This window comes from Scleropages formosus, chromosome 22 (genome assembly GCF_900964775.1).
Source record: "Scleropages formosus chromosome 22, fSclFor1.1, whole genome shotgun sequence".
Lineage (NCBI taxonomy): Eukaryota > Metazoa > Chordata > Actinopteri > Osteoglossiformes > Osteoglossidae > Scleropages > Scleropages formosus.
In genome coordinates, this window is record NC_041827.1 from 2,273,509 (window position 1) to 2,343,272 (window position 69,764).

At 42.1% G+C, this 69,764-nt stretch overlaps 3 protein-coding genes across 10 annotated transcripts; all 3 read right to left on the reverse strand.

The window, feature by feature from the left end:
* Window positions 1–5,852: 5,852 nt before the first annotated feature.
* LOC108918546 (complement decay-accelerating factor-like) lies at window positions 5,853–14,389 on the reverse strand. Of its 2 annotated transcripts, XM_018725924.2 has the most exons (15): window positions 13,571–14,386; window positions 12,312–12,494; window positions 12,119–12,218; window positions 11,737–11,813; window positions 11,385–11,570; window positions 10,031–10,219; window positions 9,840–9,939; window positions 9,463–9,536; window positions 9,165–9,350; window positions 8,068–8,133; window positions 7,921–7,944; window positions 7,247–7,273; window positions 6,763–6,823; window positions 6,247–6,327; window positions 5,853–6,076 (listed from the first exon to the last, which is right to left on the reverse strand). In XM_018725924.2, exons 1-14 carry the CDS (start codon window positions 13,704–13,706, stop codon window positions 6,276–6,278), a joined length of 1,461 nt encoding a protein of 486 aa, XP_018581440.2. In that variant the 5' UTR covers window positions 13,707–14,386; the 3' UTR covers window positions 5,853–6,076; window positions 6,247–6,275. The 2 variants fall into 2 exon arrangements, with proteins under 2 accessions (XP_018581440.2, XP_029103741.1); XM_029247908.1 differs by having other exon boundaries at window positions 5,883–6,327; window positions 13,571–14,389.
* A 2,050-nt stretch (window positions 14,390–16,439) lies between these two features.
* LOC108918453 (complement factor H-like) lies at window positions 16,440–25,119 on the reverse strand. Its single transcript, XM_018725705.1, has 9 exons — window positions 24,940–25,119; window positions 23,024–23,209; window positions 22,827–22,926; window positions 20,653–20,726; window positions 20,255–20,437; window positions 19,180–19,365; window positions 18,983–19,082; window positions 18,660–18,733; window positions 16,440–17,018 (listed from the first exon to the last, which is right to left on the reverse strand). Exons 1-9 carry the CDS (start codon window positions 25,016–25,018, stop codon window positions 16,816–16,818), a joined length of 1,185 nt encoding a protein of 394 aa, XP_018581221.1. The 5' UTR covers window positions 25,019–25,119; the 3' UTR covers window positions 16,440–16,815.
* A 5,553-nt stretch (window positions 25,120–30,672) lies between these two features.
* LOC108918454 (membrane cofactor protein-like) lies at window positions 30,673–42,841 on the reverse strand. Of its 7 annotated transcripts, none has more exons than XM_018725708.2 (13): window positions 42,666–42,841; window positions 41,669–41,807; window positions 39,511–39,696; window positions 39,320–39,419; window positions 38,905–38,978; window positions 38,596–38,781; window positions 36,330–36,506; window positions 35,806–35,847; window positions 35,492–35,527; window positions 35,289–35,318; window positions 34,589–34,646; window positions 32,114–32,194; window positions 30,673–31,948 (listed from the first exon to the last, which is right to left on the reverse strand). In XM_018725708.2, exons 2-12 carry the CDS (start codon window positions 41,766–41,768, stop codon window positions 32,143–32,145), a joined length of 1,041 nt encoding a protein of 346 aa, XP_018581224.1. In that variant the 5' UTR covers window positions 41,769–41,807; window positions 42,666–42,841; the 3' UTR covers window positions 30,673–31,948; window positions 32,114–32,142. The 7 variants fall into 7 exon arrangements, with proteins under 7 accessions (XP_018581224.1, XP_018581225.1, XP_018581222.1 ...); XM_018725709.2 differs by having other exon boundaries at window positions 34,589–34,643; window positions 35,806–35,850; XM_018725706.2 differs by having other exon boundaries at window positions 35,806–35,850.
* Between the last annotated feature and the right edge of the window lie 26,923 nt (window positions 42,842–69,764).

Sequence of the window (69,764 nt, forward strand, 5' to 3'; positions counted from 1 at the left end):
CAGCTTCCAGTCCCATGCATTACCCCACCTACGGTTCATACCGGAGTTAAAGCACAAACCAACATACACTTTGACGCAAAGGATTTGAACGGAAGTTTGATGTTTGAGGAGACTGAACACAGGTGGGAGCTGAAAGAGCAGTGTACCAGTAACCTGCTGGAATTTTTGTTTCGGGTTCTCTGGGGGAATATAGAGTCGTTCATTTTAGCAAAATAAAAAAATTGTCATCATTCCCTAGCGTGTTTTCTAAAGATGTACTGAGTGGATTTCTTTGACTGACCCTCTCAGGACCAAATTAATACCGGCAGTTGGAAAAACAAATCACCTGCTGTTGTTAATGTGCAAAGTCTGCCTGGAAAGGGTTAAAGGGATGAAGGAGAGTTATGGACTGTAGTTTGGAGGTCGAGATATTGAAAGGAAGTTCTTACTCTGTTTGGCCACCAGGCGACGTCCCTCGCTTACAGCAGCCAGCTTCAGAAAGCAAATGCAGCCAACGTGCCTAGAGACATCCACAGCAAGTATGGTTAATCTCTCTGTTCATAGGTACAGATACCAGTTTACTCCGGTATACAGTTCATTTTGGACCTTTTCAGACGTGGAGGTGCATAAGCTCTCTCGCTTTGCTCTAGTGAGTAATTAGCTCTTGTAGGTATTGGGGTACAGGCCCTACCACACCTTACTAGGGTACAGGATTCCTCCTGACACAGCTCTCTTTAGATGGGAACATGCTGGCAAGTAGAACACAACTCACACTGTGATGCTGATGGCAGGAAGACCAGGCAGGAGGGAGCTGTAGTTTGCTGTGGTCCACGTGGGACAGAGACCCCCATGGTCTGGACCAGGAGCTGTGTGTGGAGTGTGTTTTGAGGCTGATATTTGCTGGATCGGGTTACAGCGTCGTACTGTATGTGACACTGAGTCCATCATTACTCCTCGAGTCTTGAATAACGAAACACATGAAATGAGCAAGTTGTCCTGGTTGACAGAGTTCCCGAAAGTACGGACTTGCTGGGTGACAGCAGACTCCAGTTGTGGAAAGACCTGGATTTGGTGTGAAGTGGTCCAAGCAGACATGTCTGAGAGGTAAGTGGTGATGCAAGAGGACACGTGTGGCGGCTGGGGAAAGAGGGAGGAGGAAATGCTGAGAGGAGAATCCTCAGGAGACAATGACGGGGCCAAGGGAAGCGGTGAAGATGAAGAAGAGTAAGGGCTCCGATCCCGAACCCTCTGCAGCACCAGAGAGACTGAGGGGAAGACGGGGTGCTGTATCAACTCACTTGTGTCACCTGTTACCTTCCCAGGCTTCCTTCCAGACTATGACGGGAAAAGCCGGACGCAGTTCTCTGTCGACGCTGAAAAGTCCAGCTGTGGCGTCGCTGCTCCACGGTAAATTCCTACCCTTTACCTTGGATCAATTCTCCACAGGTTAAGAAGGTACAAGAATGGGCATTATTGCAAACCACTTTTTAACACTACAGTTTTTATCCAAAATGACCACCAGAGGGCAGTACACTGTTGGGGCACTTTTACTGTAGTTAGTTACTATTGTAAATTGCACCAAGTGAGTGGCGCAGTGAAGGGCGCCTGCTGTCGACCTCCTTAAAATACATGTCCCGCTTATTTTTGTCTGCTATCCCTGCACTGCGGGAAAGGGAGAAGTACAGTGAAAGTGAGGTTCAGCGTTTTTTGCTTGCAGATCAAAATACTGGATGTGTGGACAACTGTGAATGTAATACTTGTATCAGTACATCAGTGCAGTACATACGTAGTATAATTACCGATTTTTCTGAGGTTTGAGGGCTTCCAATAGACTCTACGCTGCAGATACAGCCCTTCGCAGTGCAAAGATGCTCCACATGTAAACAGGCCTGTGGGTCGTGTTCAAGGTCTCACTCATCTCGGAAACGCCCATGTTCCGGGTGCTTGGTCGCATGCATGTGGGTGGGTGGAGTTGTACACGTGGGACTTGGTAAGTCATTCTCATACAGGAGGAAGTACACTGAAAGAGCTAACAGATTTCCAAAACTTACCATAAAGCAAAGGAGAAAGAACGTAAATGGTGTAAATGATCCAGTTAACAAATAAATGCCAAAATATGGGAGAAGAGGAAGGCACAGAAATGTGTTGAAATGGAAACCACCAGACATAAGTACAATTCTAACAGAAAATGTTTTGTTCACATGAACCCAACACACACACACACACACATCATCTGAAACCACTCGGCCCATTTATGGCAGAGACTGAAAGTATCCAAGAATGTATTACAAAGAAGCAATGAGTTGCAGAGCACAAACAGATGCTGGACGCTTGGAAAAACCTTCTAGTTGAAATGATCTGTTTTGGACACAGACATTAAAATCTCGGTAATGGGGGTAATGGGGGACACTCATCCAATGGTTATTTATACTTGAAAGTCCATTTCTTCTATGCAGACAATGCTAAGAAATCAGAAAAAAAGATTTTTTTGGGAGGGGGGAGGCACTCGAGCTTGGCACAGTGAGTAGTGTCTTAGTTTGCCTTGGTGGTGCAAGAGGAAGTGGGTTCAATCCCTATATGGTATGGGTACAGTTTTCAGGTTCACATGGGTTCCCTCCCCATCCCAAAGATGTTTCCAGTGAACTGGTGACTGTGTTTCCTTGTGTGTGTGTGTGTACACAACTGACACCATAAGTCACCTTGGCTGAAGGGGTGTCACATAAACACTACAGTGTTCACTGAAAGCTGCTTTGGAGAAAAAGCGTTGGTTGTATAAATAAATTTCGGTAGAAATGTGAATATGTGATCAGTTCATTTTTATATCGCACTCTTTCACAACTTTGATTAATGTGTGAAAGTACCGTGTTGAACACGTTTATCCTTCCAGGTGGGGTCAGGGTCTCGTGTGCAGGTCTATCTAATCGGCCTTCGCCGAAGTTTTTTGCGTTCAAATAGCACAGCACACAACAAATTAGTCAGCATACAATGTCTCCTTAAATAGGATCTACATTTTTACCCCGTTTGGCCATGAGTTTCTGCGTGAGCGCTGACATCACTTGCCAGGGGGGTTATGACGTAAACCAAAGTATTTCCTCAAACACCTTCGCACACAGCGTGGTTGGAGACAATAGTTTCGCTTTTACATTGTTGTGACGATCACCTTATTGCCTTGGAACCCAAATGTACGCATCTAGTGATATTTGGACGGAGACGAGTGACGCTCTTGCCCACTGGGATCTGCTCAGTTGCTCAAGTTGTTCTGATAACGCGATGTCGCCCGACTTTGTCACTTTTTACCGCTATTTTGCTGCTCCTCTGCTCCATGTCATTCACATGACGAATGATTTATTATTATTTTGTGTCATGAAAATAAGAACGTCGTTTCCTGTTACGGCTCACCAGTTTGAGTTTCCAGAAAGCCGCAGTGCACATTCTTCAGCCACAGCCACATGAAATCATGTGTAGGAAGGAAGCTGGTAGGGTGGAGTACAGAACACAGTAAAACTGTAAGTTTCCACAGTACAATAGACATTGCTGAAGAACGGAAGTAAAAATCTTTGAAATCTTGCTTCATGTTGCTTTCCTAGACACACAGCTTCACTCCAGAACATTGACAGTAATTTACCTGATTGAGTAAGACACGTACATGGTAAACTAATGGGAAAAATGCACACCAGTGGCACTGACAGTATTGTACAGTAGCTGTTCACCTTTTCATTCATTCCATTAATTTAGTTTGCATAACAGCACCTTCAATATCACCTTCTGGACAAAAAAAAGACACCTTTCACCTAATGTTCCTTTGCACTTATGAGCCATTTCTTACCGAGTTACCGAAGACACACAGTTTAAATAAATGAATAAATGGTTTGAAATGTGTTATTCTTGCATAACATTTTCTCATCTTGTATGTGTTTTTATAGTGTGCGACTTGTTTCGGTGTTTAAAACACACACACACACATTTTCAGAACCGCTTGTCCCATTCCCATGAGGTTCTATGGCATCCTCCAAAATATATCATCTGAATACATAAAATTAATGATCACTAGTCTCATTGTGTGGGGGGGGGGGCGCGGTGGTGCATTTTTACACAAATAATCAGACTGGGTGTGCAGGGCTTTGGCAGCAGGCATAATTTCTGGTGCAGACACTCCCATGAGCACCCAGCGTGGGGGCGTAGGTGGCGCCCCAGGTTACGTTCAAGTTCTGGCCTCCTCCCGTGGGAGGAACAGCATTCCTGATCCCCCCCCAAACCAGATAAAACATGATGCTGCCAGTAACTGCATGTTGCTTATTTTCAATCATTAATCACTTATGTTGCTGGAGATTTTACTGGAGAACTTTCCAGAGACTTGGATGAAGTGGCCTTGACCAGCCTTGAACCTTGTGCCTCTAGGGGAGGCTTTGGACCCCCTCCTTGACCTTGACCCAAGGTCAACTGCAAAAGCCTGGAATTTGAACTTAATATTGCCCTCTGATGAACTGGCATCCCACCAACACACCAGAGCAACACTTCACATATTTGCACTGTGGGAGGAAACCAGAGCACCCCAAGGAAACCCCCCCAGACATAGGGAGAACATGCAAACTGACACAGCCACAATGCAGAACCTGGTTGGTGCAAGGAACCATGGGTTCAATCCCCACTCAATCTTTCTGGATTTTACATGTTTCCCATGTGCCTGAATGGGTTTCCTCCCACAGTCCAAAGACATGATTGGTGTCACTAAATTGCCCTTAGTGTGTGAATATGTGAGTGGCGTCCCATCCAGGGTGTACCACCCTCAAGCTTGCACCAAATGCTTCTGGGATAGGCTCCGGATCACCGCGACCCTGCTCAGGACAAGCAGTTGACACAAAATAACGACATTCTTTCCAAAGTTAGTCATGAACCTTTATTCTTATTTAAATCTGCACAGAACTATGGCTTGAAAACATTTCAGTAAAGGAACAGCAGTGCACCTAGAAACAAGCTTTGAGTAACAAACACTCAACCATAGAGGACAAACACACAGAACACGTCGAACGCTGCAGAGAGATCTCACCACATGTCCAACTATATACGGAACACAGGTGTGGAAGATGTAAGCACAAAGACACCCTTCCTGGAACGTGCAATCATTGTGGTGGTCGGGGCCAGGTGATAGCCTGTCTATGACATAGGAGTAACAGAGTCATGCAGAGAAATTCTCCACCATACTTGGACAGACGTGTTACTAACATATAGCAATATTTACTCAGATACAGGCAAACAAAGGCACTTATTTTTCATTCAAAAGCTTTTAGTGCATTTCTGGAACATTCATTTTAATGGAGTCCACATGAACGAACAAAACTGGCTGACGGACAGCGGAATTATACAGAGGCCCCCGTGTCCAATGGGGCAGTTGTTCAATCGCATGTATCTTCATTTATAGAAATGAGAGATAAATGAAAAAACTAAAACAATTACAGAAATTGAGAAAAGTGTTTCTGACCAAAAATTAAAGAGATCAATGTGTTTTATATTAAAACCAACCTTTGCATCCAACTTCAATGCAAATCTTAAAATTGTATAAAGCAATATTTTAAATACTGTCTTCTTTAAGTTCAGATTCAGCACTTTATAGAAGTCTGTTGTCCAGCAATTCAAACTACAAAATGCTCAAAGAGTGAAAATAATTTTTACAGTAAAGCATTTTCCATTTCACTCACTCACTCACTCACTCACTCACTCACTCACTCACTCACTCACTCACTCACTCACTCTTGAGCCGCCTGTCGGGGTCGCGGGGAGCCGGAGCCTAACCCGGCAACACAGGGCAAAAGGCTGGAGGAGGAGGGGGACACACCCAGGACGGGATGCCAGCCTGTTGCAAGGCACTCCAAGCAGGACTCGAACCCCAGGCCCACCGGAGAGCAGGACCCAGTCCAACCCCCTACACCCCCACCCCCATTTTCCATTTCCTACAATGTATTTAATACACAAACTCAATATGTAACAATAAAGAACACCAAAATACACATTATAATGAAAAACTGTGGAAGCCACTTTCCCCTCTCAGTAGATCACGAGGCACTAACTGGTGGGATCAGTCACACTGCAGCCCTTTGACCTGGAACAAACATTTGTTTTAATACAGAAATTAAATAAAACTTTTCAAAATGATACTTTTGAAAGCAAAATACAATAGAAGGAAAGAACTGGAAAGCCAAACGAAATGCTAAAGTGTTCTGGGAAGAAATCACAGGAGACAGATGCGGATAAATGTCAGACTGCAGATACCTTGGGCTGGAATGTGAGTTTCTAAACAGCTATAACAACCCCTCGGTTCGCTTCTGGTCTTCTTCCCTGGTGCAGTAGTCACTGTACAGCGTGTTCAAATGGGGAACTACAGTCAGCACTGTCACTGTCAACACCTTCTGCTAGATGGTTACACAACCTATATTTCTGAACTAGTTGGCGTTATCTCGTGCTCCCCGAGTGAAATGCTAAAATGCATGGAGCTGAACTCCTGTGCAGTAAAAACACTAAAGCTTAGAGAGGAACCTTCAACTTCTGAGTGACCTGTGACCACACATTAGAGACCCCGCCCCCAGCATCAACCACACCACTTTCATTTTAACATTCAAACCTGCATATTTAGTTCTGCCCCACCGAGCAGGGCTGCTGTCTCTGCTAGCTGTTTACAACAGCCTCTTTTGTACTGGAGCACAGTACAGGCCTGGTTTTGCTACAGGACACGGGACAAAGCCAAACATGATCAGTTGAGTGAACGAGAAAACGTAAAGGTGAACTCACCCCCTTTTCTTTTTCATCCATAGTACAGCAGCAGCCCCAAAAATAAGAAGCAGCAGAAGAACTGGAGAAAACAAAGGTTATTCAACCACTTCAACACATTTCCAAGTCAAACTCTCCTTAAGAATGATAAAATTCCTCAAAGGGATTTTTACTCCATTACAATCATGCCCTGTGCAGTTTCAGGAAAATACATAAGTGTTACATTAGCGCCACTTCACAGAAATCTGAAGGACTCATTTCATTAATGAATAAAGTACATTCCTGATTCTACGCCTGCAGTTCTGAACCTGTTTTGTATCCAACATCTACAGTTTATTCATGGAAAACAACATGCAGATGTTAGAGTGATATGAAAGGCTTATTTAAATATGGTTTGTAACAAAGCCATTCATGGCTATAATGCACAACTTAGGTAAAACCTTTGTGTATTCCTTTTACTTCAAATTGTTTGTGCTTACATGGGATATTGGTAAAAACAGCTTACTTGTTAATACTGTAGCAAGCAGGGCCTCTGTGATTGAAAGGAGGAAAGGCAGATTAGACATTGAAATTAAGGAGAAAAGAACCTATAAAATATGTACAATATAACCCGTGTCCCTCTTCAGTAGTTCAAGTGTTAGAGTGTGACTGTGTGTCTCAGTGAACAGACTCCGTGTGCCTAGGGTCAGTCCACTGTTGGTAGACCCCCCTTGTGGGACACCAGTGGAGATGGAGTGGTTGTGGAACCATGGATGTTTATATCCTTTCATTCCTGTTCTATGACTGACAGATGATGGTAGGTGAGGCTTTGGCCTAATGCTTCACTCACTAAATTTCACTTTTACAAATTTCCCAACACACGTAAACCAATAAACACTGGACTCATGTATCCAAGCAATTAATACACTAATAATAAACATCCAAACTCGGGCAATTTCAGTTTGTTCCACACGCGTTTCCTCGAGAGGGAACTGGTGACACTAAACTAAACTGTCCACACCATATGAATGTGTGTGTCTGTGGCTCCCCTTCAATAGACTGTAGTCCCATCCGGGGCGTACCATAGTTAGCCAAACACTAGCTGCGTCCAAGTTAGGCTCTGGACCACCATGACAGTGGCCTGGACAAGTGGTTATTGACAGTGAATGAGAAAGTGAGTATTAAGTGGCTTTGACTTACCACGCGTCATATATCCATGCTCATCTTCAGTTGGGGAAAAAGGGACAGATTACAACATTATTTCTCTGTCACATCCTTTATCGTTCAACAGTTTAGTCTGATTAGGGTTCCTTCCATTTCTGTGCCTTTGCTTTAATCTAAAATTACCTTTGGGTGTAGAAATAGTTGTCGTAGCATTTGTGGTGGTGGTGGTGGTGGTGGTGGTGGTGGTCACTGAAAAGCCCACAGGAAAACAACAAGTTAAAACCCAAAGTTTAACAAGTTAACAACAGACAAGAGAGCTGTAGGAATGTGTGTCTCAGCAGTACAGTACAGGCCTTGCATATATGAGGCCCTGGGTTCAATCCCCAGCAACTCTGTATGACCCACCTTTAGGGGCAGCAGGTCGCTGAAGGAGGACATGTGATAGCTGTACAAATGTTTTATACTTGTAAGCAGCTAAACAACTTATTGTAAAATATGATTCTCTAGTGCATATTCTCTCAATTTCAGTAACTAGTTGGTGTGGTCAGGGTCACAGCCATGTGAAGGGAGCTTATCTCAGAAAGTACAAGGCTGGGTAGGTACACCCTAGACAGGACACCAAGCCATCATTGTGACACATCCCCAACTTAGAACAGCCCGTTCTCCTGACCTGCGTGTCCTTGGACTGTGGGAGGAATCCAGAGCGCACGGGCCCCCCCCCACGCAGTCACAAGGACAACATGCAAACACCACAAACACTGAGCCAGAATTAAACCTACTCAGGCTACACCACTGTGCTGCCCTTCTACTGCATCTTAAATAGCTATACGACTTCAGTGTAAAATCCTGTTTCTCAGTCACTTATCTCTGTATTGTACAAAAAATGTGCCCAATAACACCCTGCAAATACAGACTTTGATACAAAATTGGTTGACTATGAAATACATTGCATTCCACTGACTTTTGTTTTAAGCCATTTAATTACTGTATGTACCTGAATAGATGGCACTGAACGAAAGTGACCTCACAGTAAATGGGCACATATCCGAAAGGGGCAATCTGCATTCCAGGAAACAACTGCACATGACCTAAATGTGCACTTTCATTGCTGATACGCAGTTGCTTTTCAGAAATACATACACACCATACACACATACAATTTCAAACATCAAATGTAGTACAGCACATACACACCATCTTAAAGACCTCACGTTGGATGGAAATTTCAAGGGATAACTTGTTCACCAAAATAAAACACACAACTGATTAAAATGGCTTACTTCTGCATTCAGGAGGGGGATGACTATATTGTCCATCTCCTCCACACACAATCTCTGACCGTCCAGTGAGGATGTAGTTTGTGTCACATACATAGACAATGATATCTCCATAGTGGGGAAAATCTGTTGCTGGTTTCTGTTTAATGCTGCCATTTTTAATTTCAGTGGGATGACCACATTTCACCCCTAGTCCCAAAAAAAAAAAAAAAAAAAAAAGAAAAGGCATGTCAGATTATTGTTTCATTTTCAAAAACAGCAATGCAGAAAGATCTATTCCGTGATCATGTAAACAATTTACTTTCACAGATAGGACGTCCTCCACTCCATCCATCAGATGTACACTTCATACTGCTTAGGCCCACAATCTTATAACTTAAAGAAAAAGGAAAATATAAAATTGTTTTAACCTCATCTACAAAAAAACACAAACACACTCTAGCACATTAACCTTATACTACTTTGCAGTCAACCTCTTTTAAACATTTCCAAAACTCACAACATAACAGGTGAACAACTGCTGACTAATTTCGGTATTGGACACTTTTCTGTAACCAAACATCACTGACAGCTTGATAATCCACCCTCGCAAAAGTATGTAAACACAAAGAAGGAAGGCCTGAACATTTATATAAGGGCTAAAAAGGTAAAGAGCCAAAGAACAACTGTAGCACTTACCCCTCATTACAAATCACTTTAGCGGTGGCACCAAATTTGTCTCCTTCAGACAAATCAAGCCGCCCGTTCGGAACCTCTCCAGGTGAACCACATGATTTCTCTGTAACAAACCCACAGAGAGAAACTCATTTCAAACTCGGGATCTTCAGCCAACGGCTCCATCATTTTACTTTAAAGAAGCAGCAAATTACTTTGGCATTCTAATGTCAGATCACTCCAGTGTTGGGCAGTGCAATTGATGTTTCCAGAACCACTTTTCCTCTCAAAACCAGGGGCACACTCAAAAGTGGTAACGGACCCATGAGGGAACGAATTCTTTCCCCAGTCAGCTTTTGTCAAGACTACGTTGCTTCTGAAAAAAGGTTTGCTACATGGCTGTCCTGAAACACACAAAAGAAAGGCAGTGTCTAAAATTGTTTAGTTACCCTTCATGTCCAACAAGCCGTGTATAAATACAATATTCTAACTAAACACATTTCGAAACCGTAAACTATTATATGACCTCAGATCTGCTTATTTTAAAGCAGGGCATTTGACATGTTAATAAAATACAAGAATATAACAAAGCTGCAGAACTAGTACATGTGCACAGCAAAGTAAAATCCCATAGTTTCACAACAAATACCGTAAGAGACAAATCATTGTAAAATGAAGACCGTATGAAAGCAAGTATTTTCTTCACTTCTCAGTTTTCTAAAATTTCTGTTTAAGAGTAAAATCACATTTCCATGGGTAGTTATTAAATAGCAGTAAAAACATACAAACAGAAAGAAGAGAAGTGTGTGACTGCCTTCCATCAACTCCCTTCCACAGTGTTCACAGCACCACATTATGGAATGAACTGGTCGACAATCATCATTAAATAAGAGTTTACGGAGACAACATTTTCAGTCATTTCAAATTACTCATTCAATGCAGTTCAAAGTTAATGTCTAAAATAAAAAGTAAAATTATTTTCATAAACTATAGCTTTTCTATAAATTAAACCCAATTCATTGATAAAACCCCATTTTTGGGTCATCCAATTAAAATGGGGTTTCATCTGAGAATTCTACAGAACCCAACCTGTAAATAAATGAAGAGATATCAGTATTATTAATCATTTTATTGTATAGAAAATAAAGAAACTGAAAGTGGCCAGAAGCTGAGAAAGACTGCTCTTACTTGATAAATCAGTCAACTGCTCAGAGTGATTACGAGGTTATGGAAATTACTGTTATATTTTCTGTGATTTTAAATTACACTGAATTTTAATGTTTGTTAAAACTAAAAAATTGTTTTTTTTTTTTTTTTTTTTAGAAAATAGCACAAATTTACCTTAGGTTTTTTCCACAAAATTTAACCACAAGGTGAAGTGGGGGGAGGTAAACCGAGGGGCATCTGGGTTATTACTCTTATATTGTTTGTGAATTAGTGGTACGAGTAATGGGATTTACAAACAAATAAAAACTAAACTCATAGTCCTAGTTCTGTACAAAGTTTATCACAATGCGTTAAAGAAAAAACAACATTTATACCATGTGATTAATATCCAGAATTACATACCTTCGCATTGAGGAAATTGAGAGTCATACTCCCCATTGATGCCGCACGCTATCAGCGAATTGCCACTGAGATGATAGCCTTTGTTGCACGTGTACTCTATTACATCACCATACTGTGGAAATTCTGTTTCTGGAATTGATATAATTCTGCCATTTTTTATTGTAGGAGGGTCTTTGCACTTTTGCGCTACATGAACACAAGGAAAAAAATCAGTAGGGTTTTTCATCCAGTGGACAGTTTTGTATTCACTTCAACTTTAAAACTATTGCATAATAATAACAACAATAAGAAGAACAATATTTACAAAATAAGTCTTTTTTTTAATTGAATATTATACCAACACACAACTTACCTTCACATGTAGGAATTCTTCCACTCCATTCTCCATTTTCTCTACACTCCATGGAGTTTTGGCCCACAATAAAATAGCTAAATGAAAAAAAGACATTAAAATAGTTTAACAGAATTGAGAAAACATTCCACAAATTTACACATTCTAAACTTTTCGTGCCATTTCAACATTTAGTTTTACAAAAGTGTGCCTGAAGAAAGCAGATTACAGCACAGTACACTTCCCAGTAGATCCGATTTGTTACGTCCATGATGTGAAGTGGAGGATGACAATTAAGATCATAAACTATTTGAAGCTGCAGTGTTGCCAGCTGGATAGCTGACTCCTACAAAAGTACATCCCAGGATCACCATAATACCTTGAGAAAGACCAAAGTACTTACCCGTCATTACAAATAGCTGTGACAATGGCCCCAAATTCAACTCCTTCAGATAAATCAAGTCTACCATGCAACACTTCTCCAGGTGAACCGCATGATTTTTCTGCAATAAATCCATAAAGGTATGAAAAAACATTTTAATTGTGAGAAATATTACCAATGGAGTTTAAAGTCACATATAAGAAAAGTAAATTACTTTGGCATTTCAGCTGTAAAGCACTCCACGTTCCATTGCTGCAGGTAACTTTTGTTGATCCCTGCTCTCTCGTGTAGCCCATGGCACACTGAAAGGAAGCAATGGATCCCTCAGGGAACTCTTTCTTCTGAAGGTCTGAAGATAACACAACGTTTCCCTCGAATTGCGGTTTTGAACACTGTCCTGTGAAGCAGAAGATCATCATCAGCTTCACAAATCATGAGTTCATGTGCGGAGAGCAGACTGACAGTGATCTTTCCCCATCCGCAAGGTTCCTATATTTCAACAAACAATGTTCGGAAAACACATATGCAAGGAAACCGCTGAACTGGAACTGCAACCTTGTGTATGTATTAGTCTCAAAACAGCCAAAACCCTTTGCAAAGCCAGGTGTCCCGAGGTACAAGTCGGTCACTCCCTGGCGCTGGACTCAAACTTGTAAACGGCCAAACTAAAACAGGCCTCTCTCGTGTCTTCATCTGCAGGTCGCAGGTTTGAAAGCAATCTTCTGCCATAGCTCCCCCGAGCAAGGTATTTGAGCCGAATTCCTCCGGTAAAAATGAACCAGCTACATAAATAGGTAAACTTCTGCAAGTCGCTTCGGCGAACACCATCAGCTAAACAAACGCAAGCCGGAAGCTTGTGGTGTAGTGGTTAGGGCTGTTGCCTTTTAACCCAATGATGACAGGTTCAAATCCCACCCCCAGCTGTTGTAGAAATGGGTAAATGATTGTAAGCTGCTTAACACTGCGAGTTACTTTGGAGAAAAGGGTCTGAGTAAGATATCTGTCACAGACCCTGAAAGCATGGATGCCAGCCCTTCTGCAGATGAGTCTGACGTCACCATCAGGGTTCCAGCGTCCATTAAACTCTGCATCAGATCTCTACACTGAAACGTCCGAACTACCCCAGGTGGCAAGAGCTTCAACGTATTTCAAAAGCCAAACAAGTACATCTTTGATCACCAACGGAAACCCTTTCTGCTTGCGGTTTTCTCACACAGATGGAAACAGAACTCATCTCAACTATCACTCACTGTGTGTGTGTACCACCTGCCTTGAGCACTTACCGTTACCCAAATTGAATTTTTGGCAAAATTACCCACCCAGCTGTATAACTCTGTAAATAGCTAATAAGTCGCTGGAGAAAACGCGTCAGAACCGACGACGAACGAACGTTAGAAACCGCGGGGGAAAAATTATTTAGAATAAGAAGAAGTAGGAGGACTGAGGTTTGTTGTTGTTGTAGTAATTACTTACCTCTGACAGACGACACCACCACGCAGAGGAAGAAGAAAAAAGCCTTCAACGCGCCCCCCGCAAGGCTGCGCTGCTTTTCCCTGCCTTTCCTCTGCATGACCGAAGCTCCAAGGCGCAACATGTGTAACCGACGCATTCGTACTCTGCGTTCCGTTGTCTTGTGGAGCCGCGGTGACGTGACGCGACTTCTGGTCACTGCTTCCTTAAAGCGAACGATCCTCCAATCCTTCTACTTCCGTACACTGGCACGGAAGTAAAGGGATTGGAGGAGCGAAAGACATCGCGATGATAATAACAACAGAAATGAAATGGAAATACAATGGTGCACACTCGAGGGGCACGTGTGGGATTTCGCCCTTCCCTCGTGCTAGTCGCGGCGCGCGGCGTCTTGCTAGGGCGAGGGAGGCCCCGCCGCTGAAGTGAAACGGCTCCAGCAGCGCACAGATCCACTTCCTTGTTTCAATCCACCAATAAGCAGCGCGGTTACATACTGCTTATAATTCCGGCACAAACTAGTGACAAAGTTTACCAGCAGTGTGAACACGTACATATGGGGGCTGCCGGGCGGTCCCCGCTGTGCAGCTCTAACATAGACCGGAAAAAACAGGCGTCTCACAGCGACGCCTGAATAATGATGTTAGTGTGGTCCGAGGGTGGGTAACTTCCCTGCTCTGTTCATCGCATAGTTTTCAGAGGGGTCCCCCAAACCCATAAGCCAAATATCAGGGCTATTTTTGGACTGCAGCTAGTCTGCGGCGCCACTAGGAGCAGAAGCGGGACTGAACAGTGAAGTTTGTGCGTCAGTTGTGGAAATTGAACTTGTCCCCTGCCAGAAATGTCTTCTCATTGACGTAGAAAATGAACACATTCGTAAAACTCTGGAACAGTACAGCACTGTCGTCAAGACTTCATAAACACTTTTTTTCCCCCTCTTCGAATTGAGTGTTTCCCTCGATGGGTGATCCCGCGTGTCATTATTCTGCTCCTGGCTCAACGGAATGAATAAGAACATTTGAAATCAAGATTTGCTACAGTGATCAGACATCAGTCGTCACTTATTACAGGAGAAGCGACGTACAATTTGAAAGTGTGCTGCACTGTGTGTTTCTACTACACACAAGATTTCCTAAAGCAACATGGAATTGGTCATTACACACGTATGTCACATGAGAAACACTGATTCTCATTAAATACCCATTTCGTGGTCAAACTAAGGGACACAAACCAAAGGGTTCACTTTCAAACAGGACTGTAATCTGAGGTAAAAAGTGTGATGTTGGAAGACCAGGCAATGCAGCGCATAGAGACCATGGTACCGGGAACCCGATACACTAAACATGCGCCACTATTTTGTGAAAGAAATTTTCTTTCCTTCTCTGGAACCCATCAGCGACAGGAGATCCACAAAACACTCAGACACCGAAATTTTTCACGACAACATGATGGGCCGATGGGAGAAGCCCAGACAACTCGGTGTCTCTCCGATCGGTTTGCGTCGCTTCCTTTTATAATACAACTAACTAGCTCATACTGTGACAGGTCATCACAAGGCTTGGCAACACTTTCGAAACTTCCCTTGCGTCCGACGCTATAGTGATCTGACAAAAGTGCGTCAGGGCGGCAACGGTCAACAACAAACTTCCTTTGCGTTTCGTTTCCCTGTCAACATGTTAAACAGACGGCATACGCTTTCTGTGACTGTGCGTCTTAACTTTTGCAACATACTAGAAAATATGTCATATTAATCGCTTGAACGTATTTTCATACTACGGTATCATCACCCTTACACTTCATGTATGTAAAACACATAACCTTTGCTGCTGGTGCAAATCCCACCTCCAGCTGTAGTACCTGAGCAAGGCAAGGTACTTGACCTAAATTACTACAATAAAATTACCCTGCTGTACAAATGGGTAAATAATTGTAAGTACCTTAACACTGTAAGCCACTTTAGAGAAAGTGACAAAACAAGCTGGATAAGAGGAGTTGTGGAAAAGCTAAAGGTGATCTGTTTTGGAACTCCCCTTCATTTCTTCTGAGAAAAAAGTAAATAAAACACAAAAAAGCGTGAATCCATAAAGACAGGATGATGAAAAATACAAAATTGCAGAGCTCTTGCACTATTTTTCACAGAACACTTAACAGGCCATCCTCTGGTTTTCTAACCCTCACTTGTCAGTGTTAAACGGCAGTGAAAACTGACTATGTTATTGTTTTAGTTTGACACAATCCGTGTTTCTCTCTTGCACACCACACTCACACTTAATATAAAAGGTTATTTATAATAAAAATGTGTTTTTACTGAAGACTTGTTTGAATGTTGTGAATGTTATCCCCCAGTTTTCCATAAATTGTACCATGTCATCCATTCATTGAAAGACATTTTCTGTAATACACACAGAAATAAACATAGATCCAGTTGCTTCTGGATTTGGGTTTATACGTTAATGTTTGAGGACCACATTTCTCCATTTCTGGACGTTCTTCAAAAACAAAAGATCAATCAAATGTTTTTTTTTTCCTTCTTTAACTTTAATTATTTAGTACTTTTAATGTATTTCCTGCAGCCATGGAAGCTTTGGAAACAGGCCCAGTGAAGATGTTCCTGTGTAGCTACGGAGACAGGAGTCTTCTCTCAAAACCTCTTCCACAGTTTTCTTCGTTCTGGAGCAGAACTTGTGATTATGAGCTCAGAACGCACCTATTCAACGCAGCAACTGGAATGACCAGGATGACCAGGAACTTTGCAGTTTTCTTGGCAACAATGAAATATAGTGCATGTCAAGTTCGCTTTGACACCATATGTTGTTTCCATGCTGTTGTTTTTTATTATTTTATTTGACAATGTGCACAAGCAGGACCCAAGGTCTTGGGATCTTTCCTTTTATTAACTGCAATAAGCAAATACAGACTGTTTCCAATTGTCCCATGTCTGATGTCTGATGTCTGTCTTCACAACCCCAAATACCTGTTTTGCTGCAATATCCTAAATGATAGTGCTGACAAGTAATGCAACAATTTTTCTCCAGACATATAGAAAATCATAACCTACTTGAACAGTGAACCTGACCTACAGGTAAGATTTGAAAGAAAAATATTTTACACACCCTTGATGCAACAAAAGGGTAATATACTGTTGATTTATAAAATATTATTGCAGTTCTCACAGCTTACCACAGCAAAAAAATCTTTCCTTTATTATTTATACTGCTAGGTAAATTAAGCGAGGAACAATATTTAGCATTTCAGTGTGTGTGTGTGTTACACTGAGGAGGTGATGGGACATATTCACCGTTTTCTTTGCACTCGATTACTGGACTCCCAACAAGAGTGTATCCTTTTTCGCAGGAGTACACGACCTTGTCAGAGTACTCCGGAAAGTTCTTACTGAAAGGCTTCATTGCCACCCTGCCATTTTTTATATCTGGAGGCTCAGGACACTTCACCACTATTGAAGGGAAAAAAAAAAAAAAAAAAAAAACAGATGACAAAACATTAATTGTGAAATTAGACAAATAATACGATTGGCAGTGTTCCAACCATTATAAAAAAAAATGTTTGTTCACTGTGCGCATCTAAATTTCACTACATGCTTTAATGGTGCAACTGTATAGAATATACTGTACAACAATATATGTACACTGCTCAAAAAAAATTAAAGGAACACTTTGAAAACACATCAGATCTCAATGGGGAAAAAAAATCATGCTGGATATCTATACTGATATGGACTGGGTAATGTGTTAGGAACGAAAGGATGTCACATCGTTAGATGGAAATGAAAATTATCAACCTACAGAGGGCTGAATTCAAGGACACCCCAAAAATCAAAGTGAAAAAATGATGGGGCAGGCTAGTCCATTTTGCTGAAATTTCATTGCAGCAACTCAAAATGGTACTCAGTAGTTTGCATGGCCCCCACGTGCTTGTATGCATGCCTGACGATGTCAGGGCATGCTCCTAATGAGATGACGGATGGTGTCCTGGGGTATTCCCTCCCACATCTGGACCAGGGCATCACTGAGCTCCTGGACAGTCTGAGGTGCAACCTGGCGGCGTCGGATGGACCGAAACATAATGTCCCAGAGGTGTTCTGTTGGATTTAGGTCAGGCGAGCGTGGGGGCCATTCAATGGTATCAATTCCTTCATCCTCCAGGAACTGCCTGCATACTCTCGCCACATGAGGCCTGGCATTTTCATGCACCAGGAGGAACCCAGGACCCACTGAACCAGCGTAGGGTCTGACAATTTCCCAAGGATTTCATCCCGATATCTAATGGCAGTCAGGGTGCCATTGTCTAGCCTGTAGAGGTCTGCGTGTGCCTCCATGGATATGCCTCCCCAGACCATCACTGACCCACCACCAAACCGGTCATGCTGAACGATGTTACAGGCAGCATAACGTTCTCCACGGGCCCTCAGGCCACCCTCATGAAGTCTGTTTTTGATTGTTTGGTCAGAGACATTCACACCAGTGGCCTGCTGGAGGTCATTTTGTAGGGCTCTGGCAATGCTCATCCTGTTCCTCCTTGCACAAAGGAGCGGATACCGGTCCTGCTGATGGGTTAAGGACCTTCTACGGCCCTGTCCGGCTCTCCTAGAGTAACTGCCTGTCTCCTGGAATCTCCTCCATGCTCTTGAGACTGTGCTGGGAGACACAGCAAACCTTCTGGCAATGGCACGTATTGATGTGCCATCCTGGAGGAGTTGGACTGCCTGTGCAACCTTTGTAGGGTCCAGGTATCATCTCATGCTACCAGTAGTGACACTGACCCTAGCCAAATGCAAAACTAGTGAAAAACAGTCAGAAAAGATGAGGAGGGAAAAAATGTCAGTGGCCTCCATCTGTAAAACCACTCCTGTTTTGGGGGTCATCTCATTGTTGCCCCTCTAGTGCACCTGTTGTTAATTTCATTAACACCGAAGCAGCTGAAACTGATTAACAACCACCTCTGGTACTTAACTGACCAGATCAATATCCCAAGAGTTTAATTGACTTGATGCTATACTCTGATTAAAAAGTGTTCCTTTAACTTTTTTGAGCAGTGTATTTACTGGTCCATAAACACATGCAGAAATATTGTTTACCTTCACAAGCAGGAATGTTTCCACTCCAACCACTAGTTGAACAAGTCAAATAACCTGTGCCAACCATCTTGTATCTAAATGGACAATAAAAATGTCAGATATAAAGCTTAATTGAAAATATACACTCTGATTTTAGCATTACTTCTTAATCTGTGCACCATTCATTATTATTAGTATTTAAATTATAGCTGCCTGGAATATCGAGCACATGGTTTGAAATGAGATACCAACAGGAGCTAGAATGACTCCAATACCCACCCCCAAAAAAGAAAGAGAAACAGAACTGTAACAAAAAACAGCCAGTTCTGGGGTGCGGTACTTGCCCCTTATTGCAAACGACATTGGCGACTGCACCAAACTCCATTCCTTGAGACAGGTCAAAAGCTCCATTCAGCACATGTGCAGGAAAACCACATGATTTTTCTGAAAAAAATCCATGAATACAAGAAACGCTTTTAAATTCAGAGCCATGTTATGACATTAGTAGTTTTGGTTTTACTTCTGTGAAGGATCAATATACTTCGGCATGTTAGGGTTAACTCTGTCCACGTTCCATTAATGCAGACGATGATTGCTGATCCCCACTTTCGCTCATATCCTTCAGCGCATTCAAAAACAGCGGTGAACCCCTCAGGGACCTGGGCTGGCAAGAGTTCTCGATGCAGCAAGATGACATCACTCCGGCCTTCAGGTTTAGGACACTGGACTAGAAATAAGTCAGAAGTAAAAGTTGCGAAATCACCAAATTGTTAAAAAAAAAAACAAACAACCCTTGCAGCTGTTAACTGTAGCCACTGCCTTTGGACCCAAAGGTTGCAGGTTTGGATCCCACCTCCAGCTGTTGTAACCCTCGAGCAAGGTACTTACACAGCTTACCCCAGTAAAAATTACCTAGCTGTATAAAATGGTAAATAGTTGTAAGTAGCTTAATGTAAGTAGCCAAATGAATAAATGTATATGTAAATGTTGCTTATTAAAAAGCCATAAAGCCCTGAAGGCATAACCGGTTACAGGGAAAAGCACCAAACACGTGTCTCTCCCTTGTGCACATGTGGTGTGTAGGTACAACCTGGAGCTGGAAGAAAAGCGGGACGGGGTGGCTTGTGCGGAGTACAAGACACTACCGCAGAACGAGCAGGGAACACTGTGTGTGATGGGCTCCAAACAGGTGAGACACACCTCTTACCAGTGGCCATGGAAGCAAATGACTACATGGTGGTGTGTGACCGTGTTTTGGAGAAAAGCAACAGATAAATATAAAAATTGGGCAGCTAGATAAACTTCAGATAATAATTTCTAATTGTTCTGCTCAGCTGGACTCAAGTGTCCAGGGAATTAGATGGCAGAGACAAATAAAACTGATTGGAACAAAAAACACAGATTAACAAGCACTGAGAAACCACAAAGGTTTAAAAAAACGTTGTTGCACCACAACAGATTGTTTTCCCCTACATTTTCATCGAAATTGTTCCAGTAAAAATTACCCAGCTGTATAAATGGATAAAGCATATAATCATAGATTTATTGCAGTGACACATTCATACGGATTATAATATGACAAACAAACTGACCGACTTGTGAGAAAAAAGCCAAACCTTCACAAGTTGGATCGGACGGTTCATATTCTCCATCCTCATTGCACACAATCTGTATTTTCCAAACTGTGTTACTCCGATTACAGGTGTACTCTATTACATCACCATACTTCGGGGATTCTTCGGAAAGTTCCATTGAGATATGGCCATTTTCAATTTCAGGTGGAGGGTCACACATCATCACTAATAAAACACAAAATAAAAACAGTTTTAAGAATTATCTGGCTCTCTGCTGAGTTTTCAAATCCTTATTAGGAAATAAAGACTTTCTTTTTTAATCTTCTTTGGCTTCAAAACAAGGTATACACTGGGGAACTGGTAGAAAATAAGTAAATGTGACCTATAAAAGAAAATAAATTGTATTAATGTTTAAACATGCATGCATGCAAAAGGATTACCTCTACAGACAGGATTCATTCCACTCCAGCCATCATCGGTACATGTCATATAGCTTCGACCCTCAGTCTCATAGCTGAACACAAAAAGGAAACACAAGCATATCTTTACAAACTTTTGCCTGCATTTCACATCAGGTTAAAATGAAATGCCAAGAGACATCATTCATTTAACATAAATAACAGTATATTTTGGAGAAGGGGGGTGCGGTGGCACAGTGGGTTGGACCGGGTCCTGCTCTCCGGTGGGTCTGGGGTTCGAGTCCCACTTGGGGTGCCTTGCGACAGACTGGCATCCTGTCCTGGGTGTGTCCCCTCCCCCTCCAGTCTTATGCTCTGAGATGCTGGGTTAGGCTCCAGTTCCTCGCAACCCCGTATGGGACAAGCGGTTCAGAAAGTGGGTGGGTGTGTATATTTTGGAGAATTATCATCATATAAATACATAATAAATTAAGTAACATATTACTAACTCTGTTCTTTCTTCTTGTTGAGCATTGCCTCACTACATAAGCCTTGAGGAGGCTGGCCGGTGGTGACAGACAAATCCCATGCTGACTGAGGATGATGACCAACTGCCATGATGAACGAGATGTTCCATGCTGAGCTGGGGATTCAAGATACCATATAGCAATAATATCGTTATTACTTGTTAACTGGCTTAGAATTATTACTTAATCTAGAATGCCCAGGAGGGGTGGGCAACCACTGGCCCGTGGACCCTCAGAGGTTTTATCTCCTTCAACCTTCATTTGGGAGTTTTTGTTCCTTTCCCCGGTGGCCAGTAGGTATACTTATAGCTCTATAATAAGTTCTTCATTATGGTAGCCATTAGTCGACTTCTTTGTTTGTATCTGTTTTTCTTGCCTTATGTCTGTGTTAAAGCGCTCTGTGTCAGTGCGTGAGAAGAGCGCTCTATAAAAATAAATTGAATTGAATTTTCTCATTCCTCGCCTTTTCACACTTTTCAATTATTATACAAAATAATTTCAGTTCAATTTATTTTTATAGAGCGCTCTTCTCATGCAGTGACACAGGGCGCTTGAACACAGGCATAAGGCAAAGAAACAAATACATCGGGCAAAGAAACAAAGAAGACAGTTGACTACAGAACTAGTGTAATACATTATCAATGCTTTTATAAAGCTATAATTATGCCTACTGGCCACGGAAGAAAGGAGCAAAAAAATCCCAACCAAAAATCGAGGGAAAAAAAAAACTCTGGGGGTCCAAGGGCGAGTGCCTGCCCACCCCTCTTGGGCATTCTAGATTAAATAAGACTTCTAAGCCAGTTCACGAGTAATAATGATATTGTTTCTGTATGATAGCTTGATATATTATACTATGATACTGCTGAATCTCTCAGTTAAGAAGGAGCTTAAAACTCTCCTCTTTCGGATTCCCTTCTTCACTGAATTCGTAAATGCTCAATGAACATGTGCTTATGTTTAACAGTTTTTAATAACAATTTGTTCAATAATTGAAAATTCTGTGTGCAACTATGTTTTATGAGAAATGGGCAAATGGGACAAATCACGTGTCTGTATCCAAATCTCTCCTTCCGTTAATGTAGTGCACTCATTGTATTTTCTATGAGATGTATGCCGCTTTGGAGAAAAGCGTCTGTTAAATGAATAATGTGGATGTACTTTTTAAACATACCAAACCAGTTGCATTTTAGGTGAGAGTAAGCAACAAAATGAAAAATCTACATAAACAGAGGCCTCCCAGAGATTCTGCCACAAGAACAAAAACTTTTCTTCATCGATTTTGCAGGAAGTGGCAAGTGTCTAACCCTAATTCTAACCGGTAACCCCAACCCCAAACCGCTAACCCTAACCCAAACTGTAACCCAAACCCTAACCATAAACTCTAACCCCAACCACTAACCCCTAACCCCAACTCTAATCCTTACCCTTACCCTAACCCCAAGGGTATCCATATGGGTAGCCAAAACAACGGGACTTCTTTGACCTATGCAGTGACTATAAGTCCAGCTGACGACTGTTAACTCCGTTGTAACATTTCTTCATTAGGTACATAGTTCTCAAGCGGGTCTCTAAGAGTTTCTCAACTCAAAATGAAGACAATGAGGATGTGAATACCAGAGAAAAGTGTTTGATTACCTAAGTGCCCCCACTTTCCCAGAACGGAATACTTACTGAGAGAGCAGAACTTACCCCTTATTACAGATAACTCTAATAACAGCCCCGTATTCAGTTCCTGCCGACAAATCAAATCTTCCGTTCAAAATTTCTCCAGGCGGAATGCACCGCTTTTCTGCAATAAATCCATTGAAAGAAACTTTAGTACATCAAACATTTATACAATTTAAGCTTTACTTGAATTTTACTTGCAGAAAAATGCAGAAAATTACTTTGGCATTTTAGTGACAAATAAGTCCAAGTTCCCCTGTTGCAGAAGATGGTTCCCAAACCCATCTCTCTCTGATAACCAATGGCACAGTCAAAGGTGGCAACTGATCCCTCCGGGAACTCGTTCTTCAGAAGGTCCTCCGTTGTCAACACAACGCTGCCCTGGAATTCAGGTTTAGGACACTGTGCTAAAAGACAGCAGGAAAGAGTAAAATTTGAGAAACTGCCTGAAAATGAGCGATAAGCAATTTACAGGATACACCAGAACAGGTGATCCCCCTAAAAAATAATTCTAACACTGCTAACTTGTAAGGACACCTAAGGAACATAAATGGTGATGCTTCCTGTGAAGGATTACATAATAAATATTATTTTTAAAAAAAACACATTTTAATTGAGACCAGTTAAAAGAAGCATTAATCATGTTCCTGCTCGCTGCACATGACAAGTGATACAAAGCGTGATGACAACAGTTACATCCACCATTTCTAATAATAATTTCTATTTCATACATGGTGTGGCAGCAACTGAACTGATAAGTAAATCATGCTTGACAATTACTGAATTATTCTGAAAGTTTTTCTTATATATGCAGCTCATAACCCATTACATTTACTTGATACTTTTCTCCAAAGCAACATTACAGCATTGAGCTACTTACATTTATTTACCCATTTATACAGCTAGTACTTTTACTGGATCAATTTAGGGTAAGTAGCTTGCCAAAGAGTACTACAGCTGGAGGTGGGATTCAAACCTGCAACATCTGGGTCCAAAGGCAGCAGCTCTAAGCACTACACTACCAATCCCCTTTATACATCACACCAAATGACATGTGGCAGAATGCATATGGCAGAATTTTTTAAAAATTATCTCCACATGTTGTCTTTCTGCCTTGCAAAGGCAATTTGTTCCTAAACACATTATAAGGTGAATTCTCATAAACAGAAGATGCAACCACGCTTATTTTCAAAGGTAAACATTTTGACATGATCACAAACCTCAAAATTGATGACCATTTGATAAACAAGACCTAATAGCACCAAATTGACACAATTACTTCAATAGTTAATATTAGTTACCATAACACAACATCACAAGGCAGTTTCCCTTCATCAGTTACCCTATAATACCTTATGGCTGTGTGCCTGGACTCCTTCAACTCTTTCATAGTTATTGTATATTGTCCACTCAATAGACACAAACAAAACATACATAGTGTACATATAATAATGTTCATTAGCTGCTGCCACTGGGTCCAAAGGTCGGTGGTTCGAATTTGACCCACTGCTGTAGTGCCCTGAAGCAAGGTACTTACCCTTAACTGCTCTGGCAAAATTACCCAGCTGTATAAACAGGTAAATTACTGCAAGTAACTTAAGACTGTAGGTCATTTTGGAGAAAAGGATCAGATAGATGAATAAATCTATATGTAAATGTAAAAAGAGTGAGCAATAAAGACAAAAAGATCAATGAAGACAAGGCCAGTGAATTTACAGTTAGCGAGTAAGTTCACATCATTCCGATAGCCCAAATGGGGGACATGATCATTGCAATCCAATAACACTATTCAGTGTTTTCAGCCCCCACCTTATTTACCAAGGTAATTTACACTGCAAGATACACTACTAATAATGAGTCGCTCATTCACATACCAGTGAAACACACTTTCTCTCTGTCACTCACACACATACAATGGTTGACTTTAGAGTCACCAATCTACCTGAAGAGCATGTCTTTGGACTGTGGGAGGAAACCAGAGCACCCAGAGGAAATCCACTCAGAGAACATGCAAACCCCACACAGATTGAGCAAAGACCAAACCCAATCCTCTCGCACCACTCAGGTGCTATAAGACAGTAACGCTACTCGCTGTGCCACCCACGGTACTGGCACACACAACCTGTCTGATACTGACCTTTTCCACTGGCAACGAACAGGGACAATAGCAGCCACTTCAGCAGCCAGCTGGAGCCGGAGTCTCTCGGGTGACACATGCTCCTTCACTCAATGTGCTGTGGGCAGCAAAAACTGCTCTCACTCCTCCCAGTAATGCTTCATTTGTGAGATCTAAGGAAGAGAGAGTGTGTTAACTTTGAGACATTTCCCAACGCAATGTAATCGATGTCATGGAATCGTAAGTAAACAAACTAAAGTAAACATGTAGGATTGTGGGACATGGAAATGGGGTCAAAAAGCAGAGATTTATTTTTCCTCTTAATTTAACACACAAATATTTAGGAGAAAGGCTACCAGTAGCACTGTATAAGGGGTGACAATGGAAACTGTTTCAAGTAATCAGTCTTTATAAAGACTTCATAAATTTCCCTCTTCATTATAAAAGTTGTATGATCCAGATAATGTGCGTTATGTAATTATCTTTGTATACTCAGCAGCGTGTTTCTTCTACGGCATTCAAAAGAATTAAAATCTCTCTCTCTCTCTCTCTCTCTCTCAGACACACACACACACACCATCTGAGCCACTTGTCGCGGGGAGCCAGAGCCTAACCCGGCAACACAGGGCGTAGGGCTGGAGGGGGAGGGGACACACCCAGGACAGGACACCAGTCCATCACAAGGCACCCCAAGTGGGACTCGAACCCCAGACCCACCAGAGAGCAGGACCTGGTCCAACCCACTGCGCCACTGCACCCCCCAAAATGTGACTCATTTAGTGCAATTATTTTGCAATAGTGTTTGGATTCTGGTTACAGATTATCAGCAGTTAAAGAAGAAATCAACTTTGAACAGCTCTTGCTGTTAGTCCGCAAACCCTTCAAGAGAAAACTGAAAGCTCTCGGAAGATGGAACATTCTGGAAATTAATGAAGACCTTGCCTTATTTACGTAATTGTTACTCCTCGGTGCAAAAGAAAAACTCTTTTGGTTTTACTAAATATGAACATATATAAAAGTTTTTTTTTTCTATTGAACCTCTACAATTGCAGAGGTGATCATGTGACCCGAGAAAATACATTGAAGAAATCCACACTTCCTTCACTGATATCAATACAGGTTATGTAAAACAAGAGATCAGCAATGTGTTAAATATATTTATCAAAAATATTCTATTAAATTAATAGCTCAATTACTAACTTCAGTGAAAAGGTATCTGGCAGTGTAAAAACACATACACATTCAATATAATATGTCATGTCTAGAAGACATTATTAGTTCATTTTTGGAGTTTGGAACGTTTTCCTTTGTCAATAAAGTTCATTCAAAACTGAGCACATCACTTCCGGTTGTCAGACCAGGAAAGGCAAGGATCTGATTGCATCCACAGCTAAGGACTGAGAAATCGATGTCGTAAGTGACTGGAATTTATTATTTAGAGTTTAAAGATAGGATATTAAGAATTATTTTATAAAAATATAGAATAATTTACATTCTAAGAATGTTTTTACAAACGAACATGTACATGTAAGCTGTATGGTTATGTTAATGTTTGCTACATGTATATAATGTTTTGTTATGTAAAATAATGATATAGAGTATTTTTGTAAATTGATTTTCTGTAATTTTTTTGTATTTTGGTTATAGTTTTCACTCCATGTCTTGGTGAAGGAGTCATCAGTAAAGTCTCAAAAAATACGACGACGACTCGTCTCTTTATCTTGAATCAAAAATAATATATGTGCAAAATTTGTCATCTGCCCTCTTTTAATTTTCTTTATGTAGAGTAATACTACAAGCCCAATTGTAAAAAAGCTGGGACTGTATGGAAAATGCTAATAAAAAATGAATATTCATACAAATACAGATGCTCCTCGACTTACAATGGTTCGCTTTACGATTTTTCGACTTACGATGGGATGGTGCGATAGCGATAGACATTAGGTAGAAACCCTACTTTGAATTTTGAATTTTGATTTTTTTCCCGGGCAAGCAACGTGTGGTACGATACTCTCTCGTGATGCCGCCAGTCTGTTACGCAGTCTCTAGTGTATACAACCAATACTCTACAGTGTTCTGTGTTTCCAGTGTTTTTTTGGATTACCTCCCCCGTTATAGCCATGTTGTGTTCTGTGCATCCATCATGTGTGTCTCCTGCTACTGGTGGGAAGAAGGCAATTACTCTAATTAGTATGTTTACATCTATAATATTTATTATTATTATTATTATTATTATTATTATTATTATTGACATCACTGGACCCTTGCTGGACCCCCTGCAGTTTGCTTACCGAGCAAACAGGTCTGTGGATGATGCAGTCAACATGGGACTGCACTACATTCTACAACATCTGGACAAACCAGGGACTTATGCGAGAATCCTGTTCGTGGACTTCAGCTCAGCCTTCAACACCATCATCCCACACCTCCTCCTGTCCAAATTAACCCAACTCTCCGTGCCCACCTCCATCTGTCAGTGGATCACCAACTTTCTGACAGACAGGCAGCAGATAGTGAGGCTGGGAAAATTCTCATCCGAAACTCGCACAATCAGTACTGGAGCCCCCCAAGGATGTGTGCTCTCCCCACTGCTCTTCTCCCTGTACACCAACGACTGCACCGCAAAAGACCCCTCTGTCAAACTCCTGAAGTTTGCAGATGACACCACACTCGTCGGCCTCATCCGGAATGGCGACGAGTCTGCTTACAGACAGAAGGTCCAAGAGCTGGCTGTCTGGTGCAGTCATAACAACCTGGAGCTGAACACGCTCAAAACAGTGGAGATGATCGTAGACTTCAGGAGAAACACCTTAGGATTATCCCCACTCACCATCATGAACAGCACTGTGGCAACAGTGGAGTCATTCAGGTTCCTGGGCACCACCATCTCACAGGACCTGAAGTGGGAGTTCCACATAGACTCCATTGTGAAGAAGGCCCAGCAGAGGTTGTACTTCCTTCGCCAGCTGAGGAAGTTCAACCTGCCACAGGAGCTACTGATGCAATTCTACTCCGCAGCCATCGAGTCCGTCCTCTGCACCTCTATAACTGTCTGGTTCGGCTCAGCTACGAAGTCAGACATCAGAAGACTACAGCAGATAGTTCGGACTGCTGGGAGAATCATCGGCACATCCCCCCCAGCTCTTCAAGAACTACACTCGTCCAGAGTCAGTAAAAGGCCTAGCAAAATCATTCTAGACCCCTCACATCCAGGCCAATTCCTCTTCGAACCCTTGCCATCTGGCCGGCGCTACAGAGCACTGAGCACCAGGACAGCCAGGCATAAGAAAAGTTTCTTTCCTCAGGCCATCTACCTCATGAACACCTAAATCTCACCCCTAGAGAGTAAACCGTGCAATACATAATGCTATTTATATTTATAACTATTTATCACATATCTCTTACTCACACTCCCTTGCATTTGTATCTAGTGACTATTTTTGTATATTGGGTACTTTATATTTTTAAATATTTTTTATCCCTTGCTCACATACTCTATCTTCTCACCTGTCTTGTCACTGTCATTCTGTCTGTGCTGTTCCTGTCACCAAGACAAATTCCTTGTATGTGCGAGCATACTTGGCAATAAAGCTTGTTCTGATTCTGATTCTAATTCTGTAATGTCTTCTGTTTTTACTAGGTTTATTGTTTTATTTAGTAATTACTGTACTGTCTTGTGCTGTTTTGCACATGTCTTGCACACATGCACTTTATGTAATCCTGTTTTGGTAGCTTTGTGTTTTATGTAGCACCATGGTCCTGGAAGAACATGATTGTTTCCTTTCACTTTACGCTGTACCAGTTTATGGTTGAAATGACAATAAAGCCACTTTGATTTTGATGAAGGCGGCAAGTCCATAATGGATAGCGCACGTGAATTTGGACTTTCGCAATCGACGATGCCGACCATCTTAAAGGATAAGAAGCAATGATGTTCAGTAGATTACATGTATTAAATGCATTTTTGACTTATGATGGATTTATCGTAACGTAACCCCATCATAAGTCAGGGACCACCTGTACAGTATAAAAACAAGGTCTCTCATGTTTCATCTAATCAACTGCATTATTTAAGATACACATTTCTTCTGAAATTGATGCCTACAACATGTTCCAAAAAACAGGACAGGGTAGTTTGACGATGTGACAAGCTGAAATAACACGGTGATGTGAATCAGGTGAAGCAATCGTGTTACAGTATATAAGGAGCCTCCAAAACAGGTATAGACCTTCAAGTGCAAGGATGGGTCAAATCTCACCAATTTGTCAACAGATACATCAGCGAATAATCCAGCATTTCGAGAACAACTTTCCCCAAAGACAAACTGGTAAGATTTCAGGCATTTCACCCTCTACAGTGCACACTATAATGAAAAGGTTCAAGGAATCCCATCAAATCTTGGTGTGTAAAGGGCAAGGGTGGAAACCATTTGTGTCTGTAATGATATCGTGACATGGGCTCAGGAATACTACAGTAAACTGTTGTCAGCCAACATTATTCATGGCTACATCCATAGATGCAAGTTAAGGCTTTACTATGCAAAGCAGAAGCCAAACATCAACACGGTCCAGAAGCGCCACTGATTCCTCTGGGCTCAGTCTCATCTGATACGGACAGTAGCACAATAGAATCGTTTTTGTTGTCTGACGAGACATTTCAAATAGGTTTGGGAAAAAAAACAGCTGTCCTGTTCTCCAGGACAAAGAGGAAAAGGACCATCCAAGCTGTAATCATCAGCATCAGCTCCAAAAGTCAGCATCTGTCATGGCATGGGTAACTTGCACTTCTGTGAGGACAGTATTAATGTAGAAAGATATGTACAAATTTTGGAGCAACATATGCTGCCATCCAGATGCCATCTTTTCCAGGGATGTCCCTGCATTTTCCAGCAGGGCAACACTAATCCGCATTCTGTCCGGACTAGAAGTGCATGGCTGTGTAAGCAGAGAGTGTGGGTAGTAGACTAGACTGGGTGGAGTCCTCACCTGTCTCCGATTGACAATGTGTGGCACATTATGAAGCGAAACATAGAGCAATGAAGGACCTGTATAACTGAACACCTGTATAATGGATGAATGGTGGAAAATTCTGCTTGCTAAACTTAACCAACTGGTGTTTTCAGTGCCCAAATGCTTAAGAAGTGTTATTAAAAGATATGGTAATGTTACACAGTGGTACACTCGACAGTCCAGTTTTTTGGAACATGCTACAGATATCAACTTCAGAATAAATGCATATATTCCAAAAAACAATGCAGTTGATTAGGTAAAACATGAAAATACCTTGTATTTAAACAGAAACAGTATAAAGACAAGTCAATTTACAAATCACTCCTTTTTGTTTTTATTAGCATTTTCCATAGTGTCCCAATGTTCTTTGAGCTGGGGTTGTAAAACAGACCTTCAATTTTCTTGCTGGGTAGATTCAGGAGGTTTAAAAAAAAATTCCCCCCATTTAATTAGCATCAACCTACATTCAAACTAAATGACAAGGGGAGGAAAAAAAATCATTTCTATCACAAAGTCCCATTCAGTGCTAATTGTGGCTCAATTGATCCCATAAACATGGGCAGTGTACATCATGTTAGTACATTACGTTTATTCATTTACCTGACACTTCTCCAAGGCGAGTTACATTTTACATTTATTCATTTAGCAGACACTTTTGTCCAAAGCGACGTAGATATCAGCAAAAGTACAACAGACTTAGAATATTAAACTATGTAGTAAAAGAAAACCATGAACAATCTGAAATTGTGAGCAAATCTAGCTTTTATTTGAGCTATACAATGAGTGATGTACTGATTTAAACACGTGTACTTGCTCTCCACTCAGATGAAACTCGCAATAAATACAGAGCATAGTTTATTTACCAGGTAAGTTTATGCAAAAGCAAACAAACGTAATACAAGATGTGGGACTGCAGGACAATGAAAAGACTCAAACTTCCTGCAGACTTAAATTTTTACAACTGCATGGACAAAACTTATGAAAACACTACAAAAATTTGTAATTAGGTCATTTTTAGCTTTAATCTCATTCAAAAATCTATGTTTTTAAAGCCACAGAGGCATATTCCTGAAAGACTTCTATAAAGGTGCTTAAATATTACCTACATTTCTCGAAGAACTACAAGCAACCCTTCTGTGTAAGGATAAACAATAAATACTCAGACATACACACACACACACACACATATAAACACAATGATGCAATTACATCCAACTATATACGGAGCACAGGCGTGCAAGATGTAAGCACAAAGACACCCTTCCTGGAATGTGCAATCATTGCGGTGGTTGGGACCCAGATGATAGCCTGTCTATGACATAAGGGTTACAGAGCCATGCAGAGAAATTCCTCCACCATACTTGGACAGACGTGTTACTAACATAGAGCAGTATTACTCAGATACAGGCAAACAAAGGCACTTATTTTTCATTCAAAAGCTTTTAGTGCATTTCAGGGACATTCATTTTAATAGAGTCCACATGAACAAGATTGGCCGTCACATTTAATGTTCAGTAAATTGCTTGTTTCATCATAAACCTTTTAGGCATCTGGGAAAATGGCACTAGAACTTTATGTTCAAACCTTTTATTCTCATAGTTCAATTCCTAATTAAAATTGCACTGGAAAATTACTTAAATTTCATTTAACAAGAAGTGCAATGTTCAGCTTCTTTAATTAAACTATGCATGTGTCAGTGAAAACCCAAACTGAACATGTTTGTCCTTTAAGTTATACAGACAAATTGGGGAAAGAAAGGATCTCCAGTTTCTAGAAATGTTTTTAAAAGCCATTCTGAGTTCAGTGTGGGCTCATGAGCTTCATTCTTTTCTTCCATCTTTTCAAAAAAGAGCAAAAATAAGTAGAACATTTTTAAAAAAAAAAACTTGAATATGCTGAAGGCCAAAAAATATGCCCACTGAAGGATAAAGCTGGAGGCTGATTCTTGGGACAGATGGTTTCTTTCAAAGTAACAGATATGCACTAATCAACAGGGAAAGTCCCATTATAACGCTTCGAGCTGGAACAAAGAAACAATGGGAAGCATGGTTAGGACATGTCAGACTTGAACCATGAACATGTTTTAATAAAGTTTCTAACACTTAATAAAATAATGAAAAAAACTGAACAGAATGCAGAAGAAACCACAAGAGACGGATGCAGATAAATGTCACTCTGCAGATACCTTGGGCAAAAATGTGAGTTTTTAAAAAGCTATAACAACCCCTCGGTTCGCTTCTGGTCTTCTTCCCTGGTGTGGTAGTCACTGTACAGTGTGTTCAAATGGGGAAATATAGTCAGCACTGTCAACACCTGCTAGATGGTTATACCATCAACAAAATGACCAACACCACTGCAGTTAGAAGCGTTAAAGCAAAACAAGACCAGCACCACTATGTTAGAAGCGTGTAAAAGCTGAGGACTGAAAGGTAAGGAAGCCATGCGCCACCAGTCAAGGGCTCAGAGCTGAGTGGAGGGATTTTTCAGTGAATTTAATAGAAAACTTCATTTGAACTGTCACGCTCTGACATTCCTCACTTCCTCTGACACTGTACAAGTTACATTCTAGAAATTTCTATTTAGTTCTTTGCTTAAAATATATCTGAGCGCTGAACACTTAATGGCACAGGACAGATTTAGCAGCTATTTTTCTGAAAAGGCCATGTCATTACCGGTATTAGAGTTCGTACTCAGTGTTTTACAGCATGCTCACTGAACTTGCAATAAAGCTAGTAATCCTGATTTTGAAACCCAGTACTCCAAGGACTGGTGAGAAACACCACCATCACCCTGAGCAAAAATGAATGCAGTACAAGCAGACAGAATCCCAAGGAACACGGTTATATGTCAAGAGGATGCTACTTCAATTTTGATGTTGATTAAACAATTTAGAGATGAATAGCAGACCAACTTAAAACAGGGGTTTTCCTGGCAACCTTGGCTGTACTTTTATTTTGCTACAACTAAGTTCTCAAAGATGCTTGATTCAGTTTTCTGGAATTGTGCAACTCACACAATGTTACTGCAAACAGATTGCCTGAGGAATCAACATAATTCATTTTAAACCTTAAAATGGTCACCATGTTCTTTTGAAAATATATATCTACTTAATTGTTCTTAGCATTGCAACAGTTCACTATGGAAGTGATTCTCCCAAAGACTGTATAGTACTTAATCTTGGGCATTTGGCATTTTAGGAATGGGGGGGACATTTTGGCAAATATTTGACTTCTGCTCTTATTTGCATTTTAACCAAAAACATTTACTATTCATTCATTCATTCATTAAGAGCTAAACAGCAGCAAAGTAAGGGCTTGGTACAGGGCATCATGAACAGGGGTCTACAGAGACTAAGAGTGGAATGGATCATAATGAAAACACTGCTTTACACAGTAAGGTGGAAGAAATAGGAATAAGCTTGTTACTAGAAGATCACCTGGAAGGAGGAAAGGAAAAAAAAAGTTTGGACCAAAAGGTTACACAATCCTGTTCGAGCAATAGCTTCTTTATACAAAAGAAGGGCTCTAGTTTCTCTGTTTCTTCCCTCCCAGGAAAAGATACTGCATCGCATGTCCGTACAAAAAAAGGTGCAGATATTTCAGATTAATGTAGAGCATTCCCATATAAATGTCTACAGTTATGGTTATACGACCACGCAAAACAGATTAGAAGCTGAAGTAATAACCCTGAAACGGAAGAGCAGTTTCTGAAAACAGACAAATGGATCTTTACTTGCATTTGTAAACCCTATATCTTGACTACATTGTTAGATTATGGTTCTGTTCAGAATTATGTTTTGTTTAATCCAAACAATTGTGTCGACTTTGATTAATGTTTTAGCTGCAGCACATTCACTGTCCAGTTAACGTCATAAGCTGTCAACAACGGTGCACTTTTACAGATGTGCCATTAAGGCCATGTTTGTAGATGCTTACAGCGTTAAGTATTAAGTCATGTCTAACCAAAACTGTGAAACCAACCAACAACATTTGCCTCTACTTAGGCAACACAGCTTTGTGCCAGCATTACTTCACACAGTGTTTCACTAAACACACAAACCAGACAGTACAAATATTAAATAAAAACACATAAAACAGGAGCTTTCAGCAGCAAGCACACCAACATCAAGCTGAGCTGTGCAATGTAGTGGTTCCTGTCCTCTGTTAGTACTTTAAACACTTTGCATTTACAGGCCACAAATATCAATGTTATCTCAACAAATTTAAACTAAAATAATTGTACTCTGTCACTCTGCAATTGTTTAACTAAAGCTGTAGAGACATAGGACTTTATACGAGGGGTCATTTCACTGGGCCAGGCATTTTGTGGACAAGAGCAGTTAGCGGCAGAACTTTGGTCCCAATCCCCGAAAATTTATGGGCCGATGACTTGACTTCAAACACCTGTTCCCGCACTGCAATTATTCATTTACGGAAAAGTATTTTAAACTGAAGGTTCTATTACTGCCATAATTCAATTCTGAAATTAAAAAGGAAGTTTAGTGACAATCAGCTCATCAGTGAAGCAGAATATACAAGAAAAAGGTTCAGAAGAAAGCATAAAACTTGATTCCACTGAGAGAAAGAGAAAAGTACAGCCAAGCCAAATCAAAAGAAGGCCGCTGCTGATTGGCCAAAGACAAAAAGTTAATAGTTCTCACCCCTTTTTCTTTCGGTAACAATAACACACGCCAAAACACAAAAAAATCAATAAAACTGCTGTGGGGGGAAAAAAGAGAAATTAGTGCTTCCAGTCTGTTAAACTTTACCCATTTCACATTTAGTTTTAAATAATAAAAACAAAGGACTTAATTCCACCATAAGAAAGAGTATTATTCTATAATGTAATTTGTCAAACATTGTTAACTTTTAAGATATAAATGTAAATATTCATTTCACAACCTGTAAAACACTAATGTCAAAACCAAAAACATTTTAATGCATCCACAGTAGAAAAGGACATTCATTCTTTTCCTCAAGGAAATGAAGATCAATACCGAAAGCATGCTCATGTGCAGGCCTGCCATATATAAAAATCTGCACTGTTTTGTACCATTATTCACTCAAAACTACTTTACACACATAATTGTAAAATAAATCAAGCGCACTTGCCCTATATACATACAGTAAAAAACATACAAACATATACATACACAGTGCTAGATCACAGCAAAAAAATGGAAAACAGTAAACTGACACATGCTACACAAGGTCTGCTGCTGTATGAATTCTCCCATGTGGATGAAAAGCTAAGGCTTTGATTCAGCTGGGCTCTTAAATACTGTATTCACAAACACACACGTAACAATGAACATTTATTCATGGCTGCTTCTTGAAGTTATGCTTACAAGTCTGACTTACCAGCCACACAGACACCAGCGATTAGTGCAGCTGAAATGCAGTAAAAAAAAAAAAAAATCCATATCAAAATTAACACACACCAAACGTATGAGTGACCAAGCCTGTATGCTTGAAAATGTCAAGTATACAGGCTTGGTTACTCAAATTTAAAGAGACTAGTAAACAGCTTTCTACAACTTAATCTTACAACAAACATAACTTACCGTAATTGCTCTTGGAGTCTTTATCTCCACCATTACCTGATCAAATAAAAATAAATTTGAATCTTTTGTGCATGGAGAAAAAAAAACTGGCTTAACATACATCCAAAACATCAAAATCATGTCAGTCCACATTTTATGATTATGAAAAGCAAACAAGCATTATTGTGTGTGTGTAAATAGTTGACTTAAATACATCTACATGACATTTCAAATACTGGGGAAATCATTCCCCATCATTTTTAATCTTTAATATAAAAAATAAAGGCTAATTTCCTTACTTATAACACGTAATAAACTGTTGGATAGAGACTTACTTGCAGTCGTTGTGGTAGTAGTAGTAGTAGTTGTACTCGTACCTGCTGAAATTGTGAAATACAACATTTAGACAAAGTAATATACTTAAATCATATTAATATATAAAAGATATACATTTAAGACAGTAAAATTCAACATAGCTGACCACAGACTAACACTAAATATAAACTAACGTAAACCATCCTAATTCAAAATATTTGAATTTAAAACAACGTTTGTCATGTTATTAATTTTCATTCCTGCTGGAAAACCCTCACTACTGCCTATATGCTTATAAATTACCGTTATGAATTATAAGAGGTTAGGGAACACCCTCGTGATGTAACAAAACAGAAGATGTATAACGATGTTTAAGATTCAGCTTTTAAAAGGAAAAAAAATAGTTCTTTTGGGTAGATATTTACATCTTGACACAGTGGGGCCAGATAGTACAATTATGAATAACACTGTCATAAGATTCAGTATTTTTATTTCTCAGAACCTTGCTGGCTTCATAAGACATTTTGAAAAATTAAGATACTACCGTGAATGCAGGATGGAACAGCAGGAGACCAACCATTCAGCTCACAAACTATTTTTGGTGAGCCCTTCATTACATATCCCGAATTGCATTCATAGACGGCAAGACTTTTGTATCCATAAGGTGGATTTCCTTGTATCCGAATCGCATTTGGAATTTGAGGAACAGGACAAGAAATAACTGAAAGAAAACATTGTACCGTTATTAGTACTTGCTCTGAACATGGCCCATTTCAAACACAGAAACTCAAACAAAGGTTTAAAAAAAAAAAAAAAATCCTTACCATTTGTACACATTTACAGTTGTTGCCGATTACTAGTTTACTTATGCACTGTATACTATAATCCAAAAGGAAAAGGTAAAGTACACAATTTACAACATATCATTAAGCTTTTAAGACAGTAGTTTTGATTTTTAATACAAAAAAGGCTTCCACATTCTACTTTCATGGAAAAATTACCTTTATTGGAGATGAACACTGGTCTTTGTACATTTATTTTAAATTACATTAAAAGTTCTCATACGTAAAGCAAGCAAAACGTAATAAAAAAAATTTAGCATGAAGCCACCCACGGTTAAAAAGAAAAAAATATAATGGTACCACTCAATCATTAAACCACTAAAGAGAACTGACATCTGTTTTTATTCCCCCAATAATCACCACCAAATTTGCCAAGCACTGATGCAATAGAACTACCTGGACCAACAGGAGTAAGGCAGGTCTCTGCACTGGACAAGAAGTCAGACTAACACAAAGAAGCACAGAAATAAGTGTCCGCCTGTCCATTTCATACTGAGACACACCTGGCACCAGCCCGCTGTAATCTCAAGTGTTGCATTTCTGAAATTTCAACCCCAATTCCCGAAGTACACCAAAACCACCCATTATCAAGCACGTGAAATGTATTTCTACCAAGTCACTAGTTCATTTAAATGAGCAATATTCAGGGCTTCCCAAGAAATCCAACACGAGAAAATAAGAGCATTCAGTTATATCAGGCAGAACATCCAGGATTCAGAGTGGTATAAACTTAATAAGAAGCAAAAAAAAAGAAATGTCGTATACAGATAGACAGACAGCTGTAGCTGCAGAGACTCTTTTGGAGTGAGCAGCCTGGGAGTGACGATGTAAGTGAAGACATTTTTCACATTCAGCATACACATGATGATGTTAAACCCTGTGCACATATATCAATGGGCTGTGCGCAAGGCCCAGTCCAACCGACCTCACCACCTTGCACATGAAGTCCCAGAGAAAACATCCACCAATGCCATCATACATTTCCACGACTCAGATCATGCAGTTTTATCGCCTCCCCCACATCGACCCACGGGGTGACAACATGGGTATTTCACTGAGATTGTCAAGCGGGCACCTCCCTTCATCCGTGTTTCATTGAGTTAGGCCCATAACACCTCAGGAAGGCTCAACAGTGAAGTCTGGTGTCCCAGACCCACCCTCCACCCACACCAAACACAACAGCTCTATAGTAAGTAGTGCTCGAACTTAAAAAATAGAAACGCATTAACTTGAAAGTTGTTTCAAGCCAATTTCTGTTATTCTATTTTTGTAACTGTTACGTTGCAGGAAACAACCACATTAAGCAACCCCATTGTTGCCTCACACTGAATCACTTTTTTACCAGACACACTGAAGCGTGTCAGTATGGTATTACCTGCTACTCTGCGTTTAAAAAAAAAAAAAAAAAAAAAAAAAAAAAGTAGTTCATTGTAACTGAACCAGAGCTCGTAAAAAGCAGCGTACACCACGATGGACCGAACTGTAATGTGCTAGTGAAACATAACGAGGCCAAACTCAAGCCTTCGGATATTACTTTGAAAAACCAACAGCAGCAGAGCCACACAGCAAGGAACAAGATTCAGGTGTGGCTAAAGCATTTAAATGGATTGAGAGAATTAAAGAGACTTTACTGGGGAACCAGAAAGGACCCAGTGGTGTTGGAGGAAAGTCCTTTGAGTGTTTTTTTTTTTTTTTCCCCAGTTGCAGCTGTTGCACTGTTCAAATTTACAACAAAACTAAGTCCACCATGAAGCACCTACTGCCTGGTCGCTCCACAAACTCAGCACTCCAGGATGCAACATCAGTCATTACCAAAAAAAGCATCTCCATATTTCCAATACAGCTTAATGTACCAAGGTGTACAGCTTAGTTTTCAATTAAACCCAAAAGTGACCAAATGAAGTTATATACTTTTACTGAATTGATATTTCCCAGAATGCACTGAAACAACAATTTAAAATACCATACCTTCACATTTAGGTGGATCAAAGTCATATTTCCCGTTGTCCCCACACACAATCTGCGACTTTCCAATGAGTGTGTAACCAGACTTGCAGTTGTACTCTATGACATCATTATATTCAGGAAATTCCTTATTTGGCTTGATGACGATTTCACCATTTTGAATGAGTGAAGGTTCCGGGCATTTCACCACTAGTTAAATTAGAATTAAACAAAAAAGTTTAACCATATTTTGAGAGACCCAAATTATGATTTCTGTACAGAATAGTTTAAATTTCAAAAATTTTGTAATGTATAAACACAAAGTAAAATAACCTTCACAGGTAGGAAGTCTTGTACTCCATCCAGAATCTAAACACTCCAAATAGTTTGGGCCCACAATCATAAAGCTTCAAAAAACACACACAACAGGGTTGAAAAAAAACATCATACACCTCTGCTGTTGCCTTTTTATATCATGCTAACGTGTTTACTTTCATGTACATTTTCAAGAACAGAAAGACTGCAGACAAAATCTTTAATACTTTTTCAGAGGCTAAATTTAAACTACTACTATTTTCTCAGTTTAAATGAAGAGGAATAAAGAATTTCAATATTATAAGCAAGGTATTTTAAATCTCAGCTGGACAACATACTCCTACAAATGTATGGAGAAACACAAGGAAGAAAACTTCACAGATCATGACTTGACTAAAAAGCTGAAGCATACCAAAGAAATGAAAATACTCACCCTTTATTACAACTGGCTACAATACGGGCACCAAAATCAATTCCTTCACTCAAATCAAAGTGGCCATTGTGCAATTCTCCAGGTGGACCACAAGATTTTTCTGGGAAAATATGAAAGCAAAAAAAGTTTTAAAAACAAAAACATGGTACTTTTGGAAATTTATTTTAACTTTAAAATAAATCTGTAATTACTTGTGCACTGAAGTGTCAGTTCACTCCAGGCCCCATTGTTGCAGGTAACAGTTGTTAACCCCCCAGTTCTGACATAGCCAACGGCACATGAAAAAGCAGCAGATGATCCGTCAGGAAATGAGTTCTTCAGTATGTCATCGTTCGATAACACAACATTTCCACCGAATGAAGGTTGAGGACACTCCGCTAAAAAAAAAAAAAAAAAAAAAGGATTTTAAATTGTTTAAGACTCAAAAAGTTTACATACACCTGTGTGCCTCTCAGTGGTTCCCGACTCTGGTCGTACAGAGGGGAGAGGCCAAGCAGTAAGTGCAATAACTGTAATTGTTTACTTGACACTTCAGACCAAGATGACTTACTGTTTTAGATTTGTACATGAAGCAGCATACAATAAGTCATCCTTTTATACAGCAGTGTATTCCAATGGTGTCACTTCAGCATAAGTACCTTCATCAAGGGTAGCACAGCATGTGGAGGATTTGAACCTTCCAACAAGTGGACAGCTACAAATATTATGCCACCTACTGGCCCACTCAATAAAACCACAATATTACTTCATACAAAACATGGAACAACATAAGCAATGAAGCACAATTTCAAATCAGCCAAAAAAAAGCTTTATTATTGTGTAACAAAAAAGTTGAACATGTGCCCAAGATCAAGGAAAGAGCTGCTTGAATAACTTTATGCTGTGTGCCAAAGATCTGCACACACCGGAGGCAAAGAGCAAATGAAACCAGATGAAAAACATTCCTTTTTTAAACAGTTCTGTGAAGAAAAATGTGGGTCCAACTGCACACTGAAACAGTATTCTGCTGTATAAATAAATCATCACACGTGGTTAAGTTTCTGTGGCAAAGGGATCAGCTAACTAAAGTTTAATAATAATAATAATAATAATAATAATAATAGTAGTAGTAGTTATACACAGGGCCAAGCAAGCACTGTAGCGGGTAGAGCCCTCTCCTTGCAAAGGACTCAGGTCCAAGTCCTACTCAAGCTGTAGTACGCTTGAGCAAACTAGGCCAGATGAGAGTAAGTCGAAGCTGTCTCCTGATAGCCACTTCCAGGTTTTTTAAAAAAAAAAAAAAAAAAAAAAAATACATTCACATTTATTCACTTAGCTAATACTCTTCTCCAAAGCAACTTATAAGGTTTATCTATTTACAAATATTTACTCATTTATACAGCTGGGTAATTTTACTGGAGCAATTTAGGGAAAGAACCTTGCTCAAGGGTACTACTTACACTAATACTTATAGCTCTATAAGTTCTTTATTATGGTAGCCATTAGTTGACTGTCTTCTTTGTTCGTATCAGTTTTTCTTGCTGTATGCCTGTGTTAAAGCACTCTGTCACTGCGTGAGAAGAGCGCTCTAAAAAAAATATAAAAAATAAATAAATAAATACATACTACAGCTGGAATTCAAACCTGCAACCTTTGGGTACAAGGGCAGCAGCCCAAACCACTACACTACCAGCTGTCCCATGATGTAGAGTAAGGTACATGAGGTTAAGCAATTTATTAAAGTAATTAATTTTATTAAGTGTTCTCACAGTGAAAAAGAACTGAACAAAGGATTAGAGACATAATACAAATAAAAGTGTCCTACTGTCAATAGAGGAAAGGACACAAAAAATTCCCAACCGAAAGGCAAGGGAGAAAATACCCTTTGGGGCACAAGTGCCAGTGGCTGCCCATCCCTTCTGGACATTCTAGAAAAAGACTTTTATGCTGACTTAAACCACTATTTACAGCATTATGGTCACTAGTGACTAGAAAGTAACAAGTTGACGAGTTAACGTCCCGGTTCACTTACGCAGGGCTCCGTCAATGTGGTGTACAGGGATCACGGTCATTTACCTCTTTTCTAACAATCTCAGGTATAACATTTCATCGGTAAACTAAAAATAACCCTAATAGTCACTATATTGTTAACCCTAACTGCAGCCTTCACCAACCTCCCGCAGAAGCAATAAAACGGAGGGGAAATGAAGAAATGTTGGTTGGAGAGAATTTAGTGCTGTATGTAGCACGCACTGAAATGCACAAAGGTGTCAGCTAATATGTCCTTATGGAGAAAAGCATCTATTAAATTAAGTAATAACACAAAAACATTTATTAAAATAAGAGCCTGATGTCCGTTGTTTAGCTTACCCCCCTGCGCTTTTGCAGTGGCCACAAACGTGGAGAGAAAGAGCGCCTCCAAGGCCCAGCCGGCGCGCCTCCTCCTGTCTTCAGTTCCCCTGCCCAGCATGGCTGCAGTGCCACCGCGTGCCGCCTTTCCGCCCGAGTGCTGTGTGCCGAGAGCAGAGGGGCGTCTTATGAACACGGGACAAATGCGGCCAAATGGGGCCCATGTCGATGGGAGCGGGTGGTCTTACGTCACTGTCACCAGCCGCGTTCCGCAGCTACTGCGCGTGCTCCCTCCCTGCCCTGGCAGTCTCTATTACTAAGGCGTAGTAGTGTAAATCCAGAGTTGGTCCCGCTCTACTTCTAATCCTTGGGTTGTGTTGGACACTTTTCCGTTTTGGTGTGGGCCTTCCCGCCTTGTTTATACCACAAGAAGTCTGCAATAAAGATTATCACTTTCCCAATTACCCAACTTCGATCCTAGCCATTTACGACACGGAACGTGGAACACCACTCTTTGCAACGTTTACTTTAGTCTGCAGAACTCATTTTAGTACCACTCCCGAATTTTGACTGCGATACCGTTTCACGTCTTCGAGATCTGGCCGTCCGAACGTCACGTGCTCAAAACCTGAATAAAGAAGCACGCTTAATTTTGGTGAAAGGGAAAGTAATAATTGTACTTATGTGTTCCGAGGTGTCGCCGAGGACGTCGTGAAGCCTAAGCGGTAACATGAAGTGACATAACTTAAACAAGTTGAAGTATGGGTCCAAATATATAAGCGAAGCACAACGGTAAATGCCGGAAGCAGACGCACCCGCCCTTCCTTCGTGGTGGAAGCATATAGAATCAGCTTGAGTAGTTAGAACACAGAAAACAACCAACCCATGGTACTAATACGTAAAAGAAGTTAAATAGACAACATCGTAATGCAGAGGCACCCGGCGTTAATTATCTACCAGGCAGATTATTAAAAACCTGCCCGTGTACGCTTCGTTAACGGCTTTTTCCCGCTCTCACCTGTCAACAATACCGGCGGTGTGAGCTCGAGCTTCCCGCACGCGCTCCCCCAGCCGTTACGTACGTCGGCGTTATCCTGGACAGTGACCGTCTTGCCTCTGTTTACCGCCAACCCTTGTCCTTAGAGCCGCAAAACATGAGCGTTGCTTCTGGCGGATATGACGTCAGAGCACAAGGCGTGTCGACATGTCCCGTATGTCATCGTCTGGGAGTTTTACGTTACCGCCTACGTGCAGTAAAAGTGTGAAATGTACGTTCACATTTAGTGGAAGGTTATTGCAATTTGTCTTGTGAAATGAATTCTCAGCAACGGTTGCTGTAACTAATGCGATAGAAAAAGAGTCGAGGAACCGTGGTTCTTTATTTATTAATCTAGTTTTGCCTTACTACAAAAATACACGTTTCTTACTTTTTACATACACCATCTGTTTTAAAATAATATCCCTGGAGGGCGAAATTCTAACCGTCCCATAGCCATCATCATGAGAGGAGCGTTAAAATTAAATTCCCCATCACAATGTGAGAACATTGACTTTCCCCACCAGTGCTGTAACGGTTTGTGAACTAATTTGTCAAAAATGCCCTTTTTTTTCTCACGGATCAGAATAGGTTACCAGCCCACACACTGTCCAACTTGACAGGTAAAAATTTCTCCATCCATCATTTCTGACAATTAAAATCTTTATCCGATAAATAAATCCCTAAAGCTGTCATGCCCATAATAAAATCAAAAGTTAAATCAAAACTATCAAATTGCTCATAGTGTGTGACTGGGTGGGTCACTCCGTGCATATGGCTACCCTATGATGAACAGGCGTCCTGTCCAGAGACCACCAGGACCCTCACCAGGACAAGCGGATTGTGAAAGTGAACTGTTGTGGGATTGATGCCTTTCATAAAAATGGATAGAGACTGTAGAGGTGTCTCCCATCGCCTTTTTTAGTTTCCTGAAGAAGGAACTCCAAGTCATTATAGATGGCCAAGATGATTTGCTCATCTGTAATAAAAATACTGTAACGACCCACGTTACTGGGAGTTTGAGTGGGAAAATCGTTTTATTGTGAATAGTTGGATTATGGGTAAGATGTGAATGATGTGTTTAATTGTTTTGGGAACTCACAGGGAATATAAGGGGGTGAGTGTGTTGGCCAGTGAAAGGGCACTAAGCAGGCTGGGAAGGCTGGATTAAGGATTGAGGTGCAGTCCTGGAGGAAAGGCGCCCTCGCACCAGGAGCATTATTTTTTGTGTTCGCGCCGAAACCTCTTGTTGTGTGCTGCTGTCTGAGTGTCCTCGTTCGCCCCATCCAAACCCAGAGCACAGTGCACTACAATACCTTTTCCCCTCTTCCTATTAACACGGAAATACCACACAGTCATCGTGTATCTAATGACTGTTTCAAACAAATTTTGTTCTGGGAGGAATGAGCGAATTGGCCTTCCTCCCATGCATATTGCCATGAGATCCAGGAAACCATTGCTTCACTCTGGTATCACGGCAGCAGTGTCAATTTACAGCAACATGCAGCATGCTGGCTCGTGACTCTTCTCCTTCTCTTTTAACGCCCCCCAAGGGGTTCCATCATAACCTAAAATGCTATGCTAATTTCAAAAGTGCAACAGTGTAAATAAAACCTATGAGAATCTACACACAGATGTACATTTCACCATATATCAGTTATCAGTAGATGATATCAATTGTTGTATAGTTGATTCCATCTCTTAGCAACCACATAGAATGTTTCCAGAATGTTCTGTCCTTAGAATTGAAAGCAGTATGTCCATCCATCCATCCAAACATCCATCCAAACTTTGAAAACTGTCACACTCTGACCTTCCTCACTTCCTCTGACGCTGTAAAACTTACATTGCAAGAAATTTCTGTTTTGTTCTTTGCTTAAAAGCGCTGAACACTTAAAGGCATGGGATAGATTTAGCAGCTATTGTTCTGGAAAGGCCACGTCATTATCAGTATTAGAGTTCGTACTTGCCGTTTTATACCATGCTCACTGACCAGGTACTTTGTCTGTCTGCAGCAGATGTCAGGAAGACTCTTTCCAGAGTCAACCCATAGAAAGCTGTGGGTCCTGACAACATACCTGGCTGAGTGCTCAGGGAATGTGCTTTTCAGCTTGCACATGTCTTCATGGACATCTTCAACATTTCCTTGAGCCAGGCAGTTGTCCCTGTGTGCTTCAAGACGACTACAATGATCCCTGTGCAAATAAATCATCGGTATCCTGTCTGAATGAATACCAACCCGTTGCACTCACACCTATCCTCATGAAGTGCTTTGAGCGGCTAGTCATGAAACAGTGATGAGTCAGCATACAAAGAGGAGGTGAACCAGCTCACTTTGTAAAGATAACAATCTATCTCTAAATGTTGATAAGACAAAAGAGATAATTGTTGACTTCAGGGGGACCCAAGTAGACCACTCACCTCTGCACATCAATGGAACAACTGTGGAGAGAGTCAAAAGCTCCAAGTTTCTTGGTGTGCACATGACAGAGGACCTCTCCTGGACACTGAACACCACCTGCCTAGCCAAGAAGGCCCAGCAGCGTCTCCACTTCTTACGGAAGCTGAAGAGAGCCAAACTCTCCCCTCCCATCCTCACCACCTTCTACAGGGGGGACAACAGAGAGCGTCTTGACCAGCTGTCTCACTGTGTGGTACAGGAACTGCACAGTCTCCGACCGCAAGACCCTACAGCGAGTGGTAAGAACAGCTGAAAAGATCATTGGTGTTTCTCTTCCCGCCATCGACTCCATACACAAAAACCGCTGCATCCGCAAGGCTACCACCATTGTGGACAACCCCTCTCACCCTGTTGGAGGTACAGGAGCATCTGCGCCACCACCAGCAGACTCCGCAACAGTTTCTTCCCTGAGGCAGTCAGACTACTCAACACCCAGCTGTCTCCCAACGCTCACTTAGCACCGTCGAACAGTTAACTCAACACGACACTACACTACAACTGCCTACAGCTCACAGCCATACCCGCATCCACGTCCTCTCGTGTGTATTTATTTATTTTCTTGTGCTATGTTCTCTGTTGCACTATGGTCTCCGAACGAACAACATTTCGTTCCACCGTACAAAAGCTGTATAGAGGAATGACAATAAAAACAACTTGAACTTGCAATAAAGCTGGTAATCCTGATTTTAAGATCCAGTACTCCAAGGACTGGTGAGAAACACCACCGTCATCCTAAGCAAAAACAAGTGCATAACAAGCAGACAGAATCCCAAGGAACATGGTCATGCGTCAAGAGGAGGCTACTTAAATTTTAATGCTGATGAAACAATTTAGAGATAAATAGCAGACCAACTTAAAACTGGGGTTTTCCTGGCAACCTTGGCTGTACCTTTATTTTGCTGCAATTGAGTTCTCAAAGATGCTTGATTCAGTTTTCTGGAATTGTGCAACTCATACAACATTACCTGAGGAATCAATGTAATTGCCACGCCCACACCACCGGAGCGACAAGACACACCTGGGGCTCGGCAAGGAAGGAAGCATAAAAGGCAGCGACGGACCGGCGTCTGATGCAGAACCTTGTTCACCTTGTGCCTTGCTATTGTGTCATAACGTTCGTCCCGTCCTAATCCCTTGCCCCATACTCCCTTGGAAACCCCTGACTCACTAGACTACCTGTGTTCTCGACCTTTGCCTGCTTTTGACCTTGCTTTTGGATCTCCCTTGGAACGACGTTTGTACATCGCAGACCCCCACCTGTCAGTAACCTCGTTGTTTGGATCTCCATAATAAAGTTGGTTTGCCCTGCAATTGGGTCTGTCTACTCACTCCGGGAACGGAACATGGCAGTAATTCATTTTAAACCTTAATATATTCACTGTGTTCTCTGAATAAGAAACTTAGACTTTGGTTATTTTTTCCTTTATACAGACTACATAAATGTTTTTAGCCTTACAACAGTTCACTAAGGAAGTACTTAATTCAATTTTAGGCATTTCAGAAATGGAGAGGAGAGAAAAAAAAACTTTTTATTGATGCAAGCACCTTAGGCAAATATTTTTTGACTCCTGCTCTTACTTGTGTTTCAACTGACAGTTTAACTGAAAACATTTACTATTCATTCATTAAGAGATAAACAGCAGCAAAGTAAAGGATTGGTACATCATAAACAAGGGTCTGCACAGACTAAGAGTGGAACTAATCATAACAAAAATATTGCTTTACACAGTAAGGTGTGTGGTGTTCAAATTTAATAGTCATAGAAATTAATCATTATTAATTACAGAAATTATTCAACATGGCAACTGGTAATATTTCTTTGTAATATGTGTTAAGGCTGTGTATTGGTTATGAAAATGGAAAATCACTGTGGAACAGGCTGTACCAGGCACCAGGTTGAGGTGGCCTGATAGTGGGCCTGGTTGTGTACCAAGACCCTGTTATCACAGGCAGATATTCCCTCCTTGCTTGTGAGCAAGGTCAGTTTAAGGGGGTTGGATGATTCTTTCTTTGGACAAAGATCTTCTGAGAACAAGGAGAATGGAGAATTACTGAGACCAGAGAAGTGGACACACCTGTTATAATGCCTATAAAAGCATATGTATGCACTTGCAAAATAAAAAAGGGCAACAAGGAATGATTGGGAAGACACCCAATTTCCGGTGCTCTCCAATCAGCCTGATTGTTCCCCTGTGTCTAACAGTGAGGGAGAGAGACGCAGGAGGAGAGCACGCACATGATCACAAGTACGAGTACGCGGACAGTGTCGCAGTGACCCGACTGCGGCCCCTGTCCCAAACGACCCAGGAGAAGCCCTGTCATACCTGTTCCCTGTTCCCCATTTTCCTCCCCTTCCTGTCCCGTGACAGGGGAACCACAAATAAAACAGGCAAGCACCGCATCTGCAGTCTCTGGCGTCCTGTCTGTTACAGTGGTGCCGAAACCCAGGATCCCACTCGCATGATGGACGGAGACCAGCTGGAGCATGTCCTCCAACGAATGCAGCTCCAGCAGCAGGAGTCACTGGACATGCTGATGGCGGCTCACTTGGCAGAGCGGCGAGCCTTAGTGGAAGCCCTGGCCATTCTCATGGACTGCCTCGCCCACCTGGTGACCGCCCCTGTCCATCTGCCGAAAATAGCCTCGGAAGATGATCCTGAGACCTTTCTCGAGGTCTTAGAGCGTACCGTCTGAGCCTGCCAGTGGGCCCTGGAGGAGTGGGCCCTGCAGCTCACCCCTCTCCTCACGGGTGAGGCACTGATGGTGACTCGGCAAGTCCCAGCTGCGGCGGCCGCAGATTAGGGAGCCCTTCGGGAGGCCGTCATGGAACGGGTCAGTCTGATGCTGGAGGGACACCGCTAATGCCTGTGGGGCCTGCGGTGGGGCAAGTCAGCTCAGCCTTTTCTTTTTGCACAGCGTGTCCTGGTTTCCTTCCAGAGGTGGTTGCAGCTGGACCAGCAAGACCTGGAGCGGATCATGGAGCAGGTGGTCCTGAAGCAGTTTATGGCAGTAATACTGGCTTCCACCGCAGACTGGCTCTAGTGCCACCTGCCGGACATCCTCGCTGATGCCATCCGCCTGGCAGAAAATCACCTGGCCGCGACCCATGAGGCCCCCTCACCCCCTTCCATAACGGCCCCTCCCCACGACCCGAGGCCAGTCGAGTTTCAGCCCACTGCCCACGCCAGGCCTTCCCCAGCCCCTGGCCACCCTGCCCCTACCCCGATACGTCCTTCAAATCCCATGACCCACCCCTCCCCAATCGGCCCCCCTCTGTCATGGAGAGTCACACCCCCGTCCCTTTAGCCCCTTCTATTTCCTCTCCCCAGGGGGCCCCTCGGGCGGCCAGAATGCGGGGACCGGAGTGCTGGCAGTGTGGATACCTGGTTCACCTCCAATCGGACTTTCCTGTTATGGATGTCGGCGTGGTGGAGGCCGCCGATGACGCCGCCGGCGCGGCCGCTCCCGGTCCAACTCCTCAATACCGAGTCCACGTAAGGTTCCAAGGGGGTATCTGCTAGGCTTTGTTGGACTCTGGGTGCCAGCAAACGATGGTCCATCCAAGCCAAGTACTGCCGTGGGCATGGTGTACACGTTGCATGGTGAAGGTTCGGTGTGTTCACGGAGATGTACACCATTATCCCACCATGAGGATTACATTGCGGGTGGGTGGCCGAACCAATAGTGTGCGGGCTGCAGTCGCACTGTGACTGCCTTTTCTGCTAACATTGGGGACAGATTGAAGGGGTTTCAACAGGGCTCTCATGCAGGCGGAAGCGAAGGGGAATGGCACAGGAGTGGAGGCCTGCTGCCTCCTGGCCACAGCGGGAGCCAGGGCGTCGGGCCCCCCAGCAGGCACCGCGCAGTTTGTGGAAGTAAGTGACTTCCCCTGCCAGCAGTCGCAAGATGACACTCTTCGGCACGCGAGCAGATCGCTAAAATCAATGGGGTGCCAGTCTGCCTCGGACAGCCGCTCACCTACCCATATTAAACGACTGGTATTACCATGTACATCACGACTCAGACACTATGGAGGACAGCGTCCAGCTGTTAGTTCCCGCGGCCGCGGGGAAATGTTATTCCACGCGGCCCGTTCAGAAACCCATGGCGTGACAACTTGGACAGGATAAAACACTATGACGGTTCCAGTTACGATTTTTTTGGCCAGGTATTTGCAGGGATGTCCATCGCTGGTGTGACGCATGCCCAAAGTATCAGTGAGTGAATCCACCCGCTGTCCCTCGCGCATTGCTGTGTCCATTTCCCCTTGTGGAAATCCCATTCGATAGGGTGGGGATGGACCTTGTGGGCCCCTTGGAGTGGAGCGCACGGGGTTTTCGCTTTGTGCTGGTGGTGGTCGATTATGCGACGCGGTACCCGGAGGCAGTTCCCCTGCGGAATATATCTGCGCACACAGTGGCAGAGGCATTGTTTAAAATATTCATTAGGGTGGGCATCCCAAAAGAAATCCTCATAGATCAGTGTACCATGTTTATGTGACGTACACTCATAAACTTCTAGAAATTGTTGGGAGTTCAGCCCATTCGCACCAGCGTTTTTCACTCCCAACCTACCGTATCATGTTCCTGTTCAAAAATTCAAAGTGATACAGGATGAACTCAACAAAATGTTGCAGCTGGGAATCATTGAAGAATCCCACAGTGACTGGAGCAGCCCGGTGGTGTTGGTACCTAAGCCGGACGGCTCTGTCCGCTTTTGTGTGGATTACCGAAAAGTCAATGCGGTCACAAAGTTAGACGCTTGAGGGCAGTCCTACAGTCCCTGATGGACGCGGGCCTCACGGCAAACCCGGCAAAGTGTGCAGTTGGAAAGAGTGAGGTATGGTATCAGGGGTTCCTCTTGGGAGACAGAGAGATTTGGCCACAAATCAACAAAATGCTCACTATTGCGGCTTGTCCGGTCCCCAAGACAAAAAAACAGGTGAGGTCTTTTCTAGGGGTGGCGAATTACTATCGCCGGTTTACCCCAGGGTTCTCCACCCTAGCTGTCCTCTTGACTGCTCTCACCCGCTAAGGGGCCCCAGACCCAGTTCAGTGGATGGAGCAGTGCCAGTGTGCTTTCCGGAAAATTAATGAAATGCTGTGTGGGGGCCCTGTCCTCACCTGTCCTAACTTTTCTCTCCCCTTCCTCCTGCAGATAGACGCGTCTGACTGGGGCTTGGGGGCGGTCCTCTCCCAGGAGGTGAAGAAGGAGTAGCTGCCCCTACTGTACATCAGTCGTAAGTTGACTCCCCTGGAGTGTAAATATAGTACCATTGAAAAGGAGTTTCTTGCCATTAAGCGGGCTGTCCACTTCCTCCGCTTTTACCTGCTGGGGCGGGAGTTCCAGCTGTGCATGGACAACGCCCCCTTGCAGTGGCTGCACGCCATGAAGGACTCCAACCCCCATCTCACCCAGTGGTATTTGGCCTTGCAGCCCCATCGCTTTCGGGTGGTCCATCAACCAGGTCAGGACCTGGTGGTCCCTGACTTCCTCTCCCGGTGGGGAGGGGCGGTGCGACCCCACGCCCCCTCCCCCCCCATTGGGGGCGTTAATGAGCCAGTGGAGAACTGTGGCATGCCGAGGCGGCCGAGGAAGGGGGCAGAGAGAGGGACAAAGTTGCCACACGCACCCTATTTCTTCCCCTGTGTCTAACAGGGAAGGAGAGAGACAGAGGAGAAATGCAGAACTTTATTCAGTCTTGCTCATTGTTTTAGTGAGTGCCTTGAATCTGTCCTGGGTCCTCAACCCTGTTCTCCCAGCTCTCTTCTCTCTCTGGACCGCTTGGTTTCCACGAACTCCTGCTTGTCTCATGGATTACGGCTTTTGGATTGTCCCTCTGGTAACGTCTGTGCATCAGTGACCCTTGACTTGTTTTGTGACCATGGTTTTTGGATTCCCTGACACTCTGCTCTTGGGTCTGATGGCTTCCTTCCGTTGTGACACCATGCCAATGTTGGAGCTTGCACATTAAAAAAGGGCAACGAGGAACAAGTCAAAATTTCAGGGCTCTTCCATCGGCTGATGTCGTGAAAAGTTCCTCTGTGTCTGAGTGTATTTCTTTAAAGGTCTTGTACAGCTAAATGGAAAAGAGGGAAAATCTCTTCCACAGGTGGAAGAAATAGAAATGATCATCTTACTAGAAGATTGCCTGAAAACTTTAGACCAAAGGATTACACAGCACTGTTCAAGCAAGAGCTTCTTTATAGAAAAGGACTCTTTCTTCCTTCCCAGGATAAGATACTGCATCATGTGTCCTTGCAAAAAAGCTGCAAATATTTTAGATTAATGTGTTTTCCCTTACAAATGTATATAGTTATGGTTACATGAGCATGTAATGGAGATGAGATGCTGAAGTTTCCCTGAATGGGAAAAGCAGTGTTTGAAAACAGACAAATGGCTTTTTACTTGGATTTGTAAACCCTATATCTTGAATACATTGTTAGATTATGGCTCTTATGTTTTGTGCATTATATTTTTGTTGGAGGTCTGTAGCTGCAATTCATTGTGTTTTGGGTAAGTTTATTGTTGCTACCACTTTTTCCTGATGTGCACTTGTGTAGTTGTGCGAATAGATAGAAGCAATTGGTTGTGTGTTTGTGTAGTTCTTGGTGGCATTTTTATTAATTTGCTTGTTTAATTGTATTTGTGGTTTGTTAGGGTGCATGTAAAGCTAAACAATTCTGTGTCCTGTACTGTAGAGTGGGTATGACTCCCATTGGTCAATTAATCATGTTTTGTTTTAGTTGCAGGGGGGGCGCGATGGCGCAGTGGGTTGGACCGGGTCCTGCTCTCCGGTGGGTCTGGGGTTCGAGTCCTGCTTGGGGTGCCTTGCGGCAGACTGGCGTCCCGTCCTGGGTGTGTCCCCTCCCCCTCCGGCCTTACTCCCTGTGTTGCCGGGTAGGCTCCGGTTCCCCGCGACCCCGTATGGGACAAGCGGTTCAGAAAATGTGTGTGTGTGTGTGTGTGTGTGTGTGTGTGTGTGTGTGTTTTAGTTGCCATTGTTGGAGTAGTTTTAATTTAGATTAGGAATCTCAGCTGACAGGAATTAGGCTGGTTTAAAAGGCAGCTGGTGACCTGTAGCAGCAGCCTCTTGGGGTGCAAAGATGAGGGAGTCCACCGAGACACCTCTGTTCCGAGGGATGTTTTGCAACCAAACTGTGCGACATCACCGGAGACCTGGACGCTCCCGCCACTACAACAACCTGGTTCATCATTGTCTCTCAGACCCTCCATCCTGCTTCAGTTTCTCCATGGGACTCTGGAACTGCTAATCTACGGTGAGAAAGGCTGACTTCATACCAGCCTACACCTCCCACCTCTCATTGGTCCTCCTGGCACTAACTGAAGCCTGGATCACCCCCAGATAACTCAGCCAAACCCACAGCTCTCTCTAACTACTCCTTCTAACACCCCTCGTCTCTCCAGCAGAGGTGGAGGCACAGGCCTGCTCGTCTCTCCCCCAGGGGGAATATTTATCCCTCTTCACATGCATGACCTGTAGTCCCATGAATGGAATGTTCTCTATCACTTCCCCAAACACTCTTGTTGTGGATGTTCTTTATCGCTCTGCTGGCCCTCAGCTGTTTCATGGATGACCTTGACATCTTGTTGAGCTTTCTCCCTGAGGAGAACGCTCTGTTGATTCTTCTAGGTAACTTCAACCTGCATGTCGATCCTACAGTCCTTTGACCTGGATGCCTACAAACTACTCTTGGTTACATTTCACTCTGCTGTCTCCTCAGCTAAAACTACCTTCTTCCACAACGAAATAAAGTCTGCAACTTTAAAAAAAAAAAAAAACACACTTTGCCACCTTCTCATTCCTCCTGTGTCCTCTGCTGCCTTCTTCTCTCATTGCTGATGTCTTTGCTTTGTTTTGCAGAGGCAAAGTCAATGTAATCATGGACAAGTTCTCAGCATGGCCCTGCCCGGTTCAAGCTAGACCTCCCTCTGAAGTTATGTTCTCCAAATCTGAAATATCAAACTTCCTGATATCCCCCAGAGCTACTACCTGCTCACTTGATCCGTTCCCATCGTCACTCCTACAGAACATCTCTCCACCTTCATCTCTAAGATCAACTCCCCACTCTCCTCCGGCTGCTTCCCATGGGCCTTCAAAACTTCTCTCATTTCACCTCTGTTAAATAAACCCTCCCTAAATCTCAATTCAGTCTGAAACTACAGACCAGTCTCCCTCCTCTCGTTCCTGTCCAAAACTATAGAGTGGGTGGCCTGTGGAAAAAACTATCTGAATTCCTCACCTGGAATCATATCCTCGATGAATATCAGTCTGGTTTCAAAGGTCTTCACTCCATGAAGACAGCGCTTCTGGCAATTTTTGTACATCCAGTTGTTCAGATTTAGTGGAAGGTTATATGCTGCAATTTCTCTTTGTGAAATGAATTCTCAGCAACGTTTGCTGTAACTTGTTCGGCAGAAAGAGAGTTGAGGAATCGTTAATCGTTGTGGGAACTCAGGGGCAATATAAGGGGGTGAGTGTGTTGGCCAGTGAAAGGGCACTAAGCAGGCTGGGAAGGCTGGATTAAGGACTGAGGTGCAGTCCTGGAGGAAAGGCGCCCTCGCACCAGGAGCATTATTTTTTCTTGTTGTGTGCTGCTGTTTGAGTGTCCTTGTTCGCCCCATCCGAACCCAGAGCACAGCGCACTACAATACCTTTTCCCCTCTTCCTATTAACACCGAAATACCACACAGTCATCGTGTGTCTAATGATTGTTTAAAACAAATTTTGTTCTGGGAGGAGTGAGCGAATTGGCCTTCCTCCCATGCATATTGCCATGAGATCCAGGAAACCATTGCTTCACTCTGGTATCACGGCAGCAGTGTCAATTTACAGCAACATACAGCATGCTGGCTCGTGACTCTTTTCCTTCTGTTTTAACGCCCCCCAAGGGGTTCCATCATAACCTGAAATGCTATGCTAACTTCAAAAGTGTAAATAAAACCTAGGAGAATTGACACACACATGTACATTTAACCATATGTACATTTAATCATTTAACCATATATTATATCAGTTATCAGTAGATGATATTAATTGTTGTATAGTTGATTCCATCTCTTAGCAACCACATGTTTCTAGAATGTTCTGTCCTCCACTTCTGTCCTTAGACCAAGCAGTATGTTCATCCATCCATCCATCCATCCATCTCTGCTTGACCCTCACAGTGCCCCCTCCATGCCATTGAGCTAGAGTACAGTCAGTCTGACAATGCCCAGTGCCATTGGATCAGAGCACCATCAATAGCTGCTTGATTTGCGATGCAGAATCACAGTTTTTTAAACAAGAGGCCAGACACAACTCAACCATGGACCAAGTCTCTGTTCATGGTATATACTGCCTGAAAATCATGCCCAGTGTTTTCTAAGCCAATTTTCAAGGCTATCTTGTTTTCTAATAGAATTTTCTGATTTCCCATGTGCCCCCACCCCGACTGGTTCTTGGCCTCCCCTGTGCCACCTCATTAAAAAAAATCCTGGAATTGCCCCTGCCGGAGTCTATCCTTAGTTTCTACATATTTTAAAAATGTGTTTTAAAATAACACAGGGGGTACACCCTGGGTGGGACGCTAGTCAGTATCAAATCAGAATTACTAAAATCTTCACGTTCCTGTTTTGCCTTCAAGAATTATTTATGAATGGACGTTTATTTTCAGAGGCAACAATCTAACTTCCTTAGTTGTTCCACTCACAAAATAAACAAAAAAGACTGTTCCTTCAGTTTTTGATCTGTTTTTTGATGCTATAAGTACGTGTGAGGTTCAAAGAGGTACTCATATCTGAGATTCTCCAGCTTCTTAAAATAAATGTTTTTTTAAACTCAGATCTTCATTAAAAATTCCTGAATTGTCCACCAATATAAGACGATAAGAATGCCATCCATAACCTCCAGCCCTCCTTGTTCACTTTTTGCTTCTCAAGCAGGTTATACATGGGTTGTCATAAGAGCTGATTCTTAATATGCTGAAGACTGGCCTGTCCATCATGTCAAGCTTTACCTTCCACTAGCTTGCACTCTTTTAAACTGTTTCTTTAACAGTACCAGAGTAAGATCAGAGAATCCCCTACCATCTCTCCAGTGTACATAGATTAAAGTCCCCTAAACACATTTGCAAGATCTCCTGCTGTAATATTTTTTCTCTCAATAAAGCAAAGAAGGAGGTGCCTTTGTAACTGCTGCTGGCCCACAGTTATATAACCAATTTTTCCCAGCCTGAAAAAGCTAACTTGCTGTATCAGGCAGGCTTTTGGAACATCCCAGAATTTGTGTCCTTTGGCCCCGATCCAAGTTCTATGGGTGTTCCACTCAGCCCCTTCCATCTTGTCATTTGCTCCATCAGGCATCATGTGTTTATGAGGTTCGCGGAAGTAATTATTCATCTTTGAACTTGTCCTTGTAACTTCTATTGCATGAGCAATACAAAACGGCCGCTCAGAACAGGGTTTATGGAGCACAAATATGCCATAAGGAATAATGACCCCAAATCTGCTGCAGCAAAACATTTTACCAATCTCACACACAGTGAGATTGTTACGTTTCACGTGGATTGAGGTCGCATACAGGAGTGCAGGCCAACAGGCCAACAGAGACAGACACCTCCTTCAACGGGATGCATGGTACATTATGTTAAATACAATATCCCTAAAAGGCAAGCCGGAGCTTAACCCAGGGCGCAAGGGCCACACCCCGGACAGGACACCACCTTGCCACCTCAAGCAGGGACTGAACCCCAGACCTGCCACACTGCATCCTTCTCACATGTGTATCTTTGTGATACATTTCTCATTGTTATTTTGCTTTGATACATAGCAATGTACACACCAGGGAAGGCCTAGAGCTGAAACGCATTCATGTTTTCTCATTACTTTCGTGCTCATATTAATAAAAAGTATACAATTGCAGTTGACCCTTAAACAATGCGGGGGTTTGGGGCGCCGACCCCCTGCACAATTGAAAATCTGCGTATAACTTTTGACCCCGCAAAAACTCAACTACTAATAGCCTACTGTTGACCGGAAGCCTTACCGATAGCATAAAGAGTCGATTAACACATTTTTTGTATGTTATATGTATTATATACCGCATTCTTACAATAAAGTAAGCTAGAGAAAGGAAAATGTCATTAAGAAAATCATAAGAGACAATACATTTACAGTACTGTACTGTATTTATCGATATCATAAGTTTATATTGTCTGTTTACAAGATGAATCGTCTGTCTGTCTGTCAGTACCGTCATCAATATTGTCTTATATGATACAAACACTACATTATATGTATTACATCTATATTTTATGGTAGTAAATGATAGAACAGACTAGTATCTACATATATTTTATGCATTCATGACATACCTAACTTTTTCTTATTTTTTTTAATATTTCTAGGGTATGTGGTTCGTCTGTGAGTTTTTTCAAATTGTCGCAAATCTCCAAAAAATTTTCCAATATATTTATTGAAAAAATCCACATATTAGTGGACCCGCGCAGTACAAACCCATGTTTTTCAAGGGTCAACTGTACAGTATAGTTACCACTTGAGGAGTGGCCTTATAACACTCTATTCTAGCTAGTGTATGCAAATTCCCTCTCGTATGAGATCACGCCTGAAACCAGACCCTTCCTGCTCTTCATGACTGTTAAAAGCACATTTTAGAAGAGAAGCAGATAAGATCTGATGTGAGTTATTTGAGGGTTGCAGCAGATGTGGCCATACTCTATACTGATGACCTCATCCCTTTTTGTCACAGCTTTTTGTAGACAGAACCACTGACACCACCTAAATGCGCAAAGTTTGCTAGGACAAAAGTTGCATGAAAGTCTCTTGTGTAAAATACTGCTTCTTGTGATTCTCTAGAAAACTGCCACAAATTATATTTAACAATGGTACAGTTCTAGAGTTTTGATTCTAAAATTTTCAGTTTTGCTAGTCCCATCCTGCGTGTACTCTGCCTTCGCTCTGTTCTTCTAGGATAGATTGCAGACCACCTGCATTGGAGAAGTGGTGATGGCTAATGTATGGGTGGATTTTCAGTTATACATGTCCCTCACAAAAAAAAAATGAAACACCAGCTCATGAGTCCTTGGAGCTATACCCTTTTCATCTGGTAGAATTCAAAATGTCCTTCATCTCTTACTTTATTCATTGATTATTCAGTCTCTTCTTGCTATAGCAGAGAACTGGTAGGCAGGCTGGACATAAACTCAAAATCTGGAGTCTTACGATTCAACAACCAAGAAACGACAGGAACTAACATCTCTAACATGGACGTGAGTGCTATTCAGGTTTTCCATTGGAAATGGCCCAGAAGTTGATTTCAAATAAATCCTGTTGTTATTTTTCCAATGCTAACTTCCAACAAAATGTTCCAATACCTCACCGTAGTGCACCCATAATAGTCGCACCCATTTCCCATCTGCATTTAGTATATTGTACCATTATGGCAAAAGATTCAGTGTTTGTGGTAAGCAACCAAGAACATTCCCACCAATTGCATCTCAGCAGCTGTAGTGGATCATGGATTTGTTCATCTGCCTTAAAATGTTCTTCAGCACATGATCAGTAAAAGCTTTACTGCATGCCTTTACCCACCAGCACATGTCAAATTTGGGAACTGAAATGGCATAAGACAGCACCAAGTGCACTAAAAGTCTTTATTTAATTTCCTTCCCATAACCAAGCCAAAAGTGAACATGAAACCAGTAATCATGGAAAGAAAAAATGTTAGCCAACTAACCCTAACTGAATACTAACCTTGAAAACCTGTCCAAGTGTACGTCATCTAAAAAACTTGAAGTGGACTCACCTGCGCTCCTTTCCTCCTCAGTGAGCTCTCACCCTAAATCTAGTGTTAGAAGTAGTGCTGCTAAAAATCAGAATTTAGAATCTTACAATTTGATTGGACATGATGAGCTGAATACTTTGGTTTTTTTTTATATTTCTGCAAGAAATTTCACAAAATCTATAAAATTTGGTTTCAATCTCATTTAAGCATTTTTTCCTGAAACTTAAACATTGCATTCGTACTGTAATTACTTAACAGAGGAAGTTACCTGACACTATCCGACAGCATAAAATGATATTTTCACCATGTTTTTCAGAAGTTATGATGAGATTAGCAAAAAGGTTGATAGAGCTCTATTTCCAGGTAAATGCATTGCTCATCTGTGCAGTCTGGCTTCAACTGGTAATTTGTGCATCATGGCGGTGGTAAAACTGTTCATATAACTGATGTTAGAATTGCAGTTAGTAAAAAATATGCTGTGGCTTTATTGATATTCTAAAGGGACTTGTCTCTATTCATGTGATGCAGAGGCAGAGTCAGTTTCAAAAGGTTCATCTGTTTTTCTTTCTTTTTTTGTTTTTTGTTTTTTTTTTTTTTTGGCTAAGGCAGGGCTGGGGAAATCCTCATGCAGACCCGTCAAAAAGTTATACATGAGTACTGTCGGACTCTTACCAACTAAAACTTGAGCCTGATTGGACGATATTTCGACCGTGTTAAGAACACGCTGTCGGCATGCAAAAAAGCAGGCTAAGTACCCTCCTCGATAATGACCTCCCAAACAGTTTGGGTCACCCCCATCATAAGTCTCCCTTTAAAAGCCAGCACCCTCTCATTTTAGTATGCGGTGTTTTGTGCTACGTCTTTTAAAAGTATCCGCCATCACTACACTCCCCTCCAAGGCCTTTACTCCCAGGAATTAAATACTTTCCATAGTCAACCCAACCATCCCATGAAGGAAGTTCAGACTATCCTTGCTGAGTGTGACTCTCCAGTTGAAGACTAAAGCTCCTACACTGACTTCATAACCTTCAGTTTTCTTGTCCTTTGTGGCTCTTCCCTTCAAGCATCCAACAATTACTGTAATTAATGATCCAAAGATACTGAGGCTCCATCCTCATTCCTAAACTTTACAGAGCTTGGTGTTCACTGGGCATCATTGTTGTATTTACATTACTGACTTGTAGACAGCGCATACTGAAGGTTATTTAAGGACAGCCGGCACATCAGAAGTCCTGCTCATGTCCTTTCCTTCAAAGTGCTCATTTTGTACGACTAGAGTACGATGCGGCAGAAGGGGACTGTAGGACCCCTCAGTCCTTCCTGTTGATACAAACAAGGACTTATGACACAGTAACATACATTTTTGGTAGATTGGTCTCCCATTGTGCGGTGGTGTAGTGGGTTGGACCGCAGTCCTGCTGTCCGGTGGGTCTGGGGTTCAAGTCCCGCTTGGGGTGCCTTGTGACGGACTGGCGTCCCGTCCTGGGTGCGTCCCCTTCCCCCTCCGGCCTTACGCCCTGTGTTGCCGGGTAGGCTCCGGTTCCCCGTGACCCCGTACGGGACGAGCGGTTCTGAAAATGTGTGTGTGTGTGTGGTCTCCCATTGTAAATCTGAACAGGTTGCAATGGCTCCCTCTAACCATACCCCTAACTCTGTCTTTAATTCTGACTCTAACTCAAGCCCTAACCCTAACCCTAACTTGTCTCCTGTAGTGGCTGTCGACACCCAAGCCAGAAGGGGGCAGAATAGCTGGTGCCCAAAGCAGACATAGCAAAGGCTCAGATTCCACAATCAACCCAGGCCATACAGTACATGATCAGAAAGATTGTATTTTAATAATACCATTATGAGAACACAATACAGCACACACACACACACACACACACACACACTGGCATCAAGGGATCGCATGACTGCAGCTCACACTGGCTGACAACCCCCGCCTGGCGCCACACCCCCTCCCTTTGTTTCCTCCGTCTTGTGTGAAACTATTACATTAACCCTGTGTTTGCCCTTCTCTCTGCTTCACTTCGGAATTTATGGTATTTATAATTATGGAGAGCATTTGAAATACTGATAATCCATGAACTGTGTTAATTACATCTGTGACATGGTTCAATAGTGGATTAGACACATGTGGAAAGTTGATTCTATTCTCTCATTATTGCTAACCACCTGCCCTAATGTAGGTTGTGTATTTGAACATTATAGGTTGCATTGGAGAGAAGCGCCAGCTACATTATTGTGAATAATTTACATGTGGGTAGCACAGTGGAGTAGCGGCTGATGGGTTTGAATCCAGTTCTGTTAGTGCGGTGTTTGCATGTTCTGTCCCTGATCACAGGCTGCTCTCTTTTTGCAGTGCTGTAAGGCGTTTGATCGTATTTCTCAGTTCTTCCCCACCTCTGTTGAACTTCTGCAGATTAAGATCGCTGAGGCCTCGCTGTACAACTGGTCTGTGAGCCAGGAAATTCAAGTGACGCCAATAAGCATATCGCAAACCGACACTTAGTCATCATTGTACAGCACAACATTTATATTTCTTTATTTAGCAGACGCTTTTCTCCAAAACGACTTTCAACGGATACTATGTAGTGTTATCAGCCCACACACCTTATTCACCGTGGTGACTTACACTGCTAGATACACTACTTACAATGGGTCACTCATCCATACATCAGTGGAACACAGTCTCTCTGTGTTACTCACACACTATGGGGAACCTGAACGTCATGTCTTTGGACTGTGGGAGGAAACCCATGGAGACTCAGGGACACAGTGGGGATCAAACCCATACTCTCTCACACCACCCAGGCACTGTGAGATAGCAGTGGTACTCGTTGTACCACTATTCTACCCCACCCATTTGTTTGCCCTCCTCCCTGCTTCACTTTGGAATTTATGGTATTTATAATTATGGAGAGCATTTGAAATATTAGCAGCAGGAGCAGGAGTGGGCAGCCACTTCACCCTTGACCCCGGAGGATTTTCCTTCACTGCCGCGTAACTGCATTAGGAGTTGTTCCCTCACCACTCTTACTTTCTGCCTTTTCTCCCACCCTTGTTTTTCACCATGTCACTTGGTTCTTGGTACTCGTGTTAACAGTTGCACATGTCTGTATTAGTTGTGTTCTCCATTAAGTAGCCTGAGGCAGCTTGTTGGAGCATGAACCAAAGGAACATTAAACTGAGACGGGAATGCTAGAGCGTCTCGGTCTTTGCATTCTTCATGATAAGTGACAAAGGACCCCATGGAGTCAGTGTCAACAGAGTACTGCACATAGGGTAACTGCTTTTTTCTTCAGCAGTAATGACCTAAACAAGCGTAAGCCTTTTGAATTCCATGGTTTTATTACATAACCCTTACATAACCTACTGCAGTACAGTACAGTAGAGTACAGTATTGCACTGGGGCTCTAGTGGACCAGCGGGGGAACTTGGATGTACTGAGGAGGTACCTATTCTTGCCATAAGAGGATGCTCAAGCTGCATGTTTGGGAAAAGTAAAAAACATGGGTGCAGGAGCTCAGTGCAGGGTGTGTATCCACCGTTAATGACTTTTAAGCTACAAGGTCAAACCTTTTGCTCCTCAGAGTGATGCTGCTCTGTGCTCAAGCTCATCTGTAGGTTCCTTTAAATAGCACAGACTAGGGATCACACCACATAAGTGGGAAAAGGTAGAAGTGTCTTTGTGCAGCTGGTAGCAGAGCAAGTAGTGCTCCTACTTTCAGACCCACAGGTTTGAATCCAACCTCTGGCTCTAGTACCTTTGAACAAGGTTTTTACCCTCAATTGTTCCAGTGAAATTACCCATCTGTACAAATGGGTAAATAATGGTAAGTTGCTTTGGCGAAAAGTGTCAACTAAATGAGAAAAAGTGACTATTGATGATCCCAACTGCAGTACATTCATTAAGCCAGAAAAGTAAAGCGTGTTTATAACCCAGTGGGCAACTGTCATAAAAAAACTGCACTCAAACATTTGAATTAAAAATAGATTAACTTGTATCATATCCTTCATGAGACCATAATACCTTCCACTTTGATGAAACCAGAGCCACTTCTGTTTGGGGTTTCTGCCTTCAAGCAGGTAATATGAAACCACAGCTTGAAAAACGGCAGTAAAATGAACAAAGATGCAGGACCGAGCGAAGGACTGCAATGAAAAACGGGGGGGAGGGAAACATGGATTCTCGAGAGCACGAAGCAGTGGTTTAAAGTTTGTTCCAGTCATGCAGCCCATTCAAATGAGAATAATTTGAATTTACTGCAGCCTCTCCTTTCCTCAGGCATCAGGGTCCATCCTGATGGGCACTATATAAAAGCTGTGGAGCTCTTCATGTCACTTTCATTGATGCATTTATTGTGATCATAACCTAGTACAGTAAAGTACAACTTGTATCATGGAAGCAATATTTTGTACACAGCTGCACAAACTTAATACTGTTAATTTTTTTGGTACATTTTTTAACAGTGAAGAACTAGTTTGCTGAGATTTGTATGTTATTAATGTGTGTAATATTTTAAAAATAGATTTATAATAGTTCTATCACCTGTTGTTAGAGTCTTAAAGTCTTAGAGTCTTATCATGAAGTTATGTTTATAATAAGTGAGTGTACTGAATAACAGTCTGTCTCAGTACAAGTGCTGTACGCTTTTGGGATCTGCACTCTCAGTCCAGTATCTTAACCACTGCACAAGCATCCAGTGGACTTTACTCAAATTTGACCTCAAGCATAGTGCTCAGATGGTGAAATTCACCTTGAATGGCAAACATTTACTCGCAGACAGGTCAAGGCAAAGTGCCATCCATAAACATTGACAGAACAACACTATTTGTTTTTAATAGGACAAACACTGCACAATGTAACACAGTACAGAGCTTACTGTAACTACAACAGTGGATGCTTGCTGCATATGTTTGTATTTAACCACACACACACACACACACACACACACACACACACACACACACACACACAAACTGAAGCCATATGTCCCAAGCAGGGTGGTGGTGAACAAGAGCCCAACCCAGCAGCACAGGGCATGGGGACACACCCAGGACGGAACGCCAGTCCATCACAAGGAACCCCAGACCCACCAGAGAGCGGGACCTGGCCAAATGCACTGCACCACCGTGCCCCCTTGTATTTAACCAGAATAATCATAAATTGAGAAGGAAGTACAATCATTCAGTATTATGAAAATTATAAAAATATCTTCTCATTTTTTTTGAGTGCGATATACATCAAAAACCAATATAGATAAAAGCAATATAGATGAAACATACTTCATAAATCCCTCATGAGAAAAAATTAAAAATGAATGGAATGAAAGATGAAATAGAATGAAACAGACAAAACAGTAAAATAGTGTTATCTTACAACTTTATTTTTGTGTTTTTATGATGTTAAAAATATATTATTCATTCAAAGTTCAACCACATTTTTTTCATGTCAGATTTAATTACTGATTATTAGGCAGTTCAAATTGGAACGTGTCATTAATATTTTGTCATGTTTTAATAGCCATGTTTTTGCTTGAGCCAGATAAATGTTTGAAGTTCATTTCTGAATTCAGTGTGACCAGTTTAGCTCAGGGGTTTGCTGTAAAATCACCACATTAGTATAAATTTGACTACTTGGGCAGCTGAACACTGATGAACACGATGGTTGTGTATAAATTAATATATGTGACAGTGTGTTAAGAGAGTGAAACACAGCACTTTCACCTTGGAGAGGCATCCCTGACAAGCACAAGACTCCGGTAAAATAAATAACTCTAACTTCCCAGGTTGGTGAATTGCTGGTAAGGTTCGTGGAAGGGCCCTCATTTCATTCACCATGTTTTACTGCTCCAAATGAGGACGCTTACTGACTGACTGCTGTGCCTGAGTCCATGTGAAATGTCAAGCCCTTCAGTGCACAGAAATGGTAACACCTTGGTTTTCTATGAGTATTTGCTCAAAAAAGTTTACAGATAAAAATGGAAAGCAAGATGTTTTTTAAAAAGACCAGCCATGTCACTTAATGTTCAATATTACATACAGCAGCAATGATCACATTGTACTTTTGAAATTAATAACAACCAATGTCCACAGAAGGTGAGAGGTGCAGAGATCCATGTAATTTCATTGTGTCGTAAACATTAAGAGGCTCTATCACATCATCTAGGGGGCTCTTCTGTGCAAGTGTGTTTCGCATAATACAGGTTTTGCTTTTGGGAAATAATTTCTCAGTAGGTTTCATACACAATCTGAAGAATTAGTGTATTAGGAAAGATTTACTTGACTTACATTTATTCATTTAGCTGAAGCTTCTCTCCAAAATGACTTACAATGTTATTCTACATATAGTTTTCCCACCCATTTCTACAACTTGGGAATTTTTGGGTAAGTACCTTGCTCAAGGGTACTATACCCAAAGGTGAGATTGGAACTTGCATTCTTCAGGGTCAAAGGCAGCACCTCTAACCATTAAACTACCATCTGTCCGTGCCACTTACTTCTGACAACGTTAATATAAAAGAGAGGCTATCCTATGAGTTAGCCAAAGGGAAGGATTCTAAATCCAATCCCTGAAATATCTGAACAGAACCAGTCGCACGGGAACTCGCAGCAAAGTTGGAGCACTTGGTTCTATAAGGCAACACATTATTTAGCATGGCTGGTATTTCTTGTCTCACTAGTAAACTGCTCAGTGGAGAAGGTGGGAGAGGTGCTGCTTTAGCATATCTTCGGGTGGCACGAGCAGATCATGGGATCACATTAGCATCACATTAACATATCGCTGGATGGCAGGACATTGAGTTTTCTTAGAAGACCATTGAGCGCCAATGGCAGATCAGAGTGTTGACTTGGCAGAAAACTAGGTGGTGCTGCCAGAGTCTGATGGTCCAGGTCATGGTTTAGACATGGTACAGCACTAAATGGCCTAGGCAAAGGATAAGTGGAGGGTAGATGCTCATGTCAGGATGATGTGTGAGATAGCAAATGAATAAATGAAACAATTCAGAAGAGGGGTTGTGAGGGTATGGACGACGGATGGAAGCAGCAGTGGAGAATTGAAGTAGTGGACCAAAAGGTTTATTTTCCTTTACTAAAAAAATATTCTTCAAAACACATAAACCCTCAACCAAGTACAAAACAAACATAAAGTTATAAAGAACATGAGGCCTATGAGCCATGGGCTTAGCCCTTATATCAATATTAATGCATAACTCTCCTATTCACTGCATGAGAGTAACTACATAAGTTTGTATCAAGCTCTCTCACTAGTGCCCTAATACAAACCTATATAGCTATAGCTCCGCCCTCTGATTATACCATAACAGCCTCAATTTATTTCAAAATACATTTCCCCCAAAAATTACATCTAAAATAAATACTAAAACATACAAACAATACTAAACATTTTTTACTATAAAAATCCCTACATACATCTTATAAAAACATTTCACACTACACAGTAAAACACCCCTGCCTAGTTGGTTGTGCCCAAGGACTCCTCCCTAGATATACCCCAAATAGTTGACTCCATTGGGTTTCCAACACAAGGCACCAAACACAAACAGAACACCAGACAGCTACATGGTAAGGAAAAGTCTACAGAAATGTTCTTCTAAAAACAATAAATACATTCACTCTCCACACAGTTACATATACCTGCCATATCTTTATAAAAGAAATATTAGTTAATGACAACCAGACAGATACCGGTAGGCCTTTCCCGGCACCCAATCTAGTTCAAACAAACAGTGTTAAATGGAATACGAAACCAGAACAAACAATATAACAATACAAGATAAAATGCATGTGACAGGCAACAGCAACAAGGTTCAGCGTTACATTGATGGTACTTTGCCGGCATCTTGCTGATTCCTTGGAACCAACTTGCCTGTCACAGCTCAGTCTGTGACAGGGGTCTTCATCTCTTATTTCAGAAATGACCCCCTTTCTAGAATGTGCTGGTCTGTGTTCCACATGGAGACCGCTGATATGTTTGCCTCACTGTTAACCACTTTGGGACCACTGGGTGAGTCCTAGGCTCATTCCTAGTCATGGGTAGCTTTCATCCCTCTCGCTGCCATGACAACGGGAGTGCTGCCATGACAACTGAAGTTCTTCATTGCTCGCTTACATGTCTGATAGGCCCACGTGGTCCGTCGTCTTGTCTTCTGGGTCATGAAGGTCAAACTGTGTCGGGTGGTGGAAAAACCTGAATAACTTTTTCTGATGTCCCTGGTGCTGCAAAACTGAGTAACCTATTAGCATCTGTACTATGTAAGTAACAAAAACAACAACAAATACACACACATCATCTGAACCGCTTGTCCCATACAGGGTCGCAGGGAGCCGGAGCCTAACCCTGCAGCACAGGCCGTAAGGCCGGAGGGGGAGGGGACACACCCAGGACGGGACGCCAGTCTGTCGCAAGGCACCCCAAGCGGGACTTGAACCCCAGACCCACCGAAGAGCAGGACCCGGTCCAACCCACTCCGCCACCACGCCCCCCTACAACAAATATAATAATAATAATAATAATACACACGTTTTCTGAACCGCTTGAACCATACAGGGTCACAGGGAACCGGAGCCTTACCCGGCAACTCAGGGCGTAAGGCCGGAGGGGGAGGGGACACACCCAGGACGGGACGCCAGTTCGTCGCAAGGCACCCCAAGCAGGACTCGAACCCCAGACCCACTGGAGAGCAGGACCCGGTCCAACCCACTGCACCACCGCACCCCCAATAACAATAATAATAATACACACACATTTTCAGAACCGCTTGTCCCATACAGGGTCGCGGGGAACCGGAGCCTACCCGGCAACACAGGGCATAAGGCCGGAGGGGGAGGGGACACACCCAGGACAGGACGCCAGTCCGTCGCAAGGCACCCCAAGCGGGACTAGAACCCCAGACCCACCGGAGAGCAGGACTGGGGTCCAACCCACTGCACCACCGCACCCCTTTATAATAATAATAATAATAATAATAATAATAGGAAGGAGAAGAAGAAAAAGAAGAAGAAGCTTCAACAACAACTTCTATGGGCCCATACAGTTTATGTTTGAGACCTCCTGAAAGAACTCATGAAACATGAATACAAAAGTTTTGGTGCAGCAGTTCTCCTTACAAAAAGAATCCATTTAGGTGAAGTTGTCCTTGCATTTTAAAGCACAATATTAGAGAAATTATCCAATTAAATAAACAACGTCATTTAGTGTCTGTATCTTACAATATATTTGTGTCCCAATTGGTTAAAATCAGCAAAACTGATGCCAGGAAGAGAAATCAGCAATTTGGGGCTATGCCAGTTTTTGCAGAAGTGCGGTGGTTTGGCTTTCTACATTGAGCAACAGATGCAAATCTTGAAACTAGTGCTCAAGGGAAATACTTTAAATAATTTGAAATGGTTTGCTGGCATCTTTTCTTGCTGCACCAGAAACCGGATACCTCAGGTAATAGGTAACATTGCTTAGGTGCTACAATAAACACACACACACTGTCTGAAACCACTTGTCCCAAGCAGGGTCGCGGCGAACCGGAGCCTGCACAGGCTGGGGGGCTGGAGAGGGAGGGGACACACCCAGGGCGGGATGCTAGTCCATCGCAGGGCCCCCCAAGCAGGACTCAAACCCCAGACCAACCAGAGAGTGAACACAGGCCAAACCCGCCATGCCCCAGTGTCCCCCCTGCTGCAATAACCATGACTATTAAATGGTAACGTTACATACATGTCCCTCGTCTTAAAGGGCCACACACGATGCTATGGAGAAAGACATGCATTCAATATTAATAACACTGCTGATCATAGCGCAGACAAATCTTACACATATATACAGTTACAAAAACACAAGAATTATGTAATTCACCCGCTCTTAGTACAGTGGTTCACTTGTTCCGTGAAATTACCTTGTTCAATGATTTGCTCCAGTGAGGAGGTTGAATTGCTATCACTGCTTGTGGAAGAGAAATAATTGGTTCCAAAACTAAAAATGTCTCACCTAACATTGATTAATATACCAGAATAAAAGGTATTTTTGTGTAGAACAATATTGACATATCTTATAATACTTGGAACAAAACATTTGATTTTCTTAATGTCATATTTGCATTTATTAATTCATTATTTATAACCTCTTGTCCAGAGCAGGGCTGCAGTGGTCCAGAGTCAATCAGCTGGCTGGAGACTTTTTTTTCTGCTCATGTTTATGAAATAAAGAAATAACATTCACAAGATCACTGCCTACGTCTTTCACTCTGCCAAACGTGGATACTGTACTGTTAGATGATTTGCATGTTGATTGCAAGATTAAAGCTTCATTCATAGAATTGTAAGGGTATTTTTGTTATAAAAACTGTTTATATGTGAAACACTCCTGGGCTATGGGACGTGTACTTCAGATAAGGTGCGATATAGGTGCTTTGGTGCTTTACGGAAATGTCTCTGCTTCCGGTGCCAGTGCTGCGAGTGCATGAGGAGAGGCTGGAGAACCTCAACACCGGATATCTAGGAATCCAGGCCCAGCTCTGTGCCGGGTCATCATCATGTCCTGCCGGAGACATGTTCAGCTCACTGTCAGCGTTCAATTACCAGGGTTCAGCTATGCTCGAGGTGCCCCTTCCCTCACCCCACTACATCACCTGAGTGGCAATCAGCAAGATGTGATTTAAATAATGGACTTAACAGTTACATGTTCATCGTTTGTTTTTATAAAGAGTTTAAAATCCCAGGTTAGAATCCTGCTCCTGCAGTAGTATCTTTGACAAAGGTATCAGTGATTATGTTGAAATGCTCCAGGAAAACTAACCATTATATTTATGGGTGAAGTATGTTAACCTTGTCGATATGGAGATACAAGTTGCGTTGTAGGAAAGTGTCAGATAAATTAAATGTAGATATTAATAGTATCGAATCTGCTGTTTCAGTTGTGATATTTTCATTAATCAGTCTTTGTGAGTTGAAGAAGGAAGTACAGTAGGTCATATTTTGCCCTGAATTAAGCATAATTGTCTGAATAGTTATATGAATTTATTGTGTAATTTTCTTAAGGGTTCTCATCAGTGTTTACTCTATATTTACACTTAGATTTACACTTATTCATTTAGCAGACGCTTTTCTCCAAAGCGACATGCATCTCAGAAAACATACAAATTCGTGCATTACAGTGAGAAAAAGACATAGCTGCAGACGTTATTCTAGTAAAGTCAACCGAGTTTGTTACTTTCCACTTGATGCACCGATGTTCATCGCTCGAGCAGGTGCATAAAACGCAGGATAGATGAATCCTGATAACTTTCCTACAATTTTTTTATAATAAGGTACACAAACAAACATTCGCATACAATGCAGGAGTAGCAGCTATGTAAAGGCTTATCTGGGGAAGATCATGAAGTTATGGTGCATGAACATTTACACCTTACATGAGCTGGAGAGATCCTGGGCAAAATGGGTCCGGAAAAGGTGAGTTTTCAGACTCTTCTTGAATGTAGACAAAGTTTCCGCTGTTCTGAGTGAGAGGGGAAGGTCATTCCGCCACAACGGAGCCAGAACCGAGAACCTCCGTGCTTTACTTTTCGTGTGTGGGGCCACCAAGTGAGCAGAAGTAGACGAGCGAACGGGTCTGGCTGGGGTGTAGGGGTTGATCAAGTGTTGTAAATAGCTGGGAGCAGTTCTATTGATGTATCTGTAACCCATAACCAGGGTCTTAAATTTGATCTGGGCAGCTATAGGAAGCCAGAGCAGAGAAACGGGTAAAGGAGATACATGGGAACGCTTTGGCAAGTCAAACACAACTTGTGCAGCAGCAGCG

Excerpts from the sequence above, each read along its gene's own strand:
- LOC108918546 (XM_018725924.2), bottom strand. The coding sequence starts at position 13,706 with ATGCGTCGGTTACACATGTTGCGCCTTGGAGCTTCGGTCATGCAGAGG. Across the intron at positions 11,814-12,118 it reads ACAGCTATTTGTAATGACGG|CTATTTTATTGTGGGCCAAA; the intron begins GTAAGTACTTTG and ends TTTTTCATTTAG. Across the intron at positions 9,940-10,030 it reads TCTGACATTAGAATGCCAAA|AGAAATCATGTGGTTCACCT; the intron begins GTAATTTGCTGC and ends GGTTTGTTACAG.
- LOC108918453 (XM_018725705.1), bottom strand. The coding sequence starts at position 25,018 with ATGTGTCACCCGAGAGACTCCGGCTCCAGCTGGCTGCTGAAGTGGCTG. Across the intron at positions 19,366-20,254 it reads GTCCGATCCAACTTGTGAAG|TCCAGTGTCCTAAACCTGAA; the intron begins GTTTGGCTTTTT and ends ACTTATTTCTAG. Across the intron at positions 19,083-19,179 it reads GTTAACCCTAACATGCCGAA|AAAAATCATGTGGTTTTCCT; the intron begins GTATATTGATCC and ends GATTTTTTTCAG.
- LOC108918454 (XM_018725706.2), bottom strand. The coding sequence starts at position 41,768 with ATGCTGGGCAGGGGAACTGAAGACAGGAGGAGGCGCGCCGGCTGGGCC. Across the intron at positions 36,507-38,595 it reads TGATCCACCTAAATGTGAAG|TTATTTCTTGTCCTGTTCCT; the intron begins GTATGGTATTTT and ends GTTTTCTTTCAG. Across the intron at positions 35,528-35,805 it reads TACTACCACAACGACTGCAA|GTAATGGTGGAGATAAAGAC; the intron begins GTAAGTCTCTAT and ends TTATTTGATCAG.